The sequence below is a fragment of the Bubalus bubalis genome, chromosome 16, assembly GCF_019923935.1.
Source record: "Bubalus bubalis isolate 160015118507 breed Murrah chromosome 16, NDDB_SH_1, whole genome shotgun sequence".
NCBI classification, from domain to species: domain Eukaryota; kingdom Metazoa; phylum Chordata; class Mammalia; order Artiodactyla; family Bovidae; genus Bubalus; species Bubalus bubalis.
The window spans coordinates 6,072,740-6,144,828 of record NC_059172.1 but is presented as its reverse complement, the minus strand read 5'-3'; the positions used below and the strand labels follow the sequence as shown (position 1 = coordinate 6,144,828).

The following is a 72,089-nucleotide window of genomic DNA, read 5'->3' as shown; positions in this document are numbered from 1 at the left end:
AATCAGCTAGGATCCTCTGTCCATGGGATTTTCCCAGCAAGAATACTGATACTCCTCCAGTCTATCTTCCCAAAACCAAGGATGGAACCTGTGTCTCCTGCATCTCCTGCATTGGCTGGCAGATTCTTTACCACTGAGCCACATGGGAAAACAATCTAAAAAATAGCAGTATACCTGCTTTGAAAATTTTTCTACAGATATAGCTCAATTGTACAAAAAAGGTCTTAATGACCTGGATAACCATGATGGTGTGGACACAAACTTAGAGCCAGATATCCTAGAGTGTGAAGCCAAGTGGGCCTTGGAAAACAGTACTATTAACAAAGCTAGTGGAGGTGATGGAATTCTTGCTGAATTATTTCAAATCTTAAAAAGATGTTGTGAAAGTGCTGCATTCAATATGCCAGCAAAATTGGGAAACTCACAAGACTGGAAAAGGTCAGATTTTATTCCAATCTGAAAGAAGGGCAATGGCAAAGAATTCTCAGATCAGATCAGATCAGTCGCTCAGTCGTGTCCGACTCTTTGCGACCCCATGAATCACAGCACACTAGGCCTCCCTGTCCACCATGCGATTGTGTTCATTACACATGCTTGCAAGGAAATGCTCAAAATCCTTCAAGCTAGGCTTCAACAGACATGAACTAAGAACTTCCAGGTGTACAGGCAGGCTTTACAAAGGGCAGTGGAACCAGAGATCAAATTGCCAACATCAGTTATTCCAGAAAAAAATATTTACTTCTGCTTCATTGACTGTGCAAAAGCCTTTGACTGTGTGGATCACAACGAACTGTGGAAAATTCTTTAAGAGATGCAAATACCATACCACACTACCTGCCTCCTGATAAACCTGTATGCAGTCAAGAAACAACAGTCAGGATCAGACTTACATCAAGGTTGTATATTGTCACCATGTTTATTTAGTTTGTATATGCAGAGTACAAATTTCCAGATAGGATGAAGCCTAAGCTGAATCAAGATTGCCTTAAGAAATATCAGCAACCTCAGATATGCAGATGATACCACTCTAATGGCAGAAATGAAGAGGAACTAAAGAGTCTCTTGATGAAGGTAAAAGAAGAGAGTGAAAACATGTCTTAAAACTCAACATTCAAAAAACAAAGATTATGGCATCCAGTCCCATCACTTCATGGCAAATAGATGGGGAAAAAGTGGAAGCAGTGATAGATTTTATTTTCTTGGGTTCCCAAATCACTATGGACATTGAAATTAAAAGATGCTTGCTCCTTGGAAGGAAAGCTATGACAAACCTAGAAAGTGTATTAAAAAGCAGAGATATCACTTTGCTGACAAAGACCCAAACAGCTAAAGCTATGGTTTTCCCAGTAGTCATGTAAGGTTGTGAGAGTAGGACCATAAAGAAGGCTGAGGGCTGAAGCATAGATGCTTTCAAATTGTGGTGCTCGAGAAGACTCTTGAGAGTCCCTTCAACAGCAAAGGGACCAAATCAGTCAATCCTGAAAGAAATCAACCCTGAATATTCACTGCAAAGACTGATGCTGATGCTCCAATATTTTGGCCATCTGCTATGAAGAGCCAACTCACTGGAAAAGACCTTGATGCTGGGAAAGATTGAGAGCAGGAGGAGAAGGGGGTTACAGTGTATGAGATTGTTGGATGGCATCACTGACTCATTGGACATGAGTTTAAGCAAACTCAAAGAGATACTGGAGGATAGGAGAGCCTGGCGTGCTACAGCTCATGGGGTCACAAAGAGTCCAACATGACTTGGCAACTGAACAATAATAATAATATTGGAAAGTGAGGAAAATGTTTGAAAATCATGTGTCTATATATCTGACAAAGAACTTGTATCCAAACTTTATGAAAATCTCTCATAAATAATAAAAATAAAATTAATAAAATTTATACAAAGGATTGGATAGATTATCTCACCAAGAAGATATATAAAGAGCAAGGTCATGTATAACATTTTGCTCAGCATCTTTATTTGTTAGGGACATGACAATAAGGTAAATTAAAAATACTGATCATGTCTAATTTTCTGTTTTATCTGAATTTTCATTTGGTATTTAACAGAAACAAAGATCATATTTTTATTTGTTTGGACTACATTTCTATTTGTTTGTTTCCTGCCTTTTTGTGTGTGTGTGTTTTTTTTTTCCTGTAAACCTAAGAAACTCATCAAGCTAAATTTCATATCATTAGTACATTTTTAATTTGGGAAAAAGATTCATAGGGACAATTGTTGATTCATTTTTAATGTATTGCCATTCTTGGTGTGATCAACCCGATACTCAAATATCTAATGTATTACTGTGGGGATATTGTTGAGAAAAAGCTCAAACCACATAGGTAATTGCTAATAATTTCCCACTGGTTAAAATCAAGAAACTGATGCATTTATGTCACAAAAGAATTTCAGTGTCATTATTAACCTCTCTGGCACATATTTGCTGTATGTAGAATTGTCCTTGATTACCTAATTCTATTTTTATCCAAATTAATTTTCCCTCAGATACTTTCTGATCTTCTGGGATTCAAAAATCCCTTGAGTTGCATTTTATTCCCCCAGAACCTGACTTTAGCTTTCTAACAGCTCCTTAAAACCATGTAGACTATTGTGCCTTCAATCTGTTCCCACCTAGCCACTTAAAACTGAGTTTGGGTAGCTACATTGCAATTGTAAGTTGGATAAACTAACGTATTTCCCAAAGAGATCTATGTCTCATTAAAAATGGAGACCTTAAATAATTGGAAAACATGTCTCAAGGAGAAAATATATTCCTCTGGTACAAACAAGTGAGAAAAAAACAATCTATACTTAGGATTTCTCTAGTGCCCCTGGTGACAGTAAAATTGTGTGTAGGCAAATGTCTACCCAGAAGGTTATTTTTTCAGGACACAGTTGTATGTTCCTCAAACTTGGAGTATTGAGATGCAGAGTTCACTGCATGATCAGGTACCAAAGTTCATCATGTCCCACTGTTGGTGGGAGAAAGACTAGGAGAACCTGTGAACGGATACAGACTGTGTTGTTCTACAAACAGAGCAACGCTCTAGTAGCATAAAGATTAATTATGCACTGAGATAATCTATGACACAATGCACTGCATCATTTTCACAAATATATCAACACTTATTTGCACAAGAAACTGTTAGATAAAAAAAATTAAAATTTAACAACCTGCAGTGAGCATACTTTTTTATGGAAATTTTATTTTTAGAGTATGATACACATAAAGAAAACATTCTTCTATAAAAGTATACTACAAGAAAATTTTCAATAATGAAAAGATGCTAATCCTAGAACACCAAAGATAAAACATGTCTAGTGTCTCAGAAACTGTCATCCCACATCTATCACAAATTGATGTCCAATATAGTACTTTGTGATTCCCTGATGGCTCAGTGGTAAAGAATCTGCCTGCAATGCAGGAGACATGGGTTCTATCCCTGGGTCAGGAAGATCACCTGGGAAGAGGAAATGGCAACAAACTCCAGTATTCTTGTCTAAGGAACCCCATGAATAGAGCTGACTTGTGGATCTATGGGATTGTAAAAGAGTCAGACAAGACTTAGCAACTAAACTACCACCACCACCACAATAATTTAGTTTTAATATTTTGAGTTATATAGTAGTATAATCATAGATTTTTTATCTTCATTTCTGACTTCTTTCACTCAATATTATTTTTATGAAATTTCTCTACACTTTTGTATCTCAAGGCAGTTCATTCATCCTCATTGTTGTGTAGTTTTCCTAGGTATAAACTTACCACATAGTAATTTATTTAATACAAGAGCAGGTGTCAGCATACTTGACCTATAAATTTTCAGTGGAACTGAACATACCATTTATTTACATGCTATTCATGGTTGCTTTCATGATTCAGAGAAAACCTGAGGGTTGTGATGAAGTTTATGAACTGTGGCCTCTAAAATGTACATTATTTAACACTACCGAAAAGTTTGTTAGGTCTTTAATATGTTGAATAAAATTGAGTTTAAGAAGAGATTAGTTCTATATTATTATAAATAAAGCAATGAGGAATATTTTGTGTACATCGTTTGGTTGTCATAGTCACTCATTTCTCTTGGGTAACATTCAAAGAATTGCATCTTTCGAGTTGTATGACATGTACATGTCCAGCTATATTAAACCCCCCTTAGAGTTCTACGAAGTGTAACAACAAGTCTTGTTCTACTGTTAATGTGAAAAAGTCATGGTTGTTCCACATCCTCACCAAGAGTGTCTAATTCAAATATTTGCATCTTGCAATTTTTTAGATTGATTGGTTTGATCAATTTGATCAAACTAGTCAATCCTGAGGAAATCAACCCTGGATATTCATTGGAAGGACTGGTGCTGAAACTGAAGCTCCAATACTTTGACCACCTGATGTGAAGAGCTGACTCATTGGCAAATACTCTGATGGTGGGAAAGAATGAGGGCAAGAGAAGGGGGCGACAGAGGATGAAATGGTTGATTGGCACCAGTGTCTCAATGGACATGAGCTTGAGCAAACTCTGGGAGATTGTGAAAGACAGGGAAACATGGCACTGCATTTCATGGGGTCACAGATAATTGGACATGACTTAGTGACTGAACAATGAAGAAAAATCTTTCAGATCAGATCAGATCAGATCAGTCGCTCAGTCCTGTCCGACTCTTTGCGACCCCATGAATCGCAGCACGCCAGGCCTCCCTGTCCATTACCAACTCCTGGAGTTCACTGAGACTCACGTCCATCGAGTCAGTGATGCCATCGAGCCATCTCATCCTCTGTCGTCCCCTTCTCCTCTTGCCCCCAATCCCTCCCAGCATCAGAGTCGTTTCCAATGAGTCAACTCTTCGCATGAAGTAGCCAAAGTACTGGAGTGTCAGCTTTAGCATCATTCCTTCCAAAGAACACCCAGGGCTGATCTACTTCAGAATGGACTGGTTGGATCTCCTTGCAGTCCAAGGGACTGTCAACAGTCTTCTCCAACACCACAGTTCAAAAGCATCAATTCTTCAGCACTCAGCCATCTTCACAGTCCAACTCTCACATCCATACATGACCACAGGAAAAACCATAGCCTTGACTAGATGAACCTTTGTTGGCAAAGTAATGTCTCTGCTTTTGAATATGCTATCTAGGTTGGTCATAACTTTCCTTCCAAGGAGTAAGCGTCTTTTAATTTCATGGCTGCAGTCACCATCTGCAGTGATTTGGGAGCTCCCCAAAATAAAGTCTGCCACTGTTTCCCCATCTATTTCCCATGAAGTGATGGGACCGGATGCCATGATCTTCATTTTCTGAATGTTGAGCTTTAAGCCAACTTTTTCACTCTCCACTTTCACTTTCATCAAGAGGCTTTTGAGTTCCTCTTCACTTTCTGCCATAAGGGTGGTGTCATCTGCATATCTGAGGTTATTGATATTTCTCCCGGCAATCTTGATTCCAGCTTATGTTTCTTCCAGTCTAGCATTTCTCATGATGTACTCTGCATATAAGTTAAATAAACAGGGTGACAATATACAGCCTTGACGTACTCCTTTTCGTATTTGTTGTTTTATGTCCAGTTCTAACTATTGCTTCCCGACCTGACCTGTGTATAGGTTTCTCAAGAGGCAGATCAGGTGGTCTGGTATTCCCATCTCTTTCAGAATTTTCCACAGTTTATTGTGATCCACACAGTCAAAGCCTTTGGCATAGTCAATAAAGCAGAAATAGATGTTTTTCTGGAACTCTCTTGCTTTTTCCATGATCCGGTGGTTGTTGGCAATTTGATCTCTGGTTCCTCTTCCTTTTCTAAAACCAGCTTGAACATCAGGAAGTTCATGGTTCGCATATTGCTGAAGCCTGGCTTGGAGAATTTTGAGCATTACTTTACTAGCATGTGAGATGAGTGCAATTGTGAGGTAGTTTGAGCATTCTTTGGCATTGCCTTTCTTTGGGATTGGAATGAAAACTGACTTTTTCCTGTCCTGTGGCCACTGCTGAGTTTTCCAAATTTGCTGGCATATTGAGTGCAGCACTTTCACAGCATCATCTTCCAGGATTTGAAATAGCTCAACTGGAATTCTATCACCTCCACCAGCTTTATTTGTAGTGATGCTTTCTAAGGCCCACTTGACTTCACATTCCAGGATGTCTGGCTCTAGGCCAGTGATCACACCATTGTGATTATCTGGGTCATGAAGATCTTTTTTGTACAGTTCTTCTGTGTATTCTTGCCATCTCTTCTTAATATCTTCTGCTTCTGTTAGGTCCATACCATTTCTGTCCTTTATCGAGCCCATCTTGCATGAAATGTTCCTTTGGTATCTCTGATTTTCTTGAAGAGGTCCCTAGTCTTTCCCATTCTGTTGTTTTCCTCTATTTCTTCACACTGATCACTGAAGAAGGCTTTCTTATCTCTTCTTGCTATTCTTTGGAACTCTGCATTCAGATGCTTATATCTTTCCTTTTCTCCTTTGCTTTTCACTTCTCTTCTTTTCACAGCTATTTGTAAGGTCTCCCCAGACAGCCATTCAGCTTTTTTGCATTTCTTTTCCATGGGGATGGTCTTGATCCCTGTCTCCTGTACAATGTCACGGACCTCATTCCATAGTTCATCAGGCACTCTATCTATCAGATCTAGGCCCTTAAATCTATTTCTCACTTCCACTGTGTAATCATAAGGGATTTTATTTAGGTCATACCTGAATGGTCTAGTGGTTTTCCCTACTTTCTTCAATTTAAGTCTGAATTTGGCAATAAGGAGTTCATGGTCTGAGCCACAGTCAGCTCCTGGTCTTGTTTTTGCTGACTGTATAGAGCTTCTCCATCTTTGGCTGCAAAGAATATAATCAATCTTTAGATGAATCATAATACTGTGTTTATTTACTGTTAATTTTTAATTTGTTTTACTTATTGGAGGGCTAATAAATTTGGATATCCACTTCTGTGAGGAGTCTATGTGATCCTGAATTTGAATAACAAGCCACACTGAAGAGCCATGATTAAAAGTCTGTGGCTTCCTGAAACTCATTGTATCCCCAAAGCTTCATGTCATCACTATTTCAGGTTAATACAGTCTAGATTAATAGTATAATTTTTTTTCCTTTGAAATTAAATGATTTCTTTTTTTTTTTTTTAACATTTTCCAAATTTCTAGTACTTCTCAATAGTAGGTATGGATTTAAACATCATGGACAGAGAAGCCTGGTAGGCTGCAGTCCATGGGGTCGCACAGAGTCGGACACAACTGCAGCGATGTAGCAGCAGCAGCAGCAGAGTCATATTTTATAGACAAAGAGTGTATCAGCTGGAGAGGACATTAAAGTTAATCTAGTTGAAGTCTTATTTTACACAGGGGGCTCAGAGGCATTGAAAAGAAGTTTTGCTTTAAAGTTAGAGTTACACTGCTACCTGGATCATAGCACATTTCTAGAGAGAGATATCTAGAGACGTTAAATGTTGCTGCCTCTATATTTAACACAGAAATTTGCACTTATTGAATTGCTGAACACATAGTGCTTTATTTTTACAAATATAGTTATACAGCCAGTGACCCACATGTATCTCTCTATTTTCTGCATTGGACATATGCTCAAATCTATCATTGTTGCATCATATTTGTACTTAAGTATTTCAGTGGCAGAGGCTTCTTTTATGGCTCAACACTTAAAGAATCTACCTGCGATTCAGGAGACATAGGAGATGTGGGTTTGATCCCTGGGTCTGGAAGATGTCCTGGAGAAGGAAATGGCAACTCACTGCAGTATCCTTGCCTAGAGAATTCCATGGACAGAAGAGCCTGGAAGGTTCCATGGGGCTGCAAAGAGTCAGACATGACTGAGCAAGTAAGCACACACACACGTTTCAGTTGCAAAGATGCAGAGATCAAGCTACAGGAACTTGGCTGTAGTTTAACCCCATTAGTCTAACGGGATTCCCAGGTGCACAGTGGTAAAGAATATGCCTATCAATGCAGGAGACACAAGAGACACAGGTTCAACTCCTAGGTGGGGAAGATCCCCTGGAGGAGGAAATGGCAACCCACTCCAGTATTCTTACCAGGAAAGTTCTATGAACAGATGGGCCTGGCAGGGTACATGGTGCCACAAGAGTTGGGCATAACTGAGTGACTGCATACACAAACACAAATTAGCCTACGACACACTGTCATTGATAACACTGCAGTTGTACGATGACAGGTTTTATCAGTCATTGTTGGATATATGAGAGGAAGTGATGTAAGAAGGGGAGTGAGGTGATGCAATTGAAGCAGACAGGCTAGAACACATCAGCGTCTTTAGTGCAGATTTCTTATTTTGTAAAATCTCAAGATAGAAGAGTTATACATTCTTACATTTTTTTTTAATTTTTAGTTATTGATTCCTAAAATAATTTTCCCATAATTGGTTATTCAACCAAGCAAAGAGAAGGCAATGACAACCCACTCCAGTACTCTTGCCTGGAGAATCCCAGGGATGGGGGAGCCTGGTGGGCTGCCATCTATGGGGTCGCACAGAGTCGGACATGACTGAAGCAACTTAGTAGCAGCAGCAACAACCATTCGAATTTTGGGAGAGGCAGAATCAGTCAGTCAATCTCATTGTTGGCCTTCTATTTAATGGGCTTTTTTTTTTCTTTTTTATACCACACAAGTAGATCTAATAAAATGGGTCAATTTTAGATGAAATCATTCTTTATATACTATAATAAATTTCCATCATATAGATGAAAGTTGGTTATTCATGGCGATCTATTGACAGTCTATTTTGCTTGGAATTTAATATATTTCAATGTTTTTCTGTCATATTTCTGCTCATTAGCAGCAGTTCCTAAACAGCAAGAATCGATGAAATACATTAGAGATAGACATTTGAAGCTTTTATCTAAAAAAATAATTTTCTGTAGGTTTTTATCCACATAAGATCTTTGCCTAATATGCCATAATGTCTAACAAGAGCCTCCCTGAGTAATGGAGGCATTTCTTAGACTACTTATATCTAGAATATCTTCACAAAAAGAAATTTTATAGGACAGTTTGAAAACCTAAAACTTTAGTGGCTTTTAGCTTTATAATTTTAATCGGTAATTAATGTTTTTCAGTCTTGCAAGGTTTTTCAAATATAAGACCACATCCATACTTTCTCAACAAATAGATTTAGCTCTAGACTTCAAGAAACAAAAACAGAAACAGATGAAATAGTCAAATATCAAGAGCTTATAGCTCTTTGTTCTTGTATGTGTGTGTGCTCAGTCATGTCCTACATTTTATGACCCCATGAACTGTAGTCTGCCAGAATCCTCTCTCCACGGAATTTTCCAGGTAAGAATACTGGAGTATGTTGCCATTTCCTCCTCCAGGGATCTTCCAACCCAGGAATTGAACTTGCATCTCTTGCATTGGCAGGTAGATTCTTGGCCATTGTACCACCTAGTATAATTAATATGCACATCTTCATAGTGCCATTATTTTAGTATCCACGCGGTGTGATGAGCCTTCCCCTAAATCTGTTGTGTATATAATGTATATACTACAATATACATATATATTTTTACTATTCCTCTGGTAATTTTTTACTGACATATAATTAACACTCAAAAATGTATGCAGTGTTTTAATTTATTAGGTGTCTGTTTATTTTCCTTTTGTGACCTAGACAACATGGAGTGTTTTGGATAGCAGTATGGAATGCTCAGTCCTTCAACAAAGAATTCTCACAAATAGGATGAAATAACATAAAACTTAAGTAGATGACTGTTCATCACAAAAAGACAGAGACATTAAAACAGGCATGAGAAGAGGAAACAAGGAAAGGAAATTATCATGGAGGAAGTGATGAAGTTGATAGTTGATAAATATAAACAAACAAACAAACAACAAAAAAAACTAAGTTGATGGCATCCAGCCCCATTACTGCATGGCGAATAGAAGGGGAAAGTGTGGAAGCAGTGACAGATTTCCTCTTCTTGGGCTCCAAATCACTGTGGAGGGTGACTGCAGCCATGATAGCAGGAGACAATTGCTTCTTGGCAGGAAAGCATTGACAAGCCCAGACAGTGCGTTGAAAAGCAGAGCCATTACTCTGCTAACAAAGGTCCATATGGTCAAGGATATGGTCTTCCCAGTGGTCACTGTGGTTGTGGGAGCTGGGCCATAAAGAAAGCAGAGTGACAAAGAATTGAAGCCCTGGAACGGTGGTGATGGAGAAGACTCCTGAAGGTCCCTTGGACAGCAAGGAGACCAAACCTGTCAATCATAAGTGAGATCAACCCTGAATATTCACTGGAAGGACTGATGCTGAAGCTGAAGTTCCAATATTTTGGTCATCTGATGCGAACACATCACTCATTGGAAAAATCCCTGATGCTGAGAAAGATTGAGAGCAGAAGGAAAAGAGGGCATCAGAGGATGAGGTGGCTGCATGGCATCACCGATGCAATGAATGTGAACTTGTGCAAACTCTGGGAGATGGTGAGGGACAGGGAGGCCCAGTGTGCTACAGACCATGGGGTTGCAAAGAGTCGGACACGACTGAGCGACTGAACAACAACAACGACAGCATGACGATGCAGGATACTAATGTCCTGTCCATTGGACTTTATACCCATACTACTGTTCCATCCATTGGTCCTTATAGCCTTCTTTCCTTCCTTTTATCCAAGCTTTATTCAGTTAAAATTGACAAATAGAACTATAAGGTATTCAAAATGAAGATCTGATACATGTATGTGTTGTGAAATGGTCACCACTGTATGGCTAGTAAACAGTTCATTAATTCATAGAGTTAACGTTTAGAGTTTGTGTATGATGAGGACCATTAACATCTACTGTCCTTGCAAATCTCAAGTTTATAACATAGAATTATTACTTAGAGTCATCATATACATTAGATCCCCAGAACTTAATCACTGAATAATAGTAAGTTTGGCCATTATTACTCATTTTGCCCACCTTTGATACCTTGGAAAAAACCACCATTCTACTCTCTAATTCTATAAGTTTGAACTTTTAAGAGTCAACATATATGTGAAACTACACAGTATTTACCTTTATCTGTCTGCCTATTTTAGTCAGCATAATACATTTACGGTTCTTCCATATGTGGTAAACAAAGCTTCTTGAATTCTAAAAGACACAGTCTTGTCCCTCTCAAGACCCATCTAATTGTCAGATCCTCTGCCCACTATCATTTTGTCTCCCAAGTAGAATAATTGTTAGATCTAAGACTGAATATATCTATCAAAAGATACAGTAGTTTTAGATTTTGTTTTGGATTTACAATCCTCATTTTTTATTTCATAATGATTTTGAGATTTCTTATAAGTTATATAGTTATTTAAACAATTAATGCCTCTTATTAGCATTAGCTTATATTCATTTGTATAGAAAGTACAGTGTATGCCATAGAACATAAAGAGACTCAAAGATTTCTCAGGAAATTCAATAATTCTTAAGGTAGCTGAAATATTATTCAAATGAAAGAATAAACCCACAAAATTTGACAAAATTAGAAAATCCTGGAAAGTTTTCAACAAAGGGAAAGCACCATATGTAAATTCTTGATGCATGAATCGAAGTATGCAATATTTCAGAACTAAAATATTTCTAAAACTTAAATTTTATAACAACAAATTCTCATTTGAACTGTTAAAGACAACTTTGTTTCTCTTGCATCATGCAGTATAAGTGATATCTATATATATATATAGATATAAAAATATGTGATATAAACACAAAAACAACAATATGTGTGTACTTGTGACTATGAGAGTGTGTGAAATATAAACCTTTAAAATCACATTTAAAGTTTCAGTTTTTGCAGGGCCTGTTTCACATCCTTGTTCCTTAGGCTGTAAATCAGAGGGTTCAACATGGGAATCACGAGGGTGTAAAACAACGAGGACATTTTGTCTTCATCTAGAGAGTAGGATGAACTCGGCCTGAAATACATGAAAAATACAGTTCCCTGGAAAATTGCCACAGCAGTTAGGTGGGAGGTGCAGGTGGAGAAAGCTCTGAACCTTCCTTCAGCAGAGTGGATCTTCAAGACTGCTAGAATGATATAACAATAAGAGACAAGGACTCCTGAAATGGAGGTCAGTTCAACACAGCCAAAAAAAATGAATAACGCCAATTCATTGACCCGTGTATCAGAGCATGAAAGGGAGAGAAGTGGAGGTAAGTCACAAAAAAAGTGGTTAATCACATTTGACCCACAGAAGCATAAGCGGAATGCTAATGTCGTGTGTATCAAAGTATCTGTCATTCTCAACAGGTAAACCCCCGCCATGAGCAGGGAGCACACCCTGCTGGACATGCTGACTGCATAGAGCAAGGGGCTGCTGATGGCCTTGTACCGGTCATAGGCCATCATTGCCAGCAGGAGACACTCACAATCTATAAAGTTAGAGAAGACCAAAAATTGCAGAGCACAGCCATAGAAGGAGATTGATCTCTTTTTGGCTAAAAGGTCCACCAGCATCTTGGGGCCAATGGCTGTGGAATAGCAGAGGTCACAGAAGGAGAGGTGGCTGAGGAAAAAGTACATAGGTGTGTGCAGCTGGGGATCCATCCTAATCAAAATAATCATTCCCAGATTTGCCAAAAGGTTAATGAGATAGACAATAACAAACATGATAAATAAGATCATCTTGACTTCAGGCTTATCTGTAATTCCCCACAATATGAACTCAGTTAAGGAGGAGCAGTTTTCTCTTTTCATTCTTCTGTCTTCTTGTCTAAACTTTTGAGGAAATGATCAAGAAAATGATACACGTAAGGGAACCACCTTGGGGTGTTCACAAAATATCTGCAGGGAAGAACACAATTTATTTCTGCAATGGTCTTTTTGTTTGTTTGTTTGTTTAATATTTTCAGCCTGATGTCTCTAACATCAGTGTTTTTTGCACACTGTTTTGAAGATGTGATAAGATATCAGTTCATCCAAATATCCCTCTTGATACAAGGAAGGTAGTGCTCAGAGGAACTGAAGAGTTCATGACAACAACCAGTCAATCCCCAAAGGAAATCAGCCCTGTTTATTCATTGGAAGGACCGGCTGATGCTGAAGCTGAAGCTTCAATACTTTGGCCACCTGTTGCAAAGAACCAACTCATTAGATTCATTCAACCAATTCATTAGAAAATATCCTAATGCTGGGAAAGATTAAATGCAGAAGAAGAAGGAGCAGAAGATGAGATGGTTAGATAGCATCACCAACTCAACTAACATAGATTTGAACAAACTCCAAGAGACAGTGAAGGACAAGGAAGCCTAGAGTGCTGCAGTCCATGGGGTCACAAAGAGTCAGACATGACTTTGTGACTGAACAACAACAACAACACAGGCAGTAACATACCTCAGAAATTACATCTAGATTTACACAGAAGTTTCTCAACTGCCTATCTCAGGTATTTTTATTATTATCAGATTGATAGCAATACCTCTTTAAAGAATGCCCATTGATCAAGTCATTTTCTGAGTGTGTGCCTGCATGCGTGCTCTGTCACTAAACTCTGTTTGACTCGTTGTGTTCTCATAGACTGCAGCCCTCCAGGCTCCCTATCCATGGGATTTTCCAGGCAAGATTCTTATCCCATGGAGAGGGAAACCTGGTGGGCTGCAGTTCACGAGGTCGCAACGAGTGAGACGGAACTTAGCGACAGAGCATACACTTAGAAAATGACTAAGTCAGTGGGCATTCTTTAAAGAGGGATTGCTATCTACCAGATAATAATAAAAAAGACCTGAGATAGCTGAGAAACTTTGTCTAGTTCTAGATGTTCTTCCTAACTAAACTACTGCCATAAGCTCTATAATTTCTCTGAGCACTGTATTCTTTGTATCAAGAAGGATATTTAGATGAATTGACATCTCATTACATTGCCAAAGCAGTGTGAAAAAAAACACTGATGCTAGAGACAGCAGGCTGGAAGTATATGAACAGCCATTTACTATGCTGAAAAAATTCCTTGGATACAAAATTTTATTTTCATTATCATGTTGCACATAAAACATAATTTAAAATATTTATTATTAGTTTTACAATCTATTAGTATACCATGCACTGGTAGCAATGAAAATAATTGTTATTGATCCTAGTCTTTAGTATTTAGTGAGACATGAAATAAGTAGCATTGAAACCTTGCTTGAAAAATTCATCACTGCTTTGCCACATGACTTATTACCTAGTTATAGAGTTTCTGCTGCCAAAGGAGGAGTCTCTTAAACAACGAAAAAATGCTAAAATGAAGTGAAAACCACAGAATCTAACACCTACTATTGAATCTCTTTGGATTTTAATGGACTTTTATATTGTAAAAGTGGAAATAGGTTTAGGGACAATAAATGCTCCTGCGATACATAGGTTTCTCTGTCTAGTATGTATGCACTATGTGTCTGTCATATGTTTGCATGCAGATTACATGTCTCTGACGTACATAAAAACAGTGAGTGGGTAAGGAATTTTTTCTTTTGACCTTAGTAGCTATGGGGCTTCACATGAAGATGAATATGCACATTTTAATTTTTAAATTCACTTGTACAGTATATTTTTAAATAAAAGAGAACAAACCCACCAAGACCCCTTTAAATTCACCTATATGCTACTCTGATTATAAAAGAAGTAATATCTTTCCTATAAACCAGAATCAAAATAAATTAACTTAATAATTATATTATGGATATTAACAAGTACAGAATCTGCCAGTTCTGAGAAGAAAATATTGTTCCTGAACATTAAATTACAGAATGTATTCAACTGAGTAAACAAGTATAAAATGTTTTATTTATAAATTGATTTTCCCCCAAATGTGAATGTTTTTGTCCTATGTTCTTTAAATCAGGACCTCAAAACCTACCTGAGATGAGCTGGTCTTAGGTAGCTGAACAGTTAGCAGATAGCATTTTATTTTACTAGGTACATTGGGATTTAAATCCCTGGGCCACTGCCTTTGGGTTTTGGTGTTGTACAAACATGTCATTAATTATGCTTCTGCTTCTGCATATTGGCTCATGGATTCAGGGACAAATTTAGCACAGGATGACCTTGTATACATCAATTATTTAGTGACCTTGTCACTAAATTAATCTAGCATAAGGGGGGCTTCCCTCGTAGCTCAATCGGTAAAGGATCTGCCTGCAATTCAGGAGACCCGGGTTTGATTCCTGGGTCAGAAAGATCCCTGGAGAAGGAAATGGCAACCCACTCCAGCGTTCTTACCTGGAGAATCCCAGGGGTGGGGGAGCCTGGTGGGCTGCCGTCTTTGGGGTTGCACAGAGTCGGACACAACTAAAGCGACTTAGCAGCAGCAGCAGCAGTAGCAGCAAGGCAGTGGCAATAAACCACAATAAGATAACATGACCTAAATGTTAATGGACTGAAATTAAATACTGATCATAACTAATGTTCTGTTTCATCTGAATTCTCATTTGCGAAATACACAGACTTTCTTATCAGTTTGGGTGTTTTCTCAGGTCTTTTCAATTTTTTGTTTGTTTTTCTACTTTTTTTCCTTATAAATCTGAGAAATTATTTATGCTAAAATTCATAAATGTAGTACATATATAATTTTGTAAAAGTGATTCTCAATTTTTTAAAATGCCTTTATATATGTCATTGTCATTCTTGCCTATGAGGAGCTCAACACTAAAATGTCACCTGTAACCTGTGGAGACATCATTGAGGCAAATCTCAAACCACAATATGATTGCTAATAATTCCCCACTAAAATTAAGAAGGGCTCCCAGGTAGCTCAGTGGTGGAGAATCCAACTACCAATGCAGGAGATTCAGAAGACAGATGCTCGATCCCTGGGTCAGTAAGATCCCCAGAGGAGGAAATGGCACCCCACTCCAGTATTCTTGCCTGGAAAATTCCATGGACAGAGGAGCCTGGCAGGCTACAATCCAGGGGTTGCAAAGAGTCGGACATGACTGAGTACACACACACACACACACACACACACGTGCACACACACACACACACACAAAATCAAGAAAGTGATTATGTTTCAAAAGCATTTTGCAACCATTACTTCTCTGTTACACATATGGTGTATGTAAAATTGTTCTCAATCCCCTAATTCTACTCCTAACCACATTAATTTTTCCCTCAGGTACATCCCTATCTTCAGGGATGCAAAAATCCCTTGGGTTACATTTTGTTCAGCCAGAAGCAAGTGTTAATTTTTTAACAGGCCTGCTCCTCAAAAACATGTGGACTAACATCACTTCTATCTTCCCCCACATAACAATTTAAACCTGAGTTTGGGCAGCTACATTATAAATTGCAAGGTGGGTAACCTAAAATATCTCCCAATGGGGTTGGTGCTTCGTTAAAAATGGAGATTTTAAGTAATCAAAAAACATCTTAAGGAGAAAATGTATGCTTCAGACACAAGTGAGGAAAAAAGTGATTAGGATTTTCCCGGTGCCTCTGCTGACACGAAAACAATTTTATGTCGGCAAATACTACCCAAAGGTGATCTTTTTTTTAATATAATGGTCAGTTCCTCAAACCTCGAGTAGTATGACACAGAGCTCATTGCATGGTCTGGTATTAAAGTACATTTGAGCTCCCTGCTGCTGTGAGAGTGACCAGGAGAGTCAGTGGGTGGACGAACGCAGTGCTGTTCTACAAGCAAGGCAGTGCTTTTAGTGATATAAAGATTAATAATGTATTGAGATACTCTGGTACTTATACTCTACATCAATTTCATAAGTCTATATGAATAATCATTTTATATAAGAAAATTTTAGACTTAAAAATAAAAAATAAATATTAATATTTTTATAATCTCATAGAAAAAAATAAAGACAGTGATTTTAAACTATAATATACATACAGAAAAAATATCCATCTAAAAATGTAGATTGCAAAAAATCTTTCAAAAATGGAAAGATTCCTTCACCCAGAACCAAATCAAAAACAAAAAATTATTAGATTCTAAGAAACTTTCTCTACATCCATCAGAAATTGATTTTCCATATGATATGTGAGTTTGTTTATTTTTATTTATTTTTTTATATTTTATTTTATTTTTTAACTTTACAATATTGTATTGGTTTTTGCCATATATCAACATGAATCCACCACAGGTATACACGTGTTCCCCATCCTGAACCCTCCTCCATCCTCCCTCCCCGTACCATCCCTCTGGGTCATCCCAGTGCACCAGCCCCAAGCATCCAGTATCGTGCATCGAACCTGGACTGGCAACTCGTTTCATATATGATATTATACATGTTTCAATGCCATTTTCCCAAATCATCCCACCCTCGCCCTCTCCCACAGAGTGCAAAAGACTGTTCTATACATCAGTGTCTCTTTTGCTGTCTCGTATACAGGGTTGTCATTGCCATCTTTCTAAATTCCATATATATGCGTTAGTATACTGTATTGGTGTTTTCTTTCTGGCTTACTTCACTCTGTATAATAGGCTCCAGTTTTATCCACCTCATTAGAACTGATTCAAATGTATTCTTTTTAAATTTTTAAGGTCATAGTAGTGAAATCATACAGATTTTATACTCTTATGTCCAACTTTTTTCACTCAAGATTATGTTTGTGAAGTTTTCCCATGCTCTTGTATGAGGATGTAGTTATTCATTCTCATTGCTGTGTACTTTTCCAGCATACAAACTTATCATAAAGTCGTTTGTCTAATCTAAAGCAGAAGTCAGTGAACTCGACCTGTTAAGTTTTATTGGAGCTGTGACATACCATTCATTCATGTATTACGGATGGCTGCTTTTGTGATAGAGGACAAAACAGCTTAGATGTACCAAGATTTATGGTCGACAAACCTAAAATATACATTATTAAATACTTTCAGAAAAGTATGTCAAGTCTTGATCTAACGTATTAAAAGAAATGAGTTACTTTTGATGTTACCCTACTGTAATTAATACAATGGTGAACATTTCTATGAGTGTCTTTTGGGTGCATATTCATGCTATATGCTTGGACATACTTCTAGGAATAATATTTTTGGTCCTAGGACATTTATTTGTTCAGCTATAGGAGACTCAGGCAATGGCACCCCACTCCAGTACTCTTGACTGGAAAATCCCATGGACGGAGGAGCCTGGTAGGCTGCAGTCCAAGGGGTCGCTGAGGGTTGGATATGACTGAACGACTTCACTTTCGCTTTTCACTTTCATGTATTGGAGAAGGAAATGGCAACCTACTCCAGTGTTCTTGCCTGGAGAATCCCAGAGACGGGGTGGCCTGGTGGGCTGCTGTCTATGGGGTTGCACAGAGTCAGACACAACTGAAGTGACTTAGCAGTAGGAGACTCAGACATAGAATTTTACCAGGTGCAGTGTCAAATCTCAATCTACTCTCAATGCATAAAAGCCATGGTTGTTTCACATCCTCAACAATAGTAGATACTTGTTTACTATTTGGTGTGTAAATAAGTACTTTTGCCATTTGGTAAATGTCAACACAGCTCTTAACATTTTACTTCACTTCCATTTACTTCAGCATTAATAAAGTCGGATATCTATCCGCTTCTATAAGTGAAAGTTTGCACCCTCAAGCCAGGAGCTACTCCAGAATTCATGACCTCCAGAGGAAAGGATTTTGATCTGGAGTCAGAGAGGAGGCTTGATCACTTGAAGTTTTTGTGTAATAAAGTTTTATTAAAGTATAAAAGGATAGAGGAAGCTCTGACATCAGAAGCGGGCAGAAAGAGTGACCCCCTTGCTAGCTTTTAGCAAGGAGTTATATATCTGTTACAGAATCATCTCAAAACTGAGAGAGTTGTATCAGGCCCCTCTCCCACAACATGCATTTTTGAGACAGCCCAGGGCACAAGGTGAGTCACCCCCAGCCATAAAACAATTGACATGAACCTTAAAGAAAGGCAGATTTCCAAGCAATTACATAGTTTCAATAACACAGCTTGAGAACATTCCCATGAGTAAGACATAGGGATTTGTTGAGCCATTATCAGTTCAAGGTTTGAGAAAAGTTAAGTCCAAGCTGAACCAGGGGTCTTCCTGATAACACAGAATTTAAAACAAGCCTTCTTTTAATTTTGTACAGAGAGGGAACAAACAAACAAAAAACACCTACCACTTGCATTCTATTTCCTCTGCTTGGGGATCCCTAGCCTTCCTGCCTGTTACCCTCTCATAAGGAGTCCATGAGATGTTGAACTTGGATAACAGGGCATGTAAAACAGCTGTTTTTAAAAGTTTTTGGCCTCCTAAAACTCACACTGTCTTAATGGCTTCATGTAACTGACATTTCAGGTCGAGTGAGTAAGTGAAAGTCACTCAGTCATGTCCAACTCTTTGCAACCCCATGGACTATATAGTCCATGGAATTCTCCAAGCAGAATACTGGAGTGGGTAGCCTTTCCCTTCTCCAAGGGATCTTCCCAACCCAGGGATCAAACCCAGGTCTCCCTCATTTCAGGCAGATTCTTTATCAGCTGAGACACAAGGGAAGCCCTAGAATACTGGAGTGGGTATCCTATCTCTACTCCGGGGCATCTTCCCGACCCAGGAATTGAACTGGAGTCTCTTGCACTGCAAGTGGATTCTTTACCAACTGAGATACCCAGCCTATATGTTCAGATCAATTCTTTGACTGAATGTGAAGTGACTCTTTTTGTTTTTTCTTTATATTCTTTCCACGGATATGGATGGATTTATACCACAATAAAGCCATATTTTATAGAGGCAGATCATATCACTTGAAAAGAGCCTTAGAGGTAATATAGCTTAAACCCCTCTTCTACACAGGGTGATCTGAGGGGTAGAAAGCAAGAGTGAGTATTTAGAGTGGTGTTCCTGCCTGGTTTATAGCATGGTTCTAACTAAAGAGAAAGACATCCAGGGTGGTTAAAGATTTCTGCCTCTAGCTTTAACCCAGAGAAGGCAATGGCAGCCCACTCCAATAACTTGCCTGGAAAATCCCATGGATGGAGGAGCCTGGTAGGCTGCAGTCCATGGGGTCGCGAAGAGTCAGACATGACTGAGCAACTTCACTTTCACTTTTCACTTTCATGCATTGGAGAAGGAAATGGCAATCCACTCCAGTGTTCTTGCCTGGAGAATCTCAGGGACAGAGGAGCCTGGTGGGCTGCCCTCTATGAGGTTGCACAGAGTCGGACACGACTGAAGTGACTTAGCAGCAGCAGCAGCAGCTTTAACCCAGATCCTCCTACTTACTGGTGTGTTGAACATTACTGCTTTTCTATTTATAACGAGTATACTTGTACAGCCTGTAACAAGTATGAGTCTGTCTGTCCTCTGCATTAGACATTTACCAAATCTAACATTGCTTTGCCATGATTTAGTTCAGTTCAGCCTCTCAGTTGTGTCTGACTCTTGGCGACCCCGTGGACTGCAGCACGCCAGACTTTCTTGTCCATCCCCAACTCCCAGAGCTTGCTCAAACTCATGCCACTGAGTTTGTGATTGTCATGTTTATGCTAAAGTATTTCAGTGGCAATGATGAATAAAGAGGTCAAGATATAGGAATTTGACTGTAATATTAAAACATTATATATATCATTGATAAATTGCAATTGCACAATGATATTTTCCATGAGCCATTGGTGCATGTATGAGGATAATGTGATGTGAAGACATTAAAATGGTAAAGAATGAAGAATACTGAAATTTACAAGCTAGAATAAAGTTTTTGATGTATTGTTCCTTTTTTTTTCACATATTACTTTCAAGAAAGAAGAATCATTTTGCCCATATTCCTGAGTTAGAAATTATTATTTTTTTTAATTTTATTTTATTTTTAAACCTCAAACACTGTATTAGTTTTGCCAAACATCAAAACGAATCTGCCACAGGTATACATGTGCATCTAGTGGGGAATATATAAATAGAAGAAAATTTTAAGCCCATTAAATGGAATTCCAAAAATAGAACTGACTGATTCAGTTAATTGTAGGCTAGTTTTTTCAATTTGAGGAGAGGAAGCCTACAATTAACTGAATCAGTCAGTTCTATTTTTGGAATTCCATTTAATGGGCTTAAAATTTTCTTCTATTTATATATTCCCCACTAGATACAATATAATGGGATAGTATTTATGTTGAATTAGTCTTTAGATGGTGACATAAAACTGATCATATATATGAGGATGGATTAATTAGATCCATGTTTATTAATCTCTGAATTAATGGTAGTCCACTGACACCCTATTTTAACTATATTTCTGACTATATTTGCTGCCATTTTGCTGCTCATCAGTAACAAATCAAAAGAAGTCTAAGTGAATTGATGAAGTATGCCAGGAGTACACATATTTAAGTCTTTTCTATTATGCAAGAATTATCCTAATTTTTTCACTATGAGAATTTTTATTAACATGGCATAGTGCTTTACAAATACCACCCTGAACAACAGAGGAATTATGTAGGCTTTATTTTTCCATTCTGAAATATTGTCACATAAGGTCATTTTACAATGGCAGCAAGAAAATTGAAGACCATCAGAGGCTTTTAATTGTATAATTGCAATGAATAAATATGTCTCTTTCAGTACATTATGGTATTTTAAATACATGGTCACATCCTAGTTTTCTCAACAAACTAATTTAGTGCTTTAGCCTTCAGGAAACCAGATCAGAAGCAGATGAAATAGTCAAATAGCAAGAACTTAGAGCTTATTCTTTCTAGTGAAATTAATAAGCATGTCTCTATAGTATATTATCTTAATGTCCAAAACTATTTTATGGACCTTCCAAACAAACATGTGTATATATGTTCAATATGTTAACTATATTCTGATATACATTTTTAAGCTACTTATCAAACCCTCATTTAATTTTGTACTACTGACACATAATTAGCAGTGAAAAAGTGTTGTCTTCTATTTTTAGTTTATTATATATTTGTTTATTTGATCTTCCAGACAACATGTAATGCTTTGTTTATATAATGCAATGCTCAGTCTTTAGCAAAGAACTCTGATAAACAGGGTGATATAAAGCAATCTTTTAAATAGGTGTTTTTTTGTGAACCACAAAGAGACAAAGAAGGGTATTTAATCAGAACTAAGAGTAAGGAAAATGTGAAGGAAATTGGTGTGCAGAGAGTCACAGAAGAATCAATAGCTGATAATGAAGCACAATTATGTACTTTACCATGATTCTGTCCACTGTCCCTTAACTTCTTTTACTCTTTTTTTTAAAACTGTATTCAGATAAAATTGACAAATAACATGTTTATGATATAGAGCATGAAAATTTAATATATGTGTACATTGTGAAATAATTACTACAAAAAGTTAGTTAACACATTCATCAATTTACATAGCTATCATTTTGAGTGTGCATACCATGGAAACCCTTAAGAACTACTCTCTCAGCAAATTTCAGTCTTACAATACACAATTGTTAACTAGAGTTACAGTGCACATTAGACCCCCAGAACTTATTCATCAAGTAACAGAAAGTTTGTAAACTTTGATCAACATCCCCCTTTGCTCCCACCTTTCAGCCCGTAGCAACAGCCGATCTACTCTCTATTTCTATGTGCTTGACCAGTTGGATTCTATGTGTTTGTGAGACCGTGCAGTACTTGTCTTCCTCTGTATGAATTATTCCACTTAGCATATGCCCCTCATGGTTCTTCCATGTTGTAGCCAATATGACTTCTTTTAACAGGCATGGACTCATACACTTCAAGATCTGAATAACTGTCAGATCCTCTGCCTGCTATTTTTTCATCTCCCAAATTGAATCCTTTTCCGAATATCCAAAGATACCTTTCGTTTAGACTGGTTTTAGATATTTTTACTTTTGAATAATAGACCACTATGTGTTATCTCATGATGAATTTCAGGCTTATTATGAATTACTTGACTGTTTAGTTAATACATTATTAAAACCAGCTTATATTTAGTAGTATTTAAGCTACAAGATGTATTGTAGTACATAAAGAACTGAAAAGCTCAAAGATCAATGAACAAAATACACTATATATCTTAGTGTAATTTAAATAGTGCTTGAAAATTAACATATTGAAAAAGTCAGAAAAGTTTTTCCCAGAAACTAATACCATATACAAATTCTGGAAATATAAAGAAGCATGACAGGTGGGGGAAATAGAAATATACTTCAAATAGAAATTATGTTTCTCATGTAACCTCCGATTTAATTTTAATAAGTCAACAATCAGCATATATGCATGGATGTGTATGTGTGTACATACATAAAATATAAAATTTTAAAACCATTTATCCTTCCATTTTTTCAGAGTTTGTTTCACATCCTTGTTCCTTAGGCTATAAATCAGCGGGTTTAACATGGGAATCACAAGGGTGTAAAACAAAGAGGTCATTTTGTCTTCATCTAGCGAGTAGGAAGAACTTGACCTGAAATACATGAAGAGCATTGTTCCCTGGAAAATTGCCACAGAAGTTAGGTGAGAGATGCAGGTAGAGAAAGCTTTGAACCCCCCTTTGGCAGAGTGGATCTTCAAGACTGATAGGATAATATAACAGTAAGAGACAAGAACTCCTGAAATTGTACTCAGTTCAATGAAGCCAAAAGCAGTAAATATCAGTAACTCATTGACCTGTGTATCTGAGCAAGATAGCAATAGAAGAGGAGCAACATCACAAAAAAAGTGATTAATCTCATTTGACCCACAGAAACATAAGCGGAATGCTAATGTCATGTGTACCAACGTCTCTGCTATACTCACCAGGTAAACCCCAGCCATGAGCAGGGAGCACACCCCACTGGACATGCTGACTGCATAGAGCAAGGGGCTGCTAATGGCCTTGTACCGGTCATAGGCCATCACTGCCAGCAGGAGACACTCGCAATCTATAAAGGTATAGAGCACCAATAATTGCAGGGCACAGCCATAGAAGGGAATTGATTTGTTCTTAGCCAATAGATCCACCAGCATCTTGGGGCCAACTGCTGTGGAAATGCTGAGGTCACAGAAGGAGAGGTGGCTGAGGAAAAAGTACATGGGTGTGTGCAGCTGGGGATCCATCCTAATCAGGGTGATCATTCCTAGATTTGCCAGAAGAGTAATGAGATAAACAAGGAGGAACATGGTAAATAGAATAACTTTGGTCTTGGTGTTATCAGTAATTCCCAAGAAAATGAATTCAGTTAAGGAGGAGCAATTCCCTGTGTCCATTCTTCTTTGTTCTTGTGTAAACTTTTGGAGAAAATGATCAAGAAAATGATACTTGCATGTGTGACACTTTTCAGCATCTACAAAATGTCAAAAGAGAATATTTTTCCTGTAACTGTCTTTTTATACTTAGAAAAGTATTCAGTCATGCACCCACTCTTTAAAGAGGCATGGCTCTCTATTCTGCAATAATAAGAAAGTCTCTGAGAAAGACCTTTGAGAAATTGGATGTAAATCTAGATGTCATTCATGAGTTTTTTTTTTTTTTTTTTTTACTTTCTATAAGCTCTTCTCTGAGTGTTAGTTTCTTCATCCCAGGGAGCAGATTTAGAGAAATTTGACTCTTTACCTCTTGAGAAAAACCTAGAAGAGACACCAGTGTTAGAGAGACCAGGCCATAAGACATAGGACTGAGCATTTATGAGGGCTGAAAATAGTCACCTAGACACAAAGAACGATAACAATTTTTATGCTTCTCAAAAAAGCATGATTGGTTTCAGAGAATTTTATTTAATTCCAGAAACAGTGAGTACATCAATGACTAGTAATAAAAAATAATTGTATTCATGGGTTTAGTTTTTGCTATGATCAGTATTTTCTTGGACATGAATTAAGTATTATTGACCTGATTTTCTAGAAATTTATTCTTGCTTCTCCACAATGCTCACTACCTCTTTGTGGAGTGGCAGTTGTCAAAAGGTGAATCTCTTTTAATGAGTGGAAAAAAGAGCTAAAAGGAAGTGAAAACAAGAATTTATTGTATGATTCACATCATTTTAGATTTTAAATGGCCTGTTAGTTACTAAAGTGGAAAGAAGATGAGGGATAATAATGTTTCTAAAATGCATAGACTTTCCTCTTTGTTATATGTGTGTATGTGTATACGTGTTAATGTTTATAAGAATAGAATGGAAGCGATGAACTTTTTTCCCCCTCTGACCTAAGTAAACATGGCATGTGGTTCACATGGAGATGAATTTGTACATGTTTTTATTTTTACTGCGTTACCTACTCTATTTTAATAAAGCAAAACATACTTTAAATTCATGTATACCATTTTCCAATGATTAAAAAGCAAATATTTCCTGTGAAGAAAAAGCAAAATAAAATAAACAGTTGCATTCTGGATATTAACAAGTTCAGATTCTTGTGATTCTGAGATTGAAATATTTCTAGCCATTGATTTCAGATTTTCGTGAGTAGGCAGGCACAAAATGGTTCATATACAATTTTTTTCCCCTCAAAATGTTACATATTTTCTTCTATATTCTTTAAGTTAGGAACTGGAAACCTACCTGAGATGAGCAGGTCTTGGCTAGCTGAACAATAAGCAGATGGCCTCTTATTTTACCAGGTACATTGGGGCTTAAATCCCTGTGCTACTGCCCCTCTGCTTTGATCTTATGCAAACATTTCATGAATTATACTTCTGCTTCTGTATTTTCCCCTGAGAATTCAGGAGCCACTTAGCACAGGCTGCATTTTCATACTTCACTACTGTCATCAAATTGATCTATGGTAAAAAGAAAACTGCAAAATTTTTTTGTATGATGTGCTTCACAGTTATGAAATGGTTTTGTCCTTCTTTAGTTAAAGAGTAAACCTACTGAAACTCAAAAAGATCCTCCCTTTATTATTTCCGTTTTGTTAGATTTGTTCATAGTGTTTTAGAGTCTTCTTCACATCTCATTTAAGGATATTACCACACTTGGTTCATGTTTCGGTATTTACTGAAATGTAATGTGTACATTATAAAATTCACCCTTCTAATGTATACAGTTCTTTGTTTTTACCATATTTTTAAGGTTCTTAGGTTATCACCAGTATTTACTTCCACAACATTTTCATTATTACAATAAGAAATCCATATTTATTAGCTGTCACTTTCCCTTCCTTCCTCCCTGAGCCCTGGTAACTACTAATTTACTTTCTGATTCTTTGTGCTTTCCAATTCTCAGCCTCCTTTTTTTTTTTTTTTAATTTTATTCTATTTTTAAACTTTACATAATTGTATTAGTTTTGCCAAACATCAACACGAATCTGCCACAGGTATACACGTGTTCCCCATCCTGAACCCTCCTCCCTCCTCCCTCCCCATACCATCCCTGCAGGATACTGGATGCTTAGGACTGGTGCACTGGGACGACTCAGCCTCCTTTTAAACAGAAATATGCAACATGCTTTTTGTTTGTTTGTTTTTGTTGTTGTTATTCTTTTCATCAGGCTTCTTTTCTTCATTGAAACATATTCAAAGTTACTTATATTGCATATTTATCCTTTGAATTTTGCCATACTTCACCTGTTTTGACAAACAAAATTAGTGGAAATATTATAAGTCACTTCTGGGTCTTGTCTTGAAGAAGACAGTATGTGAAAGCCATGAATTACTGTTACAACTAGCCATCTGATTAAGCACTGTGGCACATTCTGAGATTACATGAACTGAAAGGGGAGAATTTGGGTTCATCTTTCTAGACATTCATATCTAATGTCAATTATTAAAGTACTTGCAACCTAGCCAGTCTTTCCACGGAATATTTCATGCAACCTCAGTAAACACGAGAAAGAACAAAATAAGGAGTCAGTGGCCATTCTCTTAAGTTATTTAGTTTTGAAATACAGTTTATGTAGGAAGAGATAACTAGAACAGTGTGCAAAAATAAATCAGAGAAACACGCTTTTGAATATATATAAATGCATGTATATTCAAGGGTTTCCAAGGCGGCTCAGCAGAAAAGATTCTGACTGCCTAACAGGAGATGTGAGTTCCATCCCTGGGTCGGGAAGAACCCCTGGAGTAGAAAATGGCAACCCATTCCAGTATTCTTGCCTGGGAAATTTGGGCAGAGGAGCCTGGCAAGCTATCATCCATGGAGTCACAAAGAGTCAGACATGACTGAGCACACTTGGTCAGTGGTCCTTCTCAAGTTATCTAGTTTTGACATGCAGTTTATGTAGCAAGAGATGAGTGGAAGAGTGTGCAAAAATAAATCAGAGAAGCAAGCTTTTGAATATATATATAAATGCATGCATATTCAAAGATTGAGGGAAAATGTTTGAAAACTATCTATCTATATATCTGACAAAGAACTTGTAGCCAAAGTATATGAACAGTCCTCATAGACATTAAGACAACAAACAATCTAATAAAAATTGAACAAATTTTTCAGGGAATGTTTAACAGGAGGATTCCTACGTGCTGTTTCTCATAAATCCTCTGTTTCTTAGTTTCTGTTGTCAGAAACCAGTGGAGTGGCAAGCCGCTCCCAGGAATGAGGTTGTGATATGAGACAGGCTTGAATCTCCTTCAGTAAACATTCTCTTTACAACAAAACTGCTTAGTCTTGATCCTCTTTCTTGAGATATGGATTGTCTCCTGACCTTGTGACCATTATTAATCCCTTGTTCCCTTGGTAACGGTTGCTGTACATTTGGTTTTCTTTTTTAATTTTATTTTATTTTTAAACTTTACATAATTGTATTAGTTTTGCCAAATATCAAAATGAATCTGCCACAGGTATACATGTGTTCCCCATCCTGAACCCTCCTCCCTCCTCCCTCCCCATTCCATCCCAGTGCACCAGCCCCAAGCATCCAGTATCGTGCATCGAACCTGGACTGGCAACTCGTTTCATACATGATATTTTACATGTTTCAATGCCATTCTCCCAAATCTTCCCACCCTCTCCCTCTCTCACAGAGTCCTATTATACAGAGTGAAGTAAGCCAGAAAGAAAAACACCAATACAGTATACATTTGGTTTTCTGATCTTTATCATTCTCAAAGAAATTTCTTGTACAACAGCTTATATATACTCACAGGAAGATCATTAAAGCACCTTTGCTCCATCAGAGCTTGGGTCCCCGTATCTTTCTTTCTTTCTTTCTCTCTCTCTCCCCCTCCCTTTGGCTCTCTCTTTCACTTTCTTATCATCGACTCCAGACCACCAGGTTCCAGTCCCTTAAAGGACCCCAACACAAATTAAGTCTCATCAAGAAGATATACACAAAGAAACTCACTTCAGACCTAGAGACACATACAGACTGAAAATGAGGGGATATAAGAAGATACTTCACATGCAAATGAAAATCAAAGGAAGCTGGAAAAGCAATATTCATATCAGACAAGATAGACTTTAAATTAAAGAATGTTAAAAGAGACAAGGAAAGACACTACACAATGACCAAAGGATCAATCCATGAAGAAGACATAACAATTGTAAATATATATGCACCCAATACAGGAACACTTCAATATATAAGGCAAGTGCTAATATCTATAAAAGGGGAAATTAGCAGTAACACAACAATAGTGGGGAACTTTAACAGTCAAATTACACCAACGGATGGATCACCCAGGCAGAAAATTAATAAGTAAACCAAGTCTTAAATGACACAACAGACCAGATAGATTTGATATTTGTAGGACATTCCATCTGAAAGAAGCAGAATAAACATTCATCTCAAGTAAACACAGAATATTTTCCACAATAGATCATATCATGGATCACAAACCAAGACTTGGTAAATTTTTAAAAACTGAAATAATAACAAGCATCTGTTTCCAATGACAATATGAGAAATCCATTACAAGATAAAGCTGCAAAAAACACAAACATATGGAGGCTAAACTATATGTGACTAAACAACCAGTATCACTGAAGAATACAAAGAGGAAATCGAAAAATACTTAGAGACAAATGACAACAAAAACAAGACAATCCAAAACCCAAGGTGCTCAGCAAAAACAGTTCTAAGAAGGAAGCTTATTGCAATACAATCTTACTTCAGGAAACAAGAAAAATCACAAATAAACAACCTTACATTACACTTAAAGCAACTAGAGAAAGAATAAACAAAACCTGAAGTTAATAGAAGGAACCAAAACATAAAGATCAGAGCATAAATAAATGAAAAACATAAAGAAAATAATAACAAAGGTCAGTGAAATTAAAAGCTGGTTCTTTTAGAATATAAAGTTGATAAACCTTCAGTCAGACTCATCAAGAGAAGCAAAGAGAAGACTCAAGTCAATAAAATTACAAATGAAAGATGAGAAGTAACAACTGACATTACAGATATTTTCCATCAGTCATTGGTGATGTGTAAGAGGGATGTGTTATGGAAAGAAGAAGAAAAGTTAGTGATGAGGACTGAAGTAGACAGCCTAGAATGCATCAGAGCCTTTTGATATGCTGTTCCCTATTTTTGTGGAATTTCAAGAATTTTCATGGAACAGAAGAGTAACTCCATGCCATTGCCACAACTTGGATTTGAATTGTGAATTTCCTAAAAAACACTCAATTCTTCTTTAAGTTATCCAATTTCAGATGAAGAAGCCTATTTTAATCAAATGTTGTCTGCTTCAACACTATTTTTGACTTCCATTTAATTGACTTAATTTTTTTCTTTTTTTTCATATCATATTTATTAGATCCAATAAAATGGACCAATATGTAGGTCACATCAGTCTTTAGATGCTGTAATATCCATCTTTTTTGGGTGTTAGTTCTAAAAGGTCTTGTAGGTCTTCATAGAACCGTTCAACTTCAGCTTCTTCAGCATTACTGGTAGGGGCATAGACTTGGATTACTGTGATATTGAATGATGTGCCTTGGAAACGAACAGAGATCATTCAGTCATTTTTGAGATTGCATCCAAGTACTACATTTTGAACTCTTTTGTTGACCATGATGGCTACTCCATTTCTTCTGAGGGATTCCTACCTGCAGTAGTAGATATAATGGTCATCTGAGTTAAATTCACCCATTCCAGTCCATTTTAGTTTGCTGATTCCTAGAATGTCGACATTCACTCTTGCCATCTCTTGTTTGACCACTTCCAATTTGCCTTGATTCATGGACCTGACATTCCAGGTTCCTATGCAATATTGCTCTTTACAGCATCGGACCTTGCTTCTATCACCAGTCACATCGACAGCTGGGTATTGTTTTTGCTTTGGCTCCATCCCTTCATTCTTTCTGGAGTTATTTCTCCACTGATCTCCAGTAGCATATTGGGCACCTACTGACCTGGGGAGTTTCTCTTTCAGTATCTTATCATTTTGCCTTTTCATACTGTTCATGGGGTTCTCAAGGCAAGAGTACTGAAGTGACTTGCCATTCCCTTTTCCAGTGGACCACATTCTGTCAAATCTCTCCACCATGACCCGCCCTTCTTGGGTTGCCCCACGGGCATGGCTTAGTTTCACTGAGTTAGACAAGGCTGTGGTCCTAGTGTAATTAGATTGACTAGTTTTCTGTGAGTATGGTTTGAGTGTGTCTGCCCTCTGATGCCCTCTTGCAACACCTACCATCTTACTTGGGTTTCTCTTACCTTGGGCATGTAGTATCTTTTCATGACTACTCCAGGAAAGCACAGCCGCTGCTCCTTACCTTGGACAAGGGGTATCTCCTCACCACTGCCCTTCCTGACCTTCAACGTGGGATAGCTCCTCTAGGCCCTCCTGCGCCCACACAGCCACGGCTCCTTGGACGTGGGGTTGCTCCTCCCAGCCGCTGCCCTTGGCCTTGGGCCTGGGGGCATGGAGTAGCTCCTCCTGGCCACCACCCCGACCTCGGACTCTGGGTAACTCCTCTTGTCGCTGCCCCTGACCTTGGACGTGGGGTAGCTTTTTATTATAGGGGACTGGAATGCAAAAGTAGGAAGTCAAAAAACACCTGGAGTAACAGGCAAATTTCGCCTTGGAATACGGAATGAAGCAGGGCAAAGACTAATAGAGTTTTGCCAAGAAAATGCACTGGTCATAACAAACACCCTCTTCCAACAACACAAGAGAAGACTCTATACATGGACATCACCAGATGGTCAACACCGAAATCAGATTGATTATATTCTTTACAGCCAAAGATGGAGAAGCTCTATACAGTCAGCAAAAACAAGACCAAGAGCTGACTGTGGCTCAGATCATGAACTCCTTATTGCCAAATTCAGGCTTATATTGAAGAAAGTAGGGAAAACCACTAGACCATTCAGGTATGACCTAAATCAAATCCCTTATGATTATACAGTGGAAGTGAGAAATAGATTTAAGGGCCTAGATAGATAGACTGCCTATGGAATGAGGTTTGTGACATTGTACAGGAGACAGGGATCAAGACCATCCCCATGGAAAAGAAATGCAAAAAAGCAAAATGGCTGTCTGGGGAGACTTTACAAATAGCTGTGAAAAGAAGAGAAGCGAAAGGCAAAGGAGAAAAGGAAAGATAGAAGCATCTGAATGCAGAGTTCCAAAGAATAGCAAGAAGAGATAAGAAAGCCTTCTTCAGCGATCAATGCAAAGAAATAGAGGAAAACAACAGAATGGGAAAGACTAGAGATCTCTTCAAGAAAATTAGAGATACCAAGGGAACATTTCATGCAAAGATGAGCTCGATAAAGGACAGAAATGGTATGGACCTAAAAGAAGCAGAAGATATTAAGAAGAGATGGCAAGAATACACAGAAGAACTGTGCAAAAAAGATCTTCATGACCCAGATAATCACGATGGTGTGATCACTGATCTAGAGCCAAACATCCTAGAATGTGAAGTCAAGTGGGCCTTAGAAAGCATCACTATGAACAAAGCTAGTGGAGGCGATGGAATTCCAGTTGAACTATTTCAAATCCTGAAAAATGATGCTGTGAAAGTGCTGCACTAATATGCCAGCAAATTTGGAAAACTCAGCAGTGGCCATAGGACTGGAAAAGGTCAGTTTTCATTCCAATCCCAAAGAAAGGCAATGCCAAAGAGTACTCAAACTACCACACAATTGCACTCATCTCACACGCTAGTAAAGTAATGCTCAATATTCTCCAAGCCAGGCTTGAGCAATACATGAACTGTGAACTTCCTGATGTTCAAGCTGGTTTTAGAAAAGGCAGAGGAATCAGAGATCAAATTGCCAACACCCACTGGATCATGGAAAAAGCAAGAGAGTTACAGAAAAACATCTATTTCTGCTTTATTGACTATGCCAAAGCCTTTGACTGTGTGGATCTCAGTAAACTGTGGAAAATTCTGAAAGAGATGCGAATATCAGACCAACTGACTTGCCTCTTGAGAAATTTGTATGCAGGTCAGGAAGCAACAATTAGAACTGGACATGAAACAACAGACTGGTTCCAAATAGGAAAAGGAGTACCTCAAGGCTGTATATTGTCACCCTGCTTATTTAACTTATATGCAGAATACATCATGAGAAACGCTGGATTGGAAAAAACACAAGCTGGAATCAAGATTGCCAGGAGAAATATCAATTACCTCAGATATGCAGATGACACCACCCTTATGGCAGAAAGTGAAGAGGAACTAAAAAGCCTCTTGATGAAAGTGAAAGTGGAGAGTGAAAAAGTTGGCTTAAAGCTCAACATTCAGAAAACAAAGATCATGGCATCCGGTCCCATCACTTCATGGGAAATAGATAGGGAAACAGTGGAAACAGTGACAGACTTTATTTTTGGGGGCTCAAAATCACTGCAGATGGTGACTGCAGCCATGAAATTAAAAGACATTTACTCCTTGGAAGGAAAGTTATGACCAACTTAGATAGCATATTCAAAAGCAGAGACATTACTTTGCCAACAAAGTTCCGTCTAGTCAAGGCTATGGTTTTTCCTGTGGTCATGTATGGATGTGAGAGTTGGACTGTGAAGAAGGCTGAGCGCCGAAGAATTGATGTTTTTGAACTGTGATGTTGGAGAAGATTCTCAAGAGTCCCCTGGACTGCAAGGAGAACCAACCAGTCCATTCTGAAGGAGATCAGCCCTGGGATTTCTTTGGAGGGAATGATGCTGAAGCTGAAACTCCAGTACTTTGGCCACCTCATGCGAAGAGTTGACTCATTGGAAAAGACTCTGATGCTGGGAAGGATTGGGGGCAGGAGGAGAAGGGGACGACAGAGGATGAGATGGCTGGATGGCATCACTGACTCGATGGATGTGAGTCTGAGTGAACTCCGGGAGTTGGTAATGAACAGGGAGGCCTGGCGTGCTGTGATTCATGGGGTCACGAAGAGTTGGACACGACTGAGCAACTGAACTGAACTGACTGAATCTCACATAGTTACCATTTTGAGAGTGTGTATGGTGAGGACTTATATGCAGAGTACATCATGAGAAATGCTGGGCTGGAAGAAACACAAACTGGAATCAAGATTGCTGGGAGAAATATCAATAACCTCAGATATGCAGATGACACCACCATTATGGCAGAAAGTGAAGAGGAACTCAAAAGCCTCTTGATGAAAGTGAAAATGGAGAGTGAAAAAGTTGACTTAAAGCTCAACATTCAGAAAACAAAGATCATGGCATCCAGTCCCACCACTTCATGGGAAATAGATGGGGAAACAGTGGAAACAGTGTCAGACTTTATTTTTCTGGGCTCCAAAATGACTACAGATGGCGACTGCAGCCATGAAATTAAAAGACGCTTACTCCTTGGAAGGAAAGTTATGACCAACCTAGATAGCATATTCAAAAGCAGAGACATTCCTTTGCCAACAAAGGTTAGTCTAGTCAAGGCTATGTTTTTTCCTGTGGTCATGTATGGATGTGAGAGTTGGACTGTGAAGAAGACTGAGCACTGAAGAATTGATGCTTTTGAACTGTGGTGTTGGAGTAGACTCTTGAGAGTCCCTTGGACTGCAAGGAGATCCAACCAGTCCATTCTGAAGGAGATGAGCCCTGGGTGTTCTTTGGAAGGAATGATGCTAAAGCTGAAACTCCAGTACTTTGGCCACCTCATGTGAAGAGTTGACTCATTGGAAAAGACTCTGACGCTGGGAGGAATTGGGGGCAGGAGGAGAAGGGGACGACAGAGGATGAGATGGCTGAATTGCATCACTGACTCGATGGACGTGAGTCTGAGTGAACTCTGGGAGTTGGTGACGGACAGGGAGGCCTGGCGTGCTGCGATTCATGGGGTTGCAAAGAGTCGGACATGACTGAGCGACTGATCTTATCTGATCTGATGGTGAGGACAGTTAAAATCTACTCTTTTAGCAAATTTCAAGTTTATAATACAGTGTTGTTAACTGGAATCATTATGTAAATTAAACCCCCTAAACTTGTTCAATAAATAATAGAAAATTTTTGCACTTTGACCAACATCATTCTTTTCTCCTGTCTTTCAGACCCTAGCAACAACCAATCTACTCTCTACTTCTATGAAATTTATTTATTTACTTAGGCTGCACCACAAGGCTTGCAAAGATCTTAGTTCCCTCACCAGGAGTCAAACCCAGGCCTGGTCATTGAAAGCACCAAGTCCTATTCATTGGACTTCCAGGGAATTCCTGAGATTTACATTTTAGATTCTATCTATATGTGAGATCATGCAGTACTTATCTTCCTCTGTATGGATTATTTTACTTAGTATGTTGCCTTCACGGTTCTTCCATGTTATAGCACATATGACTTCTTCCAACAAACATGGACTTGTATATTTCACAACCTGAATAACTGTCAAATCCTCTATCTACTATCCTTTCATCTCTCAAATTGAGTCTTATTTAGATCTGACTGAATATCTCTATTCAAAGATGATGTTATTTTGGACTAGATTCAGATATTTTTGCTTTGAAATTATAGCCCTGTATGTATTATTTCATGATGAATTTGAGGTTATAATGAGTTACTTGACCATTTAGTTAATATGTTATTTGTTTTAGCTTATATTTAGTAGTATTTAAACTGCAAGATCGGAGAAGGCAATGGCAACCCACTCCAGTACTCTTGCCTGGAAAATCCCATGGATGTAGGAGCCTGGTGGGCTGCAGTCCATGGGGTTGCTACGAGTTGGGCACGACTGAGCAACTTCGCTTTCACTTTTCACTTTCCTGCACTGGGGAAGGAAATGGCAACCCACTCCAGTGTTCTTGCCTGGAGAATCCCAGGGATGGGGGAGCCTGGTAGGCTGCAGTCCATGGGGTCTCACAGAGTCGGACACTACTGAAGTGACTTAGCAGCAGCAGCAGCAAACTGCAAGATGTGCTATAATAAACCAATAGAATATTGTAAAGTACTTAGCCTCCAATTAAAATAAATAAATTTATATTAAAAAAATCTACATGCTCAAAGATCACTGAATAAATGCACAGTAAGTCTTATAATAATTGAAGCAATGTTTGAACAACAACTAAACAAAAATTAGCATAATGTAAACATCAGAAATGTTTTTCATTTAAACTAAATGCCATGTACAAATTCTGGAAAGATAATTAAACATGACATGTGAGAGGAACAGTAATAGATTTAAGATTGAGATTTAGTGTAATACTACTTTAGGAAAGTGAAAAATTATGTTTGTCATGTATTCTACCATATAATTTTAATAAATCATCTGTCACTATAGCCATGTTTATTCACATACGCCTAACATAAATATTTAAAGCCATTTATTTTTCAATTTTTCTAGGGCCACTTTCACAGCCTTGTTTTGTAGACTGTAAATCAGAGGTTTTAACATGGGAGTCACAAGGGTGTAAAACAGTGAGGTCATTTTGTCTTGATCTAGAGAGTCGGAGAAGGCAATGGCACCTCACTCCAGTACTCTTGCCTGGAAAATCCCATGGATGGAGGAGCCTGGTGGGCTGCAGTCCATGGGGTCGCTAAGAGTCCGACACGACTGAGCAACTTCACTTTCACTTTTCACTTTCATGCATTGGAGAAGGAAATGGCAACCCACTCCAGTGTTCTTTCCTGGAGAATCCCAGGGACAGGGGAGCCTGGTGGGCTGTCATCTATGGGGTCGCACAGAGTCAGACTCGACTGAAGCGACTTAGCAGCAGCAGAGAGTAGGAAGAACTTGGTCGGAAATTCATGAAGAGCAGAGTTCCCTGGAAAATTGCCACAGCAGTTAGGTGGGAGGTGCAGGTAGAGAAAGTTTGAATCTCCCGTCAGTGGAGTGGATCTTCAAGACTGATAAGATAATATAACAATAAGAGACAAGGACTCCTGAAATGGTACTCAGTTCAATGAAGCCAAAAATCTTGAATATCCTAATTCATTGACCTATGTGTCTGAGCAAGTATCAACAGGAGAGGAGGAACATCACAAGAAAGTGGTTAATCTTATTTGACTCACAGAAGGATAAGCGGAATGCTAATGTCGTGTGTATCAGAGCATCTGCCATCCCCACCAGGTAAACCCCAGGCACGAGCAAGGAGCACATCCTGGACATGCTGACTGCATAGAGCAAGGGGCTGCTGATGGCCTTGTACCAGTCATAGGCCATCACTGCCAGCAGGAGACACTCAGCATTGGCAAAGATACAGAAGACCAAGAATTGCAGAGTGCAGCCACAGAAGGGGATTAATTTCCTCTTGGCAAATAGGTTCAAGAGCATCTTGGGGTCAACTGCAGTGGAATAGCAGAGAACACAGAAGGAGAGGTGACCAAGGAAAAAGTACACGGGTGTGTTCAGCTGGGGATCCATCTTAATCAGGAATATCATCCCAAGATTTGCCAACTGGCCAGTGAGATAAACAATTAGAACCATGGTAAATATGGTCACTTTGTCCTCAGTGTTATCAGTAATTCCCAGGAAAATGAATTCAGTCATAGAGGAGCAATTCCCTTCATCCATTCTTCTTTGTTCTAGTCTAAACTTTTAGAAAATGATCAGGAAAAGGACATATGGATGTGTAACACTTCTGCACATCTGCAGTATATCATAAGATAGAACACAATTCTATAGGCAGTTGTCTTCATATTCAGAAAATTATCCATTCATGCACCCACTCTTTAAAGAGGCATAGCTATTATTCAATAACAACAAATACCTGGGATAGAAGTTGAGAAACTGAACCAAATCTCAATGTCATGTTTGAGGCATGTTACTTTCTATAAGCTTGTCTCTGAGCCTTCCTTTCTTTACTTCAGAGAATGCATTTGATAAATTTACCTGTCTTTTCCTCTTCAAAATAATGGGGATGAGACTCTAATGTTAGAGATACCAGGCTATAAGAGTCAGGATTAAGCATTTTCTATGGATATTCATGTGGATACAAAACAAGATAACAGATTTAATATTTCTCAAAACCATCATTGTCTTAAGAGTGTCTGTATCAGTTCCAGAAATGATGAGCACATCATGGATTGATCAAAATAGAATAATTATGTTTCTGGTTTTGGTTTATGTTATGTTCAGTATTTGGTGAGACATTAGTGAAAGTGAAGTCGCTCAGTCGTGTTCGACTCTTAGCGACCCCATGGACTACAGCCCACCAGGCCCTCTGTCCATGGGATTTTCCAGGCAAGAGTACTGGAGTGGGGTGCCATTGCCTTCTCCGTTAACAGCGGCTAGGCATATTATATTTACTTGGAGCTGGTAAACTTGGTGACAGCCTTAGTGCCCTCGGGCACGGTGTGCTTGGCCAGCTCCCCAGGTAGCAGCAAGCGCACAGTGGTCTGGATCTCCCTGGATGTGATAGTTGAGCGCTTGTTGTAATGTGCCAGGTATGATGCCTCGCCAGCAATGCACTCGAAGATGTCGTTGACGAAGGATTTCATGATTCCCATGGCCTTGGACGAGATGCCGGTGTCCGGATGGACTTGCTTCAGCACCTTGTACACGTACACGGAGTAGCTCTCCTTGAGGCTGCACTTGCGCTTCTTGCCGTCCTTCTTCTGGGCCTTAGTCACAGCTTTTTTAGAGCCCTTTTTAGGGGCAGGAGCAGACTTAGCTGGTTCAGGCATGTCTATAATGACAACACCCGACAACACAGACATTAAGCAAGTATTAATGAGCAGTTCTCTAGATGTGTATTTTTGTTTTGTCATAATATTAATTACCTATTTGTGGGAATTGTCTGGTGCCAAAGAAAGAATCTCTTTACTCATTGAAGGAAACACTTCTACAAACTTATGTAACACATATATTTTTATCTCTTGAGCTACCCTGTAGCTCAGCTGGTAAAGAATAAACCTGCAATACAGGAGACCCCAGTTCAATTATTGTGCCAGGAAGATTCCCTGGAGAATGGGTAGGCTACCCACTCTAATATTCTTGTGCTTCCCTGGTGGCTCAGATGGTAAAGAATCTGCCTGCAATGTGGGAGACCTGGGTTTGATCCCTGGGTTGGGAATAATCTCTTGGAGAAGGAAATAGCTACCCACTCCAGTATTCTAGCCTGGAGAATTCCATGGACTGTATAGTTCATGGGGTCACAAAGAGTCAGACATGACTGAGTGACTTTCACTTTCAATTGTTTCTGAAATATATAGACTCATCTCCATTGTGTTTGCATGCATTTATATGTGTGTCACATGTTTGCATGTGTGTGTGTCTTGGATAATATGTGAAAATTGGAATGTGAGTGATGTGTATATTTTTTAGACCTAAAGAATATGACATATTGTTCACATGAAGTTCAGTTTTTCACAGGTTGTTATTTGTAAGATGGAACCTCAACTACTTCTGAAATAAAGCAACAAGAACCTTCAAACTAATGTTTATACTTGGTTGTTGTTGTTATTTAGTCACTAAGTCATGTTTGGGACTTTAGTGACCCCCTGGACTGTAGCCTACCAGGCTCCTCTGTCCATGGGATGCTGTATGGTTCAATATCATCTGACCATTGTCAACATGAAGAGTAACAGAATACAGCCCAGTTATTTAACCTGTGCCATTTTGAGATAGTGTTTATATAGCAAAGGAAAGCTGAAGCAGTATGAATAGAATATAAGCAGGGGGGAAATGTTTTGTTGATTATTAATTATTCCTGTTACATAATTTTATGAAGTGATGTGTATATGTTTTGTATTATTATGTAAGCTATGTATTATTATGTAATATAGATAGATGTTAGATTTATAGATGAAGTGAAGAAAATATTTACAAAATATTTTTGCAACAAAGAATTTGTAGCTAGACTATACAAAAATGTTTATAAATAATAAAAACACAACCCAATTAAAAATAGGGACATGATTTGAACAGATACCTCACCAATAGATATATAAATGACAATTAAATAATGATATAATAAATAATGATGATGAAAATAATAATAAACAGCAAGAATATAAGTTATAGAAATATATTTTGCAATTATATGTGTCCTTTTATGTCCAGACTTCAAGTGAATGTTCTCTGTGGTGCTTCCCAATGTCACGTCAGTTGACCGGCCATTGAAGACACAGGTTATACACTCAGTAGCTCATTGTGTTTCTGAGATATCAGAGAAGTATGTTCCATATTTTCAGTAATACTTACACACATAAACATAAAAAATATGGAGGAAAACAAATACTTGGCTTGTAATTAACCTTTAGTGTGCAAGATGCCACTTAGAAAAAGTTTTCAAATTAATTTGAATTAGATTGGGTAGAGAAGGTTCTTGACTTGTTATTGGACAACACTTGAGAAAAGGTATTTGATTTTGTATTATTGCTTTCCTAGCATCCCTGCCTCACACCATCTTGTTGCACTATATGTATTTTAATTGATTAAAGAAATATATGTATTTAAGATCTATCAAGTGGTTAAAATGATTCAAGCATGATTCTCAGCATTTAGTCCAACATGCAACAGTCACTGATGTAGGTACTATACTCTCCTCATTTTACAGGTCAGACAATTGAGACAGAAAAATTAAGTAACTTGATCAAAGTGCAATTAACTAGTTGGGTACAAGAGCTAGCACAGAAACCAAAGGAATCTGGCTTCCTCCCTAATCTAGTAATTTTGTAAATGAAATCTTATTAATGAGATATTCTACCCATGAAAACACACACAGACACAATGTCTGAGGTTCTTTCTATATCTTTTAAGACAACCTAATACAATCTGTTCTAGAATTAACTCCCAGCTCCTAATGGCTGGGAGTGACAGACTTTATTTTCTTGAGCTCCAAAATCACTGCGGATGGTGACTGCAGCCATGAAATTAAAAGACGCTTGCTCCTTGGAAGAAAAGGTATGACAAACATAGCATATTAAAAAGCAGAGACATTACTTTGTCAACAAAGGTCTGTCTAGTCAAAGCTGTGGTTTTTCCAGCAGTCATGTGTGGATGTGAGAGTTGGACTATAAAGAAAGCTGAGCGCCAAAGAATTGATGCTTGAACTGTCATGTTGAAGAAGACTCTTGAGAGTCCTTTGGCCTGCAAGAATATCAAACCAGTCAATAAAAAAGGAATATTCATTGGAAGGACTGATGCTGAAGCTGAAGCGCCAATACTTTGGTCACCTGACATGAAGAACTGACTCATTGGAAAAGACCCTGCAGCTGGGAAAGATCGAAGGTGGGAGGAGAAGGAGATGACAGAGGATGACATGGTTGGATGACATCATCAACTTGATGGACATGGGTTTGAACAAGCTCCGGGAGTGGTGATGGACAGGGAAGCCTGGCGTGCTGCAGTCCATGGGGTTGCAAAGAGTCAGACATGACTGAGTGATTGAACTGAACTGAATAGTTGGAAAACTATTCAACTATTACATTGCAGCAATTTTGAAATTTTTAAATGTTTCCTTTATCTTGGGGCTATGAAATGTGTTTGGCTCTTTGAAAACAAGTGTTTGATAAAATGTTTGTGTGAGAAATTGTGTATATGCTAGCAAGGTTGTTGCAGGCTCTTAGCTACAATTTGTCCCAGGCATTGAAAGGGTAAAGAATCTGCTTGTCAATGCAGGATAAGCAAGAGCTACAGGTTCCATCCCTGCGTGGGGAAGATCCCCTGGAGAAGGAAATGGCAACCCACTCCAGTATTCTTGTCGGGATAATTCCAAGGACAAAAGAGCCTGGCGGGCTATAGTCCATGGGGTCACAAAGAACTGGACACGACTGAGCATACATCCAAATAGAGTTTGTAATCAGGGATTTAGATGAATCCTGGAGGCTTATATCTCAGGAGGAATTTATCTTTGGTTTTAAGACATTTTTAGCAGCGTCTTTTACGTCTTTGTTTCTCAAACTATAAATCAAGGGATTCAGCACTGGAATGATGATGGTGTAGAACACTGAGATGATTTTATCAGTGTTGGGAGAATACAGGTAGCTGGGTCGTGAGTAAACGAAAAGCAGAGTTCCCTGGTAGATGGCCACGGATGTCAGGTGAGAAGCACAGGTAGAGAAGGTCTTCTTCCTCCCGCTGGAAGAACGGATCTTTAAGACTGAGAGGAGAATGTAAAAGTAGGAGATGATGATGACAATGAAGCAGATAATTTCCACTGAGCTGCCATATGTGGAGAGAAGCCACTCATTAAGTGATGTGTCTGTGCACGATAACTTAAGCAAGGGAGGGAGGTCACAGAAAAAATGATTAATGACATTTTTATCACAGTATTTCAGAATAAATGCAAAGGATGTGTGCACCAGGGAACTCATATTGCCTCCAAAGTATGACAAGACGATCAACCATATGCAGATGCCCCGAGACATCACAGCCGTGTACAGTAAAGGGTTACAGATGGCGACATAGCGGTCATAGGCCATGGCAGCCAAGATAAAGGATTCGGTATCTGCGAAAGTACAGAAGAAATAGAACTGCAGGGCACAGCCGTGATAGGAAATGGACTTGTTCTGAGAGAGGAAGTTGACAAGCATTTTGGGAACGATGACTGAAGAATAGCAAAGGTCTACAAAGGATAGGTTACTAAGGAAAAAGTACATGGGGGTTTGAAGGTGCAGATCAACCCTGATTAACATCATTAAGCCCATGTTCCCCATTAAAATCAGAGAGTACAAAGTCAGAAACAGGAGAAACAGGACAATCTGCAGTTCAGGGCAAGTTGGAAACCCTAACAGAATAAACTCAGTCACCAAGGTACAGTTTCCATCTAAAAATTCCATATTCTGTGCTGTTTTCTTCTTATGAGAATTCTAACATCCTAAGATCCTATGTTGATGGAAAGAGAAAAAAAAAAGATATAATTATAAGGTTATTTTATTGTTTCAACAAACAAGCAATCAAGTCAAGAGTCCCAGGCCAAATCTCCTTCCAAATATAAATTCTGAGAAACATATTTCAGAATTTAGTAGTTTTATATCATGGTTGATAGTTTTATTTGTTTGATTAATAGCTAGTTCTTCCACTGGACAGACATGTGCAGAAAAATCTCATATTTCTTACTTTTTTTAATTCTCAAGTATAGTACTATAGCTAGTACAGAGGATTAAATGAATAATGAACTAATAAATGAAATGATGCTAAGAGGAAAAATATATCTGTTATTAAAAATATGTTAACTTGAGTACATGTTGTAACAATAACTCTGGAACAATGTACTCCTTCTGCCCAGTATTTGATAGTAGTGTGTTGTACTCTTGACTATAAATAGAGTGGTGCAATGAGCTATACTTCATCTATTTAAAAAATAATAATGAAAGCAAAAGTGATATTAGTGAAATGAAAGCAAATGTCAGTAAACATCAGCTAACAGTGTGTTTTAGACAGGGATGAGTTTAAGGCAATTCCTTAAATCCTGTCAAGATACTAAGTCAAGGAGATTAAAATAATTAACTGCTTTTCTCTTTGGCATTCTTTATCATTCTTGGCTTCTAGTAAGCACAGCATAAATATTAGATGACTGAGTGAAGTGGGCAAAAAATTAGTAAGTTAACTTCTCATCTTTAAAAATCACTCTATATAGCCTCCTCACTAATTATATTTGTGAGCAAACACAAATAGCTGCCTTTAATTTTTATCCTAGTATAATTCAGGATGTTGAGTCTAAGAATTTTGTCAATTTCTGTTTCTATAATCTCAGAATTTTTCTGGAAGCAAGGAGAATTTGAACCTGACTTTGAAATATAAGATGTTTTATTGTAACCTTGAGGGATGACTTGGAAATCTATAAAACAAGCAAGTGAAACCTCCAGTGGGCTTTGTTACTACTGCCACAGCCTGCTAGAACAAATGGTTGGGGTCATTCTCTCACTTATATAAAATTACTGAGACCGCTACAGGGCTAAGAACTTCATTGTTGTAATATCATCTAATCACTAAAAGTGTGCTATAAGATAGGCACAGAAAAATCTAAGAGAATTAGAAGGGTTAGGATGCTGTCTTATGTTATTACCTCAAAGAGTGTGAATGAGATGCAGTACCTTGTTAGGACAGGTAGTTAATTTATTCTTATTTTGCCTGTTTTCAAAGTAATCAGAGTGTTCAGAAATGATAAGACCTACATTTAGAGTTAATAAGCATTTGGTTAGAATCTCATATTAGCCATATGGACTGTAGGACCTTGCACAACTATGTGTGTGTATATATATACATACACACACATTATGTGTGTGTATATCTATCTATCTGTGTGTGTGTATATATATATATAGAGAGAGAGAGAGAGGGAGAGAGAGAGAGAATCTGCTATACTTAATACATATATCATATGTATATTATTATATATAACATTATATATATTTAAAATGTTACTATAATAATGACAATAATATTTCACATGGTTTCTCTGCCAGGTTAAATTAGGAAAACTATCTATACTTTCTTGCTGTCTCACTTTAGATAAACTGGCACATAATAGGTAAAGAGTGAAGATTAGTTTCAGTTACTCCACTGCTCTCAGCTCAGCAGTAAAGAATCCATTTGCCAACGCAGGAGATGTGGGTTCAATCCCTGATCTGGGAAGATCTTCTAGAGAAGGAAATGGGAACCCACTCCAGTATCCTTGCCTGGAGAACCTCATGGACAGAGAGGCCTGATGGGCTACAGTCCATGGGGTCACAAAGAGTTGGACACGGCTTAACGACTAAACAACAACAGAAATAACCCCACTGCTCTCGCTTATCCCTAGCTAATAATTAGAAATATGTCACTAGATTTTTTTAAATAATAGTTATCATTTATATAATGATTGTGATGTGAAATACAATATTCTAAACACTTTACATATAATTTATTTAATTGTCGCACAGAAATATACTAACAACATTTCACAGTTAGTTGCTATCACTGTTATCTTTCTCTTACAGTTGAGGGAGCTAAAGCACAGAGAGCTGGAAAGCTAAGACGTGATGAAATAGGATTGGAGCCCAGGCTCCCGCCTCCAAAACTTCAGGACAGATTGGGTGTAAGATTCAAGACAGATTGGTAAGCTAGATTCTCATTATTGATTTCGTATGTTGCATGGGAATATTGAAGCTTAATGTTCCAAGTCACTCCGTAAGTAGTTGACAGGTATAATTCAAATTCAGGTATGTGTGAAGTCAAATCTCATGAGGATAACCATGAAGGTGGTTAGAGAATTAATAGTGTGGCCTCCATGAGAGAAGCTGTGGTGCAGACTTGCTGAAGGCAGGGCAGAATGACTCAGTTATTTACTAAAAGCAGACCATTACTCTCGGGGACTCACAGCGAGCATCCTTCCAATAGATTAAGAAGGGTTTCCCTATGGCTCAACCCTTAAAAAATCTGCCAACAATGCAGGAGAATGCCTACAACTCAGGAGACCTGACCTTGATCTCTGGTCGGAAAGATTCCTTGGTGAAAGAAATGGCAACCCATTCTAGTATTCTTACCTGGGAAATCCGATGGACAGAGGAGCCTGGTGGAGCTAAAGTCCATGAGGTTGCAAAGAGTCGACAGGACTTAGTAACTAAATCACCTCTACCACCACCACCACCATCCAGGTAGAGAAACGTGAATGTAGAGAAGAGAAGCATGAGGGGAAAAGTTGGAGATGAGAGTGAATCTTGGATTCTTGCTTTCAATGGGAATGACGAAAAAGATTCAATCAAACTGAAGTGATTCACTAAATTTTTCATAAGTATATAGCAAAACAATATTAGAACAGAAAATAAATTAATTGAAACTATCAGGTAGCCAATCATGTTCCAGTTTATTTCTGTTAACAACAAAGCTTATTTAAACAAGGTGAGTGTCTCAGATCCCTGTAGAAACTATAGAAGAATGACACAGGGAGATCTATTTGTGGGTAATATGCTAATACATATGATTTTGTAACTATTTTGACACATGTCAGTGGTCTCAGATCCATAAAAGTCTATTTTTGCATCACTAAAGCCAGTCTGGTAAACACAGAAGCTACTTACCAAAGAGGGAGACATTTTTCTATTACCCAGATGAATAATTTCACCAATAGGACCAAGGACTTTTATATACACTCTCAAGTCATTAGGGACCTAATAACTGAAGACTCCAAACATGTTCATTTCCAAGAGATTCCTAGGGAATAATTAGTAGGTTATTGTGAATTATTATTTTGAAGCAACTTCATAATTAGAATAGCAGTTCTGTTAGTGTTAGTTTGAAGAGGCAATTTTTACTCTCAATAATATTGTGGTTGTTTTTTTTCTGACACTTGAAATCCCACTAGAGTCCTGCACTCTAATACTGTAGTGGAAAGTACTGTAGTGGAAGTCGTTCAGTTGTATCTGACTCTTTGCGACCCTGTGGACTATAGCCTACCAGGCTTCTCCGTCCATGGGATTCTCCAGGCAAGAATACTGGAGTGGGTTAGCATTTCCTTCTCCAGGGGATCTTCCTGACCCAGGGATCGAACCCAGGAATCCCACATTGGAGGCAGATGCTTTAATCTCTGAGGCACCAGGGAAGCCCTGCTGCTGCTGCTGCTAAGTCGCTTCAGCCGTGTCCGACTCTGTGCGACCCCATGGACTGCAGCCTACCAGGTTCCTCCGTCCATGGGATTTTCCAGGGAAGAGTACTGGAGTGGGTTGCCATTGCCTTCTCCTAGGGAAGCCCTAGAGGTTCTTTAAATAGTTCATATATTTTAAAATGTAGCTCTCATTTAAATTATTTCAAAAACCACATGGAAGTTCCTAAAAATGTTACTTGATATCCTCAGCACTGAAATGTAATATTTTCTGTTTCACTGAAGTGAGTCCAGGGCGTCTACTATAGAACCTGTTATCAGTAGGTGCTTTCTGAGAAGATGAAAGGACTTTATTTTAAAAAATTGTCTATTGACCTATCTATTTACTTTTGGCTGTGCAGGGTCTTCCTTGCTGTGGATGGCCTTTCTGCAGTTGCAGAGAGTGGGGGTACTTTCTGTTGCAGACCATGGGCTCTAGAACTTGGGCTCTAATATCACAGGCTCAACAGTTGCAGTGCATGGCTTAGATTGCCTGTGGCTTGTGGTTATCTTCCTGGACCAGGGATTGACCCCATGTCCTCTGCAGGGGCAGGTGGACTGTTAACCACTGGACCACCAGGAAAGTCCCAGAAGGACTTTTAAATAAGAGTCTTATGCCTGAGAGCTACAAAAGGAGGCAAAACCCTACCAGTTGGTAAATACAGCTTTTCAACATCAACTTGATTGTTCTTATGTGCATTTTGTATGACACTTTCACTAAAACAATGATATTTCAGCTGCTCTCAGAAAAACTTGCAGAACTTTTGGTAATTACGCTGTACTAGAGCACCCAGTGAGAAATAGATTTAAGGGACTAGATCTGACAGATAGAGTGCCTGATAAACTATGGACGGATGTTCATGACATTGTACAGGAGACAGGGATCAAGACCATCCCCAAGGAAAAGAAATGCAAAAAAGCAAAATGGCTTTCTGGGGAGGCCTTACAAATAGCTGTGAAAAGAAGAGAAGTGAAAAGCAAAGCAGAAAAGGAAATATATAAGGATCTGAATGCAGAGTTCCAAAGAATAGCAAGAAGAGAAAAGAAAGATCGCTGATTCCTCAGTGATCAATGCAAAGAAATAGAGGAAAACAACAGAATGGGAAAGACTAGAGATCTCTTCAAGAAAACTAGAGATACCAAGGGAACATTTCATGCAAAGATGAGCTCGATAAAGGACAGAAATGGTATGGACCTAACAGAAGCAGAAGATATTAAGAAGAGGTGACAAGAATACACAGAAGAACTGTACAAAAAAGATCTTCACGACCAAGATAATCACAATGGTGTGATCACTGACCTAGAGCCAGACCTCCTGGAATGTGAAGTTAAGTGGGCCTTAGAAAGCATCACTATGAACAAAGCTAGTGGAGGTGATGGAATTCCAGTTGAGCTATTTCAAATCCTGAAAGATGATGCTGTGAAAGTGCTGCACTCAATATGCCAGCAAATTTGGAAAACTCAGCAGTGGCCACAGGACTGGAAAAGGTCAGTTTTCATTCCAATCCCAAAGAAAGGCAATGCCAAAGAATGCTCAAACTACCGCAAATTGCACTCATCTCACACGCTGGTAAAGTAATGCTCAAAATTCTCCAAGCCAGGCTTCAGCAATATGTGAACCGTGAACTTCCAGATGTTCAAGCTGGTTTTAGAAAAGGCAGAGGAACCAGAGATCAAATTGCCAACACCCGCTGGATCATGGAAAAAGCAAGAGAGTTTCAGAAAAACATCTATTTCTGCTTTATTGACTATGCCAAAGCCTTTGACTGTGTGGATCACAATAAACTGTGGAAAATTCTGAAAGAAATGGGAATACCAGACCACCTGACCTGCCTCTCGAGAAACCTGTATGCAGGTCAGGAAGCAACAATTACAACTGGACATGGAACAACATACTGGTTCCAAATAGGAAAAGGAGTACTTCAAGGCTGCATATTGCCACCCTGCTTATTTAACTTATATACAGAATACATCATGAGAAACGCTGGACTAGAAGAAGAACAAGCTGGAATCAAGATTGCCAGGAGAAATATCAATAACCTCAGATATGCAGATGACACCACCCTTATGGCAGAAAGTGAAGAGGAACTAAAAAGACTCCTGATGAAAGTGAAAGAGTGAAAAAGTTGGCTTAAAGCTCAACATTCAGAAAATGAAGATCATGGCATCCGGTCCCATCACTTCATGAGAAATAGATGGGGAAACAGTGGAAACAGTGTCAGACTTTATTTTTGGGGGCTCCAAATCACCACAGATGGTGATTGCAGCCATGAAATGAAAAGACGGTTACTCCTTGGAAGGAAAGTTATGACCAACCTAGATAGCACATTCAAAAGCAGAGCCATTCCTTTGCCTACAAAGATCCGTCTAGTCAAGGCTATGGTTTTTACAGTAGTCGTGTATGGATGTGAGAGTTGGACTGTGAAGAAAGCTGAGTGCCTAAGAATTGATGCTTTTGAACTGTGGTGTTGGAGAAGACTCTTGAGAGTCCCTTAGACTGCAAGGAGATCCAACCAGTCCATTCTGAAGGAGATGAGCCCTGGGTGTTCTTTGGAAGGAATGATGCTAAAGCTGAAAGTCCAGTACTTTGGCCACTTCATGCGAAGAGTTGACTCATTGGAAAAACTCTGATGCTTGGAGGGATTGGGGGCAGGAGGAGAAGGGGACGACAGAGGATGAGATGGCTAGATGGCATCACCGACTCAATGGATGTGAGTTTGAGTGAACTCTGGTAGTTGGTGATGGACAGGGATGCCTGGCGGCTGCATTTCATGGGGTCGCAAAGAGTCGCACACGACTGAACGACTGAACTAAACTGATCTGAAGAGCACCCAGACTGGAAATTTGCATGGCTACAAACACAGAACTGTCTTCCCTTCATAGCATTTGCCAAATTTTAAGTTGCTTGGAGTGGGGGTTAAAGATATGTCAAATACCTCTGAAATACAAGAGTAGACAATTCTATATTACTTTGTGCTGAAGAGACTAAGAAAGCTCAATACTTATGTGAAAGTCCTAGATTGTTACACCCTAGTAAGAGGGGTGAACTGGAGATACAGTGCATGTTGCCAAAACCAAAAGAATCAATTTTCTATTTAATGGAGCTTATCACGCTTAGTTGCATCAGAAAGATAATTGAAGCTTCATTGATTTGAGAAATCCTGTACAGCATCTTTGTAGTCTGTATGCATGCAATAAACAAATTACTAAGCATGATAACAGGAAAGATTTTATGCCCATACAAGAGGGAAAATGCCAAAAGCAGATACACATTGAACCAAAGTTGGAGTTGGCAAGCAATAATTTAAAAATAATTCTAAAAACATCCTAAAGAAAATTGTCAAAAAAAATTGAAAATGGCAAAAGTTGGGAGACATTCCTCCAATGATTGAAAACCTTAGAAAATAGAATTGAAAAATACATCTAAATTGGCAACTTGTTGAGTGGATTTATTGATACATTGAATTTTTAAAAGCAAAGAATTGGATGAAAAGTGACAAGGTCAAAAGGGTTTGTATTAAGGATCTTTGGTTTGAACTTGGAACTAATGTGGTAAAGGAGGTCATCAGGAAAATCTATGCTACTTCCACTCAAATACTTAAATGCTCACCATGAACCAGCCTTAAGAAAACAGACTTTCACAGCAAATGCTCTTTCACATTGGTACTGCTTGAGAGGAATGAACTTAAAAAGTGTTTTCCATTTACGGTGGAGCCTAGAGTTCTTATATCCTTCAGACAATAGATGGCACCAGAGACAACTATCTAATCTATTTAGTATGCCTTTGAGTCAGTTCTGAAAAAGAAACTTTCAGTGTTCTTAAAGATTTTTGTGTAATTGAGATTTCCAATTATGTTAGTACTCTGTTTCTCACTGTGTATATGTGTTTTTTTTTTTTTCCAGAAATTTAAATTTTCTTTTAAGAAATTCTCCCATTACCAGTTCTCTTTGTAAATTGATCACACTCCTCTCTGTGCAGGAAACTGTGACTCTCAGGTTCCAGTAAACCATCATCAAACAAAAAGTCCTGATTTTTCTTATCCTTGGTATCAACACCCAGATATTCTTGTTGTTGTGTGGTCTCTAAGTCATGTCCGACTCTTTGCAACCCATGGACTGTAACTGTAACCCACCAGGCTCGTCTTTCCATAGAATTCTCTAGGCAAGAATACCGGAGTGGGTTGCCATTTCCTCCTCCAGGGGATCTTGCTGATCCAGTGATCAAACCTGGGTCTCCTGCACTGTAGGTGAATTCTTTATCACTGAACCACTGGGGAAGCCCTGATATCCCAATAGATTGAATTGATTTTATGGAAGGTCAGTAAAATACAATTGATTTAAAGTTGAACTCATGTTCTAGAATAAGCATCAAATTATTGCTTATAGTCTCACATATAGGGCTTTTTATGGGAAGCTGTGAGGCAAGTAGATCTCAGTAGCCACCAGTCAGAATTTCAAATATTTATATAGAGGTGTGTCAGATGGTAAAGCATCTGCTCGTGATGCGGGAGACCTGGGTTCGATTCCTGGGTCAGGAAGATCCCCTGGAGAAGGAAATGGCAACCTGCTCAAGTACTCTTGCCTAGAAAATTCCATGGATGGAACAGCCTTGTGGGCTACAGTTCATGGGGTTGCAAAGAGTCGGACACAACTGAGCAACTTCACTCACTTAACCAGGTTCAAGCATGTATACTGTCCAGGTGGTCTCAACATCAAGCTGCTCTCTCAAGACTGCTTGTGTGGTCTTTGAAAATATCTCTCACTGAAGGGATGACAGACAGAATGTACATTCTATAGACAAGGGAGAGGGGGAGGAGTACCCAGTTCCAGTTTGCCAGTCAACCAGATGTTGCCTTCTCCAGAGGACCTCCTCCCATGGTCCTAAATGAATCTGTCAAATGAATCCCTTTATATTCATGAGTCCTAGGTTGCTTCAGTTGTGTCCAACTCTTTGTGACCCTCTGGACTGCAGCTAACCAGACTCCTCTCTCTATGGGATTCTCTAGGCAAGAACACTGGGGTGGATTGCCATACACTCCCCCAGGGTATCTTCCTGAACCAGGGGCTGGACTTGCAGCTCAGCAGGCAGACTCTTTACTGCTGAGCCACTGGGGAAGCCTGAATTCGTTTATACACCATGTCATATCCACATTTCCAGAAAGAGTTGAATGCAGTTAATATCTTGAAAAAATTGTATGAGATGGCCGAGCTATTGAGATACCCTATGAGTAGCAAGTAAAGGTGGCTTGTGTCCCTTTAGAGGTGAAAGCAAACTTCCTCTGAGAAGCAGTTGAAATAGGCACTGAACAGAGCATATTAGCTAAATCTACGGCTGCAAAATACTTAATACTTGCTGGTGGAATGAAGTCAGTAATATCATTGTTATTGCCTGTGGAGCCTTCACGGCTGGGGCTATGGCATTAAGGTTGTGATCATATGGTGTCATTCATTATTTCCATTTTATGGACTGGCCAAACTGGGTTGTAAAATGGAGGAATACTGGGGGTTGATCACCCCTTTTCCTGAATCAACTTGAGCTGGAGAAAGGGAATGGATGAAGGTCAAAGACAAAGCAAGGCCACAAACCAAGGGCCCCAGGGCATTGCGCGGCTCCTCGGTGCCGGACAGGGGGATGGCTGGGTGCAGGGATGCATCCTTCATCCCTGTTCCCTGCAGCTTGTACCCCAGGACTGGGAACACGCTGCCTCTGGACCAGCCTGTACTCTCTGAGCCCAGACAGCCTCACCAAAGGCAAAGCAAAGGTCCTCTTGCCTTCCTGGGGAGGCCAGGGCTGCTGGGGCCCCCATCACCTCTGACTACAGGAGGGTCCAGCTTTTGGCCATTCTCTCCCAGGTGAACCCCAGCCTAAAGCTGGGGCTATGCAAGGCTAGCCCCCAGGAGGTGGCTCACACTGCAAGCTGCCGGGGTCCTCCTGGAGAGTCTGTTCCCCAGGGACGGGCTGCAGCATCCTGTGCGGCTACAGAAGGATGGGGAAGACCTGAAGAGGAAGGTGCTTTCTGCTCCTAATTACTAAAAAAAAAAAAAAAAAAAAAATTCCCTTCTCCTTCAGATAGTTTTTGTATATTGAGTTTAAGTCTTAGATGACCTCATTTTATTTTACACTGTGCCATTTCAAGTTTTCTAAGTGTGTGCTTTAAAAGCTGTCCATAGTCAGATATCAAATATGGAGTCAGACTCCTTGTTACATGTCTCTTTTCATGAAGCATAGAGTACATGTGCAGCTGACCAGTCATATCAGCTTAAATCCTGCCAGTAAAATTTTTGGATAATGGCCTTCTTTCATTTTGTGATCTGTCAATGAATATTGTTGTTGTTTAGTCCCTAAGTCATGTCCGACTCTTTTGCAACTTCATGGAGTATAGCCCTCTAGGCTCCTCTCTCCATGGGATTCACCAGGCAAGAATACTGGAGAGGATGGCCATTTCCTTCTCCAGGGGAGCTTCCCCACCCAAGGATTGAACCTTTATATCCTGCTTGGCAGGTGGATTCTTTACCACTGAGCCTCCAAGGAAGCCTGTCAGTGAATATAAATATATACAGATACATATGCATTGCATATGTACTTTATGTATTTACATATAAATATATAAAACTCTTATAACTCAGTAATAAATTGACAGCACAAGTACAATGTTAGAAAACAATTTGAGCAGATAATTCATCAAAGAAGATATAGAGATGACAAGTTACACCATGAAAAACTCAGTGTGAAATTACTGAGTTTGATTTGGGAAATAAAAATTAAAAAATGAAATATCACTAAACATGTTAAAATTGAAAGAAAAATCTAATGAAAACAAAACAACAACAACAACAAAAAAACAATGCACAGATAATACTTAATGCTGGTGAGGATTTAGAACATGTAAACATCTGTGCATTTCTCGTAGGAATGCAAAATTGAGACAGCTTCTCTGAAGGTTTGTGGTTCATTATAAAATTAATTACACACTTACAATTATTATAAAATTATAATAATACAAAATAATATAAAATATAAAATTATACATTATAAAATTAATTACACACTCACATTTATCCAGAAGTCTCACTTTATATAGAAATGAAAACTTGTATTTACACAGAAATCAGTTGCCAAACATTCAGGGCAACTATAACAGTGACATTCTGGAAACAGCCCATGTGTTCTTCATCCAACAAATGGGCGAACAAACTCTGGTACATTACATAGTGTGAGAAACTACTAAGAAATATAAATAAACAAACCATATTGATGCAGTCAGCAATATGCTAAATGCTTTATGCAAAGTGAAAATTCAGACTTAAAAGGCTTTATGATTCCATTTGTATGACATTCTGAAAAAGGCAGATGTACAGAGGACTGGTCAGCTGGTGATAAATTAGTAGAGTATTAACTAGAGAGACAGAAAATGAGAACTTTGGAGAGTTATCAAGCTGTTCTGTATTTTGATCATGTTTTTGGTTACATAACTGTGGATTTGTCAGACTTCTCAAAATTTTACAAAAAAATACATTTCCATTTGCATGCAAATTTAAAATGTTATAGAATATATTTTAAAATGCTATCAATTAATGAAAACATCACTACGGTATTATACATGTCCATTCCCCGATCCAGTCTAAAGAGGACCTTTTATCCTCATTTACAAATCAATCAACTTTGAAAACTACACTGCCACGGTCAGCCTGTGGGTTGAGAAATAATCTCAGTTAGATGCTGGCAGGAGGTCTTTGTCGTTCCTGAGTCACTTGTTTGTCACAGACAATCTCATACATCTAGTCGACACAGTTTGCAAACAGAAACACACAGATAATGACAGTAAATAATGTGAGAACAAAACACGTTTGTTATGTCACAGTTGTTCCAATGATACATGCACAATACTGTTAAAATTGTGCTATATTTCAAATACAAAAAAGTGATCCTTTCTAGACTAGAGGACAACCCATCTTCCTTATAGGCTATTTATAAATATTTAATTAATTTAATTTTAATGATAAAATTTTATTCATAGGAACTTATTATCATGATTGTGTGAACATTCAAAGGAAAGGTAGATTGAAACATAACTATAGGTCAGTACCAATATAGGTATTATTAATCAGAAGCAGAATATATTAAGAAAAGGTGGCAAGAATACACAGAAGAACTGAATACAAAAGATCTTCATGACCTAGATAACTACGATAGTGTGATCACTCACTCAGAGCCAGACATCCTGGAATGCGAAGTCAAATGGGCTTTAGAAAACATCACTACAAACAAAGCTAGTGGAGGTGATGGAATTCTGGTTGAGCTATTTCAAATTCTAAAAGATGATGCTGTGAAAGCACAGCACTCAATATGCCAGCAAGTTTGAAAAGCTCAGCAGTGGCCACAGGACTGGAAAAGGTCAGTTTTCATTCCAATCCCAAAGAAAGATAATGGCAAAGAATGTTTAAGCTACCAGATAATTGCATTCGTCTCACATGCTAGCAAAGTAATGCTCAAAATTCTCCAAGCCAGGATTCAGCAGTATATGAGCTATAAGCTTCCAGATGTTCAAGCTGGATATAGAAAAGGCAAAGGAACCAGAGATCAAATTGCCAATATCCATTGGATCATGGAAAAAACCAAGAGGGTTCCAGAAAAAATCTACTTCTGCTTTATTGACTATGCCAAAGCCTTTGACTGTGGGTATCACAACAAACTGGAAAATTCTTAAAGAGATGGGAACACCAGACAACCTTATCTGCCTCCTGAGAAATCTGTATGCAGGACAAGAAGCCACAGTTAGAACTGGACATGGAACAACAGACTGGTTCCAAATCAGGAAAGGAGTGTGTCAAGGCTGTATATTATCCCCCTCCTTGTTTAACTTATATGCAGAGTGAAATGAAGTGAAGTGAGAGTCACTCAGTTGCCGGGGTCCAGCCCCGGCTGATCCAGGGTATTCGAAGCGGGGACGGCGTCGGCGACTTATTTATTTATAAATATTTATCAAAGATTTAAAGAATAATAGAATGAGGATAGCTCAGTGAGGAAATTCAGTGGAGAAAAGCGGCTGAAATAAGGATAGCTCAGTAGGAAAATTTAGTGGAGAAAAGAAGCTGAGTGGCTTGGTTTACGCGGAAAATCAATATAACCCGTGACACCAGGTTAGCTCTGACCACGGAGGCCGCAGGCGCCCTCTCGAATAGCGGAAGGTGCCCCACCTTAGACACCTTCTCGAGTGGGTCTTAGAAGCCCAGGCAAATAAATGGTCGCAGAGGACATCCGCGCTCCAGATGGACGCTCAGCTGGAATTTGGGAGAGAGAGTGACATGGGGAGACCAAGTTTCAGTGAACAAGGCCCGCACTTTATTTTCCAAAGTAGTTTTTATACCTTAAGGTATGCATAGAGGATAATGGGGAAAGGGGTGGAGTCATGCAAGGACAGCAGTTCCTGGTCCTAATCGAAGCCAGGCTTTCAAACTTATCATATGCAAAAGTTCAGGTGATTGACATCATCTTCTGGCCCGGAGGCCTGTTAACATTTTAAGAAACTTATCTTTCTCTAAAGGTGATTATTCCAAAGTCAGGCGCCAGCCTTCCAAAAAGCATTGGACAAAGCGGCATTTTACATTTCTATACACCCATTATATCAATCAATACACTGCCAAGGACACAGTAGGTAAGGAGTATGGAGACTTAGCAGCAAACTGGCCCAACAAGTGAAAAACCCTTCACCAATACAATTTCTAAATCTTTTAACTACTCAAAGGAATCTGTGTTTAGGCAGTTTAGAACATCTCCTGCCTCTCACAGTTGGGAGGCTCTGAACAATCACATGTGGCCGGAAAAACCCATTCAGGCAGGCTAGAGGATTTCCAAAGGAGTTTGTAGGTTGAAACACTGTCACATCCAAGAATTATTAACTGGAGCTGTAAGCTAACTCTTTTTTCAGAGAGAGGTAGTGGGGGACAGCCCCCCGTAAAGTCAGAGGTGTAGGTGAAAGCACAAAGCGGAAAGTAGGCAGACTCTGGTTTTGGGGGTAGATGCTCGAGAATTTCCAGGGGGACTCCTGAGGCTCGATCCCGCCTTTGCGTATGCCGAGCCTCCTTCCTCATGACCTTTGTCATGGGCGGAGTGCCTCACGCTGGCTCCCGGCAGTGATAGAATTCCAGTTGAGCTATTACAGATCCTCACTCAATATGCAATATGCCGGCTCCCAGCACTCAGTCCTGTTTGACTCTTTGTGAAACCATGGAAAGTATAGTCTATGGAATTCTCCAGGCCAGGATACTGGAGTAGGTAGCTTTTCCCTTCTCCTGGGGATCGTCTCAACCCAGGGATGGAAGCCAGATCTCCTTCATGGCAGGTGGATTGTTTACCAGCTGAGCCACAAGGGAAGCCCGAGTACATCAGGTGGAATGCCAGGCTGGATGAATCACAAGCTGGAATCAAGATTGCCAGGAGAAATATCAATAACCTCAGATATGCAGATGACACCACTCTTATGGCAGAAAGTGAAGAAGAACTAAAGAGCCTCTTGATGAAAGTGAAAGAGGAGAGTGGAAAAGTTGGCTTAAAACTCAACATTTAGAAAACTAAGATCATGGCATCTGGTCCCAACACTTCATGGCAAATAGATGGGGAAACAATGGAAACAGTTATAGACTTTATTTTTTTGGGTTCCAAAATCACCACAGATGGTGACTGTAGCCATGAAATTAAAAGGCACTTGCTCCTTGGAAAAAAAAGTTATGACCAACCTAGCCAGCATATTAAAAAGCAGAGACATTACTTTGCTGACAAAGCTCTGTCTAGTCAAAGCTACGGTTTTTCCAGTAGTCATGTATGGATGTCAGAATTGGACCATAAAGAAAGCTGAGCACCAAAGAATTGATGCTATTGACTGGTGTTGGAGAAGACTCTTGAGAGTCCCTTGAACTGCAAGGAGATCCAACCAGTCCATCCTAAAGGAGATCAGTCCTGCGTGAACATTGGAAGGACTGATGCTGAAGCTGAAACTCCAATATTTTGGGCACCTCATGAGAAGAGTTGACTTATTGGAAAAGACCCTGATGCTGGGAAAGACTGAAAACAGGAGAAGGGAATGACAGAGGATGAGATGGCTGGATGGCATTACAGACTCGATGGACATGAGTTTGGGTAAACTCTGGGAGTTGGTGATGGACAGGGAGGCCTGGCATGCTGCGATTCATGGGGTCTCAAAGAGTCAGACATGACTGAGAGACTGAACTGAACTGAAGTGAATCATAAGCTGTGGAAATAGTTTTCCACACTCTGATTTTACCATTATTTCAAATAATGATGACAGAGTAGTATTCTTTGTAAGCCAAATTCCAAATAAAATCTGCAAAGTCTGCATGTTCAACAATGCTTTTTAATGTTAAAATCATATAAAAGTAGCAACAAACTGGATGACAAAATAAAACTTTTTAACACAGTAGATATTTGTGCAAAAAATGCTCTAAAGTATCTAACTATAGGATATTTTGATTATGAAATCCACACCTACAGAAGCATGCAATTATTTTCTTTAAAATAAGACCTCTTTTACTACTCTCCCTTTGACACCATGAGTATATTAAATTCTTGCAAAGTATTAATGAGATGTGTCTGTAGTCACAGCTGATTATATTCACAGAAGTTCATACATCAGATGAAGGTGTGTTGAATACATACATAGCAGAGGAAAGCACTCTTTAAACATCGAAGTGCTCAATCATAACACATACATTAAAATATCAAAACTTGCACTTCAGAGAAACATTTTCTACCACAAAAGAGCTTCTGTACCCGCTAAAAAGTCACTAAAGATGTACTATCTATCACCACCAAACACTGTGAAACATGAATGTGTATTTTCTCCTTTAAATCATATTCAAGCCTGTGCAATAAAACACTTTTTTTTTAATTTCACACAGCAATACTTCTGGTGGGATGGTATAGGTAGCCATGTGCTTTTAAATAAGCTTCATACTCATTTTAATTTTGTTCTTTAAAAGAATGAAAGGAAAAAATAATAGCTAAATGACTTGCTCTATGTCTGGTAGAGAAGATTAAAAACCAGTGATCGAACTTCTGGGACAGCAGTGTTTCATGATTTTGTAAAACGTTCTTTACTAAGTAACACATGTATATGCAATTACAAAAAATGATACTGATGAAACTTTGCAGGAAAGGAATGGAGACACAGACGTAGGGAATGGACTTAGACACAGTGTGGGTGGGAGAGAGTGAGATGAATGGAAAAGAAGAATCAACATATTTACACAGTCAGATGGATAGTTGGTGGGAAGTTGCTGTGTAGCACAGGGAGCCCAGCCGCAGGTGATGACATGGAGGAATGGGGTAAGGGAGGGGAGGGAGGCTGGGATGGGAGAGGATATAGGGATAATCATGGCTGCTCTGTGTGGTGTTGAAAAAGACTCCTGAGAGTCCCTTGGACTGCAAGAAGATCCAACCAGCCATCCTAAAGGAAATCAGTCCTGAATATTCATTGGAAGGATAGATGCTGAAGCTGAAACTCCAAACTTTGGCCACCTGATGTGAAGAACTGACTCATTTGAAAAGACCCTGTTGCTGGGAAAGATTGAAGGCAGGAGGAGAAGGGGACGACAGAGGATGAGATGGTTGGATAGCATCACTGACTCAATGGACATGAGTTTGAGTAAACTCTGGGAGTTGGTGATGGACAGGAAGGCCTGTCATGCTGCAGTCCATGGGGGTCGCAAAGAGTTGGACACAACTGCAAGACTGAACTGAACTGAATTGAAAAATACAGTATAAAAAGAAGAGGTTAACTTCTAAACTGGGAAATGTAGAGATCTTTAAAAATTTATCTGATCATCCTGTGGCCAGTATTTAAAGCATTTTTAAATAAACTCATCACACTACTTTTTTCAGTAATGATTTTCTTGGTGCTGCAATCACATTCTTGTTCTGAAGGCTGTATATCATGGGATTGAACATAAGAGTCACTATGATATAGAAGAGAGAGAGCAGTCTGTCAGTTCCTGCAGAATGTCTGGATTTGGGCCTTAGGTATGCAATGGCAGCAGATCCAAAGAATAAAAGCACAACCAACAGGTGAGACAAACACGTGGAGAATGCTTTGGCTCGCCCTCTGGCTGTTGGCAACCTCAGAATAGTGGAAATGATTTTGTTGTAAGAGGCAAGGATCAACATAAAATGTACAGCAACAAACAACAGAGCTACTGCATAGACTGACAGTTCCTACACAGAAGTGTGTCCGCAGGCCAGTTTCAGAATGGGGGGTATGTCACAGAAGAAGTGGTTAATCTGGTTCAAACAACAGAAATGCAGAGTGAAGATCCAACACTTTTGCCCTATCTGCACTGGGATTCCACTGACCCAGGAGCCCACAGTCAGCTGAAGGCACGTCTTTAGGATTATGACAAGGGGATAGTGCAAAGGGTCACAGATGGCCACACAGCAGTCATAGGCCATCACTGCCAGGAGGAAGCACTCAGTGGCCTCCAGCACAAGGAAGAAGCACATTTGGGTGGCACAGTCCAGCACAGAAATGCTTCTGTCCTGAGTCCAAAGGCTGACCAGAATCCAAGGGAGAATGACCGGCACATAACAGATTTCCAGGAAGGAAAAATTTGCCAGGAAAAAATACATGGGTTTTCGCAGTCAAGCCAAGTTATTATTATTAAGAGACTATTTCCAATTAAAATAATGATGTAAGTGATGGTGAACACCCCAAATAATATCCCTTAGAGGTTTGGAAGATCAGAAAACCCGGTAGTGCAAATTGTATCACTGTGGACACATTGTCCTCTGCTTCCATCTCTTCATATTTCATCTGTGCGAGTGATTCAACCAGAGGTACTGTCATTTCATTTTTAGACTCTTTTTTTGTGTGTGTATAAACTAGATTATATGTCTTCTTACTTTTCATTTCCCTATAAAAACCAAACTTATAATTCCAGGTGCTCTAAAAGTACAGAGAAGTATACTTTTATTTATCATTAAACCTATATGAAAGAAAAAAACTTCAGTCTATGTTTTCTCTACCATATATTATTTTATTGCTTTGATTCTGAAGACATGTGATTGCAATTTTTCTATTCATCTGAACACTTAAAAATTCAAATTGAAAATTATGTTCAATTGTAACAATGATTTCATGTTTTCAATGGACATGCTATTTTCACCTCTCTATTCTGTTTTCCTATTATCAATTCAAAATTAATTTAATTGTTCCTGTACATATTTTGTAAACTACTTAAAATTATTTTGGGGATAAAGATAGTTAATTTTTAAAATGATGATCATCCAGTGGTATTTCCAAATTTTGTTTGTCTTTGACATTATGCATATTTAGCTCTTTTACTATAAAACCAAATTAATGAGCTGACCATTGAGTATTATGGGATACTATTTATTTTTTAAAAGGGTGTATTTCAATGTAATGTCTATGAAAGCAACAGTCTTAGTTTTTTTTTTAATATATAATTTCTGTTTTTATTCATGTTTTTATTTTAGTTTGGCCACATGGCATGTAGGATCCTAGTTCCCAGACTAGGGATCAAATTTGGACCCTTGCAGTGGATTCAGGGAGGCTCAACCACTGGACTAACAGGAAAGTTCCAGTAGTCATAATTTTTAATTCAGATTTTCCAACTTGGAGAAAAGAATCATTAAGCTGATCTTTCTGTCCAGGAACACCCAAGAGATAAGAAGTAGGTATCTCTGGCACTTATGTTCCAGCTAGGAGTTCTAACTAGAATGCTCACCCTTCACACACTTACTGCATGAAAGAAACATCAGCCACAATTCATCTCTGATCTTCCTAAATTACTCACATCCTTGATAATTGCTGTTGTTCTGCTGGCCCCATTTAATCCATTCATTTTTTTTTCATTTTTGTATATTTTTTTATGTGAATGAGAATATGTTGAATTAAGGTTGCCGGTCTTTGTTAAGTACTTGTCCTTTACTATAGCTAGATTTTAAGATTCTTATGATATTCCAGATGTTCAAGCTGGTTTTAGAAAAGGCAGAGGAACCAGAGATCAATATGCCAACATCCGCTGGATCATCGAAAAAGCAAGAGAGTTCCAGAAAAACATCTATTTCTGCTTTATTGACTATGCCAAAGCCTTTGACTGTGAGGATCACAATAAACTGTGGAAAATTCTGAAGGAGATGGGAATATCAGACCACTGGACCTGCCTCTTGAGAAACCTATATGCAGGTCAGGAAGCAACAGTTACAACAGACTGGAACAACAGACTGGTTCCAAATAGGAAAAGGAGTGTGTCAAGGCTGCATATTGTCACCCTGCTTATTTAACTTTTATGCAGAGTACATCATGAGAACTCTGGGCTGGAAGAAGCACAAGCTGGAATCAAGATTGCTGGGAGAAATATCAATAACCTCAGATATACAGATGACACCACCCTTATGGCAGAAAGTGAAGAGGAACTAAAAAGCCTCTTGATAAAAGTGAAAAAGGAGTGAAAAAGTTGGCTTAAAGCTCAACATTCAGAAAACGAAGATCATGGCATCCGGTCCCATCACTTCATGGGAAATAGATGGGGAAATATTGGAAACAGTGTCAGACTTTATTTTTTGGGGCTCCAAAATCACTGCAGATGGTGACTGCAGCCATGAAATTAAAAGACGCTTACTCCTTGGAAGGAAAGTTATGACCAACCTAGATAGCATATTCAAAATCAGAGACATTACTTTGCCAACGAAGGTTTGTTTAGTCAAGGCTATGGTTTTTCCAGTAGTCATGTATGAATGTCAGAGTTGGACTGTGAAGAAAGCTGAGCGCTGAAGAATTGATGCTTTTGAACTGTGGTGTTGAAGAAGACTGTTGAGAGCCCTTGGACTGCATGGAGATCCAACCAGTCCATTCTAAAGGAGATCAGCCCTGGGTGTTCTTTGGAAAGAATGATGCTAAAGCTGAAACTCCAGTACTTTGGCCACCTCATGCGAAGAGTTGACTCATTGGAAAAGACTCTGATGCTGGGAGGGACTGGGGGCAGGAGAAGAAGGGGACAACAGAGGATGAGATGGCTGGATGGCATCACTGACTCGATGGACGTGAGTCTGAGTGAACTCTGGGAGTTGGTGATGGACAAGGAGGCCTGGCGTGCTGCAATTCATGGGGTCGCAAAGAGTGGGACACGACTGAGCGACTGAACTGAACTGAACTGAACTGATGATATTCTGTACATCTTTCTATGGAATATATAGGTATATTTTCTCACAAAAGCAATTTCTTAATTATTTGAATAAATTAAAATGAATCAACTTAATTGTTTCTTTATAATAGTCCCCAAGATGTAAGTGAGGATTTCTACCCAAAATTCAGAACAAGCTCCTGTACCCTCCTGTTTTATTTACTTATTTAATTCAGTGTAGACTGTAGTACTTGTATACTGATTAAAATTGCTTGTTGAAAGAATCATCTATCTTTTTAGACCAGTACAGTTCAAGTGTACCTTCTGTAGAGTGTGTGTGTCTAGAAATTATATCATTTTCATCCACTCTTGTAGAAGTTACAAATTATATCATTGTTTTCAGTATTACATACATAACTTCCATGGTATGTGTTAACTAATTTGAAAGTTCACAGAGATGAAGCCACTGCAAAGAAGAGACACACCTATATCCACATTCTAACAGTTTTAAGTGAGGACGAGGGTCAACATTTCAGCTACAGAAGTGTAGACACACACCTGGGGTAGCAGGAACAGTCCATCCAACACTTGAGCACCCTGGGGAATTCCTTTCCCCAGGAAAAGGAAAGCTGAACAGAATCTATTTTATCAGCTACAGTATTTCAGACTACTTATATATATTTTTATTTTACATATAATATATATTAAGGATCAGAAGCTATTTAAACTTAACTCATTATTATAGAATTTTCCCAATGAAAATGTGATTTTAAGAAATATAAAAATGCTTTAACTGTGTCTTTAGAATGATCAGAAATGGGGGTCTGATAGGTGACATTATTAAGATACGATTTTATGTGTATAAGACTATGAAACAGTGCCTATTTTTTTCACTACCTTATCCTGACACCTTTATCCATGTTTATTCACCTATTTAATTCAATGTAGAGTGTAATACTTGGATACTGATTAAAATTGCTTGTTGAATGAGCTATCAACCTTTTCAGTCCTGTATGTATCATGCCCTACATTTGATGAGTTAATCTCTGCCTTCAGAAACTACCATCAGTTTTTTTTTTTTTTAATTTTATTGAATCTTCTTTTGATATAAGGTCTTCTCTCATTTTTTGGACTTCTATCTAAAGTATTCCTTTCTGTTCAAGTAGGATAGTATATTTGAATATCCTTAGGTCAAGAAGATTTCCTGGAGAAGGGAATGGCTACCTGCTCCAGTATTCTTGCCTGGAGAATTCCATAAACAGAGTAGCCTGGTGGGTTATGGTCCATGGGGTTGTAAAGAGCCGGATATAACTGAGCGACTACTGAAACTCAGGTTCAAAAAATAGCCAGAAGAAGTAAAAAAACAGAACTTGCAATAAAAAATACAGTGTTCTTAATTTACTGAAACCTTTTTTTTTATTCTTAACTTTGCTTTTCTTTGTCAAATGGAGCAAGATTTTATGAATCTTAAGTGGAATTATCAATGTAAAATCATATTTAAAGTAAGAAATATTAAAGTTATTCAAATCCTACCAAAGTTACTCTTAGTTTTATAAACTCAATCTCATCAAAATTTTTCTTCTCAAATCTTGCAATGTTGCTGCTGGTTTCCAGCTTCTGGAAACCTTTAGATAGTACTACTACTACACTCAGAAAGAAAAGCCATAAAATTGTTCAGGTTATGTAGCCACTTTTGTTTTTATCCAAATAACTCATGTTTGCTTTTCTGGTCTTTCCACTGTGTGATGATTATAATAAGCATGTACATCATCTATCATTAAAATGTACATGGTGCTATTGAAGACAGGTTTGTAAAATCAAATTGAAGATAGAAAAGTCTAAAATTGGTGATTCCAGAAGTCTATAATTCCTTGTGCACTGCAGTCCATGGGTTCACAAAGAGTCGGTCAAAACTCAACAACTGAACTGAACTGAACTGAATTCCTTATTTGAAGTTTCTAAAGATTTAAATAAAAACATACCTAAATCTCTTTTGTATTGTCAGATTCAGTTACCATAAAAGTTATTTTTAACAAACAGTATTTGATGTTAATAGGGTGCAAAATCCTTTTAATAAAGTTCATTTGCTATCTTATTCCTTAGTTATCATACATTAACTTTAATGAGATATCCCCAGGTTTAATACATGCAAACTTCTTAAATACATACTTAATACATACTAATCACTTAATAAAGGTTAGCATTTTAATGATTATGATAGTGATGCTGCTGCTGCTGCTTCTGCTAAGTCACTTCAGTCATGTCTGACTCTGCGTGACCCCAGAGACTGGTAAACTTTGATATGGTGGCCCACTACATTATAAAGTACTTTTGTAATTTTTTTTTGATAATATAACGATGTGGGTCAGAGAAGTAAAAAGGCTATCTGAATCAGGGTTTTGAAATTAAACAACAATAATAACAAAAGTTTCCTTGCTAAATTTTCTGAAATTAGTGTTTTTTGCCTGATGTTACATATAAATAGGCACATTTAAAACTAAATTCGACATTGGACAAAAATGAGTCATGCTTACCTGTTTAGATTGAAGTTAAATACAATGCTTACCTTTATTAATTGAGCTATTGAGTTAAAAGCTGATAGAACTGTGAAAGTTTTTTTTGTTTTTTTTTTTTTTTTTGGTAGTTAGGTAATTCTTGACACCAAGTATTTGATACCAGGCCTAACCGCCCTCTAAAATATCTTCTATCTTCATAACAAATAGTGCTTTTTAAATAGGAATTATTCTTACACTTGGGATCAGCTTCTTCCCCAGGTCACTATCTAATTGAACTAATTAGATAGTTCTTTCTGCATGCCACTCAAGAAGTTTGGTACAACAAGCAAAACCATACCTGTCTATACCACGCATTCTCTAAATTCTCTCTCTTCCTGTATTTTGTAATGACTAAGAAATATAAGCATTGTAAAACAATAATTTATGATGATATATTATTTTTATAAAATAAAGATGGTCTAAAAGATGTAAATATACACTGTCTTACATGGAATTTTGTTTCTCTCCCGTTAAGTGTTCTGCAGTAAGAAATCCAGGACTGTTGGGGCAGCTGTGTCATCTTCAATACAGATCTTCTACCTCTCCATCCGCATGAGCCGGGTAGTCCTCACCGCCTCCCAGACTACAAGGGATACAGAGGAATGCTCATTCACTCCTTTTCAGATGTACAAACTGGAAACAGAATACTGAATTTCCAGGCATGACCCCTCATATCAACATTAGTTACAACATCACGCTAAACTGGAAGAGAGGACGCAAATATTTCTAGCTGTGCTAACGTGTGTCCAGCCAAGACTCCCATTTATATCAACTGCCCTCAGTTGTCACAAACTATAACTCCAAGAAGTTACTATACTGTCTCCCCAGCCAAGGATGCCCTCAAGTTAATTGTGGCAACTCTCAGTACAGAGACTATAAGGTAATAGTATTTTCTGTGCCACACCCTACAAACAAACACACACAGACACAAAATCACAAGATACAATGGAGAAAAATATGAGATTTAACTATAGGAAGTAGGAATAGATTTATACTTTTATGAAGATTAATAGTTAAAAGCTAGTTTATAAATTTTATGCCTATGCGTTGAAAACTGTTCAAATGTTATATATGTACACACCAATTTTGAATTATACCATTTTGTGATTTGTTTTATTTTAATTCTAACAATTGAAATACATGCATAGCATAATCTCAGTTTTGTTTTCATTTGCATTTTGATAATGACTAATGGCAGTTACTATCCTTTATGTGATTATTTGACTTCTGCTATCCGCTTTAGTAAAATATTTATTTAAGAGTTTTGTACATTTAGTGGACATTTAGATTACTTCCATGTCCTGGCTATTGTAAATAACAGTCCAATGAACATTGGGGTGCATATGTCTTTTTGAATTATGGTTTTCTTGGTGTATATGCCCAGTAGTGGAATTCTTGGGTCAATGGCAGTTCTATATTAGTTTCTTAAGGAACCTCCATACTGGTCTGCACAGTGGCTGTATCAATTTAAGTTCCCACCAACAGTACAAGAGGGTTCCCTTTTCTCTATACCCTCTCTAGCATTTCTTGTTTGTGTATTTTTTGATGATGGCCAGAGAGCTAGTGGGAATCTTTTTTAAAGCACAGGGGGCTCAACTCAATGCTCTGTGGTGACCTAGATGACGGAATGTCAGGAGTCAGAGGGAGGGGACCTATGTATACATATAGCTAATTCACTTCATTATACAATAGAAACTAGCACAATATTAAATAGCAGTGATACACCAACAAACAAAAAAAAAACCTCCTACATTTGATGTTAGATTGCTTCTTCCTGTTGGCTTTGAGAATTATTTGCATAATCTTTCTATATATTTATTATTTGATATATGCAACTTTCAAATGTTTTCCCTTTTAGCTTGTATTTTCTATTTGGGCTTCCCTAATAGTTCAGTTGGTAAAGAATCTGCCTGCAATGCAGGAGACCTCAGTTCCATTGCTGGGTCAGGAAGACTGCTGGAGAAGGGATAGGCTACCCACTTCAATATTCTTTGGTTACTCTTGTGGCTCAGCTGGTAAAGAATCCCCCTGAAGTGTGGGAGACCTGGGTTAAATCCCTGGGTTGGGAAGATCCCCTGGAGAAGGGAAAGGCTACCCACTCCAGTATTCTGGCCTGGAGAATCCCACGGACTGTATAGTCCACTGGGTCACAAAGAGTAGGAAACAATGGAGTGACTTTGACTTTCACTTTATATTTGTGAAGGCAATTGGGACAACTTACTCTTTCTTTAGAGACCTTTTGTAAACATTTTGCTGATTTATCTTGATAAAATTTTAGATGTAGGAGCTTATTAAGACTATGAAAATTCACAACAAAAATAGATTGAAAATAAGTACAGATCAGTACAGATACAGGCATTATTAATAATATCTCTTGAAATCATTTTTATCTTTGGGCTACTATTTCAAGTAATGATGAAGGAGTCATAGTTGTTGTGAACCAAGTTATAAGAAAATGTGCAAAGCCTGCAGGTTTAACAATGCTTTTACATGTTAGAATTATACAACAACAAAATAGATTACAAAATGAAATCTTATTTAAAATGTAAGATATTTGTCAAAAAACTGCTTTCAAATCATCAAATATCTAGCTGTGGAATATCATAATTATGAAAGCCACACTCACAGAAACATACAATACTTTTCTTTGAAATATCAATAGGGCCTTTCTTACTACTCTTCCAATTGACTTGTGAATATATTAAATTCTTGCAAGATACTTATGAAATGTGTCTATATTCACAGGTGTCTGTGTCCACAGAAGTTCAGACATCATATGAAGTTGGGTTAAATGCATGCACAGAAAAGGAAAACACACTTCCCTTGGAACATCCAAAATGTCAATCATAACACACACATTAATGGTGCCAAAACCTGATATTCAGTTCATTTCAGTCACTCACTTGTGTCTGCTCTTTGTGACCCTATGAACGGCAGCACGCCAGGCCTCCCTGTCCATCACCGACTCCTGGAGTTTACCTAAACTCATGTCCATTGAGTCGGTGATGCCATCCAACCATCTCATCCTGTTGTCCCCTCCTCCTCCTGCCCTCAATCTTTCCCAGCATCAGCGTCTTTTCCAATGATTCAGTTCTTCACATCAGGTGGCCAAAGTATTGAAGTTTCAGCTTCAACATCAGTCCTTCCGATGAACACACAGGACTGATCTTTAGGATGGACTGCTTGGATCTCCTTGCAGTCCAAGGGACTCTCAAGAGTCTTCTCCAACACCACAGTTCAAAAGCATAAATTCATCCGTGCTCATCTTTCTTTATACTCCAACTCTCACATCCATACATGACCACTGGAAAAACCATAGCTTTGACTAGATGGACCTTTGTTGACAAAGTAATGTCTCTGCTTTTTAACATGCTGTCTAGGTTGGTCATAACTTCCTTCCAAGGAGTAAGCCAGCGTCTTTTAATTTCATGGCTGCAATCACCATCTGCAATGATTTTGGAGCCCCCAAAAATAAAGTCTGGCACTGTTTCCACTGTTTCCCCATCTATTTCCCATGAAGTGATGGGACCAGATGCCATGATCTTCCTTTTCGGAATGTTGAGCTTTAAGCCAACTTTTTCACTCTCCTCTTTCACTTTCATCAAGAGGCTTTTTAGTTCCTCTTCACTTTGTGCCATAAGGGTGGTGTCATCTGCATATCTGAGGTTATTCATATTACTCCTGGCAATCTTGATTCCAGCTTGTGCTTCATCCTGCCCAGCGTTTCTCATGATGTACTCTGCATATAAGTTAAATAAGCAGGGTGAATATACAGCCTTGACACACTCCTTTTCCTATTTGGAACCAGTCTGTTGTTCCATGTCCAGTTCTAACTGTTGCTTCCTGACCTGCATACAGATTTCTCAAGAAGCAGGTCAGGTGGTCTGGTATTCCCATCTCTTTCAGAATTTTCCCGTTTATTATTCAGCTGTTTAAAAGAGTGAAATGATTCCATTTGCAAGAACATGGATGGACCTACACATTGTCATACTGAGTGTGGTCAGACATAGAAAGAGAAATATCATATTATATCATTTACTTGCAGAATCTAAAAAAAAAAAAAAAAAATGTGACATGTACACACTGCTGTATTTAAAATTGATGTCCGAGAAGGAGCTGCCTATTGCACAGGGAGTGCTGTTCAATGTTATATAACAATGTAAATGTGGAATTGTTTGAAACAGAAAAGGTACATGTATATGTATAATTGAATCACTTATTTTACACATGAAATGTGAACTTAGGGGACAGCACTATTTCCATGGTGCTGTGACTCCTGCTTTCCTAAATTTTAGAAACAAAACTACTATTGTTTTCTCCATCTAGATCGTTATCTTTGTCATCTCTATTATAATCATCATCCTAGAGTACATTACGGACTATATATTAAAGTATATAAACATACTAAACATTTAACTAGAAGGTATATATACATATAGACACTATGATAAAATGCATAAGTAACTAAACCTAGTACATCATATTTACAACCTAGATGGTAAAAGAAGCAAATGGACTGAGAAGTGAAACATAACTAGCTTCAACACAGAAGCTAACATTGCCTTATACACATGTGTACAATTATAACTAAAACAACAAAAGAGCATAATTGTCAAAAGAACTTCCAGAGGACGTATTCTCTAAATGAGTTGCTGATTATGCTTATGTGTGTGTGTGTGCTCAGTCGTATCTGACTCTGTGTGACCGACTAGACTGTAGACGGTCTGTGTCTAGACTGGCTACCAAGCTCCTCTGTTCATGGAATTTTATAAGCAAGAAGACTGGAGTGAGTTGCTCTTTTCTATTCCAGGGGAACTTCCTAACTCAGGGATCAAACTCGTGTCTCTTGCATCTCCTGCATTGGCAGGCAGATTCTTTACTACTGTGCCATCTGAATGGAATTGGGAGGATACCTGTTAATGATTCTATTGACAGATGCTCATTTTCCTGGTGAATATCAGTTCAAAGGTTTAAAAATTATATCACTTAGAGTATGTTAAAAATATAGAGGATTAGGCAAGGCACACTAATGTAAATGCAATTGTGGAAGCTTTATGTAATTCTGAAAATAAATTCTAATATTTTCTTACCATTAAAAGCATATATATTTCCCCATCCCTGTGGCGGATTCATGTTGATATACGGCAAAACCAATACAATATTGTAAAGTAATTAGTCTCCAATTAAAATAAATAAGTTTATAATAAAAAATAAATGCAAAAAAAAGAAAAGAAAAAATAAAGTACTTATTATCAAAAAAGGATATATATTTTATTTATTTATTTTAAATTTTATTTTATTTTTAAACTGTACATAATTGTATTAGTTTTGTCAAATATCAAAATGAATCCACCACAGGTATACATGTGTTCCTCACCCTGAACCCTCCTCCCTCCTCCCTCCCCATACCATCCCTCTGGGTCGTCCCAGTGCACTAGCCCCAAGCATCCTGTATCGTGCATCGAACCTGGACTGGCAACTCGTTTCATACATGATATTTTACATGTTTCAATGCCATTCTCCCAAATCTTCCCACCCTCTCCCTCTCCCACAGAGTCCATAAGACTGTTCTATACATCAGTGTCTCTTTTGCTGTCTCGTACACAGGGTTATTGTTACCATCTTTCTAAATTCCATATATATGCGTTAGTATACTGTATTGGTGTTTTTCTTTCTGGCTTCCTTCACTCTGTATAATAGGCTCCAGTTTCATCCACCTCATTAGAACTAGTTCAAATGTATTATTTTTAATGGCTGAGTAATACTCCATTGTGTATATGTACCATAGCTTTCTTATGAATTAGCATAGGGGTAGTTTGGAAGGCAGTGATGAAAAAGATGAAATAATTCAAAACAGATTATTTTTGGGCCAAAATTGCTACATCAGATCAGATCAGTTGCTCAGTCGTGACCAACTTTTTGGGACTCCATGAATTGCAGCACGCCAGGCCTCCCTGTCCATCACCAACTCCCGGAGATCACTCCCACTCATGTCCATTGAATCAGTGATGCCATCCAGCTATCTCATCCTCTGTCATCCCCTTCTCCTCCTGCCTCCAATGCCTCCCAGCATCAGAGTCTTTTCCAATGAGTCAACTCTTCACATGAGGTGGCCAAAGTACTGGAGTTTCAGCTTTAGCATCATTCCTTCCAAAGAACACCCAGGGCTGATCTACTTCAGAATGGACTGGTTGGATCTCCTTGCAGTCCAAGGGACTCTGAAGAGTCTTCTCCAACACCACAGTTCAAAAGCATCAATTCTTTGGCGCTCAGCCTTCTTCACAGTCCAACTCTCACATCCATACATGACCACAGGAAAAACCATAGCCTTGACTAGACAAACCTTTGTCGGTAAAGGAATGTCTCTGCTTTTGAATATGCTATCTAGGTTGGTCATAACTTTCCTTCCAAGGAGTAAGCGTCTTTTAATTTCATGGCTGCAGTCACCATCTGCAGTGAGTTTGGAGCCCCAAAAAATAAAGTCTGACACTGTTTCCACTGTTTCCCCATCTATTTCCCATGAAGTGATGGGACCAGATGCCATGATCTTCTTTTTCGGAACGTTGAGCTTTAAGCCAACTTTTTCACTTTCCACTTTCACTTTCATCAAGAGGCTTTTTAGTTCCTCTTCACTTTCTGCCATAAGGGTGGTGTCATCTGCATATCTGAGGTTATTCATATTTATCCCGGCAATCTTGATTTCAGCTTGTGTTTCTTCCAGTCCAGCGTTTCTCATGATGTACTCTGCATATAAGTTAAATAAACAGGGTGACAATATACAGCCTTGATGTACTCCTTTTCAGAATATAGAAATATGTACAAAGTAAAAATGTTGGGACAAACAGGGAGATTCTTCTATAATGTGCAGTTAGGAAAAGTACTCAGTACATGAAATTTTTTCTTTTAGTATGATGATTGAAGTAATTCCTCATGAGGGTATAGTGGGATAAATAGACATACTCCTAGTGTCTGTTGATTCTTTGAAGTCTCTAGATTTTTTTTTTCTTACCTAAATATCTTTATTTTTTTAAAAAATTTAAATTTATTTATTTAAATTTGAGGTTAATTACTTTACAATATTGTATTGGTTTTGTCATACATCAATATGAAATGAAGTCTCTAGATTTTTCCAGGGCTCTGACATAGGGCATGGTAATATGCATTCCCTCATTCAGTTGTTCAATTCCTCCTTCAAATAGTCATTATTTAACTGCTGCTGGTCAGTTTCCATGCAATTGAAGCAAAAAGCACCAACAATAAGAATGGAAAAATATAAGGAATCTTGCATGTTTTAAGGTATATTTAAGCCAAAAGTCTTAACAACTTGAATTCTGTTTTGTTTTTTTCATAAAGTATGTAATGAACATTACTCTTTATTCACAATAGAGGATTATTTAAGTATGAAATATTTAAGATCCTTTCACAAGTTAGCCCACCAGGATCCTCGGTCTGTGGAGATTCTCCAGGCAAGAACACTGGAGTGGGTAGCCTTTCCCTACTCCAGGGGATCTTCCCAATCCAGGGATTGAACCCAGGTCTCCTGCATTGCAGGCAGATTCTTTACCGTCTGAGCCACCAGGGAAGCCCAATAAATATTTAAGCATAGTCAACAGTGGATTATTCTAAACTATCTAAAGTATCTTATAAGCTAGAAATGGTTAAGTTTTTAAGGGGAAATTATAGATATTTAAAACCTTTC

The 72,089-nt window shown here is 38.4% G+C and overlaps 4 protein-coding genes and 2 pseudogenes across 4 annotated transcripts; all 6 read right to left on the bottom strand.

Moving 5' to 3' along the window:
* Positions 1-11,770: 11,770 nt before the first annotated feature.
* Positions 11,771-12,691, bottom strand: LOC102396235 (olfactory receptor 5W2-like). The gene has a single exon (XM_025266455.2). It carries the CDS (start codon positions 12,689-12,691, stop codon positions 11,771-11,773), a length of 921 nt encoding a protein of 306 aa, XP_025122240.2.
* A 10,390-nt stretch (positions 12,692-23,081) lies between these two features.
* On the bottom strand, positions 23,082-24,110 carry LOC112579433 (olfactory receptor 5W2-like). The gene has a single exon (XM_025265877.3). The coding sequence runs from the start codon at positions 24,102-24,104 to the stop codon at positions 23,175-23,177; it is 930 nt and encodes a 309-aa protein (XP_025121662.2). The 5' UTR covers positions 24,105-24,110; the 3' UTR covers positions 23,082-23,174.
* Positions 24,111-35,488: 11,378 nt separating this feature from the next.
* Positions 35,489-36,691, bottom strand: LOC102407335 (annotated as a pseudogene).
* Positions 36,692-37,419: 728 nt separating this feature from the next.
* Positions 37,420-37,800, bottom strand: LOC123464969 (histone H2B type 1-C/E/F/G/I-like). Its single transcript, XM_045162856.1, has one exon. It carries the CDS (start codon positions 37,798-37,800, stop codon positions 37,420-37,422), a length of 381 nt encoding a protein of 126 aa, XP_045018791.1.
* A 3,153-nt stretch (positions 37,801-40,953) lies between these two features.
* Positions 40,954-41,898, bottom strand: LOC102401097 (olfactory receptor 5I1). The gene has a single exon (XM_025265876.3). It carries the CDS (start codon positions 41,896-41,898, stop codon positions 40,954-40,956), a length of 945 nt encoding a protein of 314 aa, XP_025121661.3.
* A 16,662-nt stretch (positions 41,899-58,560) lies between these two features.
* On the bottom strand, positions 58,561-59,503 carry LOC102408661 (annotated as a pseudogene).
* Positions 59,504-72,089: the final 12,586 nt, after the last annotated feature.

What these genes read in the sequence shown, in the direction of transcription:
- LOC102396235 (XM_025266455.2), bottom strand. Translation starts at nt 12,691, where the DNA reads ATGAAAAGAGAAAACTGCTCCTCCTTAACTGAGTTCATATTGTGGGGA.
- LOC112579433 (XM_025265877.3), bottom strand. Translation starts at nt 24,104, where the DNA reads ATGGACACAGGGAATTGCTCCTCCTTAACTGAATTCATTTTCTTGGGA.
- LOC123464969 (XM_045162856.1), bottom strand. Translation starts at nt 37,800, where the DNA reads ATGCCTGAACCAGCTAAGTCTGCTCCTGCCCCTAAAAAGGGCTCTAAA.
- LOC102401097 (XM_025265876.3), bottom strand. Translation starts at nt 41,898, where the DNA reads ATGGAATTTTTAGATGGAAACTGTACCTTGGTGACTGAGTTTATTCTG.